Genomic DNA, 72,089 nt, shown 5'->3' on the forward strand with positions numbered 1-72,089 from the left:
TAGGCTTATTTAGTCCTCCGGCTGTGACGAGGCATCTAGATTCATTGTAGGAACGCTCCACAGCTGCTGCTAGTTGTGTGGTTAGGATCAGGGGTCTGCAATCTGCATAGTTACCAACCTCTCTGGTTTTCTGTGACGTAGCTTGTTTAGTTTTCCTCCTCGGGGACCCATTCATAACAGTTAGCATTCTGCAAGCTAATTTCGTTTGCAAAACGCTAGTGTTTAGCGGGAATATACATGCCAATTCCGCATGCGTATTTCCCGCGGCAGTGAATTGCGGAATTGCCACGGATATTTCCGGGGCAATTCCGAATGTGTGCACATAGCCTTACAGCTCTCCACAGGTAGAGCTAAGCCCCAGGGCAGTAATAGTGTAAAATGATGGTGATGATGGTTGTATTGCAGGGCTGAGGAGCATATAAACAGGAGGACACAGCGGGGTGCAGTCTTCACACTTTTACTCACAGTTTGAGGTGCAGACCAGGACACTGAGTACAGATGGTAATGGAGATCCAGCCAGCCTGGAAGCAACTTAGGATCCACTAAAACAGATGGTTTTGGAGGCCTCCTTACTGTGCTGTTCTCTGAGGTCCTTGCTGCGTAAAGCTATGCTTGGTCCTCTGTTCCATACTGTCCTGTGGTACTTGTCTGTATGGCAGGCAGCTTGAGCCTATTGCAGATGTCGCTCCTCTATGGCGGCTCCGGGCTCTGCTGCTGTGCCTTCAGGCGTATGATGGGACCAGGAGGCCTGCAGTCTCCTGCCCTCTGGGTTTGGCTGCTGGGACTGTTGTACCCGTACCTTGGTCACAGCTCCAATCCCCAGGCTTTCCTAAACTTCCACTTTCCTCTCTCTTTACTCTGCTCTTAGGACGAGCTCCTCACAGCTCCTGTCCCTTGTACAGACTCTCACAGACTACTAACTAACTCCACCTTCAGCCCAGAACTTATAGGAAAGCTCCCCTGAAACTGGGTTTGGAGTTCCCCCTTCTGGTCTGGAGTAGGAAAAGTGTTGGATGTTGGTATTACCTGGCTAAGGGACCCCTCCTTGCTTCCAGGCATGACATCACCCCCTGTGAGGGGGGCAATGCCACTGTGGAAACTGGACTCCTGGGTTGCCAAATGGACATTTGCTTTTGGGTGGAAAACCCCTTTAACCCCTTTCTGCCATTGTACGTACTATCCCATCCATGTGCCCTGGGACTTAATTCCCAAGGACAGGATAGTACGTCATAGCGATAAGCGGCGCCCCCCGGGGGGAGCGCCGCTGATTGCGGCCGGGTGTCATCTGATTATCACAGCTGACACCCGGCACTATGTGTCAGGGCTGGTCACGGACCGCCCCCTCCATGATAACACCTGGCACACTACGATCAAACACAGTGTACCGGGGGCATAGGAGAGAAGTGCGCAGGGGGGGCTCTCTCCGTGCTTCCCTGTGACCCCTGGAGCAGCGCCATGTGCTGCATCGCTCTGAGGGTCTCCTATCTGCAGGCCCCCGGATCCAATATGGCTGCGGGGGCCTGCAGAGAGGCGGCTTCCACAGTGCCTGCTGAGAGCAGGCAACGAGGAAGCCTGCAGCAGCGCCTGTCAGATTGCTGATCTGACAGAGTGCTGTCTAAGCTGTCAGATCAGCAATCTGACACCTTATAGTGATGTCCCCCCCTGGGACAATATAATAAAGTAGAAAAAAAAAGTGTAAAAATAATTTATAAAAAATCCCCGAATAAATAAAAAAAAAAAATTCCTCAATAAATTCTTTTTTTTGTAAATAATAAAAAAAGATAAAAATGCACATATTTAGTATTGCTGCATCCGTAACGACCCACCCTATAAAACTGTTCCACTAGTTAACCCCTTTAGTTAACCCCTTAAAAAAGAAGAAAAAAACTGCTTTATCATCGTACCGCCGAACAAAAAGTGCAATAACGCACGATCAAAAAGACGGATATACACTCACTGGCCACTTTATTAGGTACACCATGCTAGTAACGGGTTGGACCCCCTTTTGCCTTCAGAACTGCCTCAATTCTTCGTGGCAGAGATTCAACAAGGTGCTGGAAGCATTCCTCAGAGATTTTGGACCATATTGACATGATGGCATCACACAGTTGGCGCAGATTTGTCGGCTGCACATCCCTGATGCGAATCTCCCGTTCCACCACATCCCAAAGATGCTCTATTGGATTGAGATCTGGTGACTGAGGAGGCCATTTGAGTACAGTGAACTCATTGTCATGTTCAAGAAACCAATCTGAGATGATTCGAGCTTTATGACATGGCGCATTATCCTGCTGAAAGTAGCCATCAGATGTTGGGTACATTGTGGTCATAAAGGGATGGACATGGTCAGCAACAATACTCAGGTAGGCTGTGGCGTTGCAACGATGCTCAATTGGTACCAAGGGGCCCAAAGAGTGCCAAGAAAAAATTCCCCACACCATGACACCACCACCACCAGCCTGAACCGTTGATACAAGGCTGGATGGATCCATGCTTTCATGTTGTTTACGCCAAATTCTGACCCTACCATCCGAATGTCGCAGCAGAAATCGAGACTCATCAGACCAGGCAACGTTTTTCCAATCTTCTACTGTCCAATTTCGATGAGCTTGTGCAAATTGTAGCCTCAGTTTCCTGTTCTTAGCTGAGAGGAGTGGTACCCAGTGTGGTCTTCTGCTGCTGTAGCCCATCTGCCTCAAAGTTCGACGCACTGTGCGTTCAGAGATGCTCTTCTGCCTACCTTGGTTGTAACGGGTGGCAATTTGAGTCACTGTTGCCTTTCTATCAGCTCGAACCAGTATGCCCATTCTCCTCTGACCTCTGGCATCAACAAGGCATTTCCGGCCACAGAACTGCCGCTCACTGGATTTTTTTTCTTTTTCGGACCATTCTCTGTAAACCCTAGAGATGGTTGTGCGTGAAAATCCCAGTAGATCAGCAGTTTCTGAAATACTCAGACGAGCCCTTCTGGCACCAACAATCATGCCACGTTCAAAGGCACTCAAATCACCTTTCTTCCCCATACTGATGCTCGGTTTGAACTGCAGGAGATTGTCTTGACCATGTCTACATGCCTAAATGCACTGAGTTGCCGCCATGTGATTGGCTGATTAGAAATTAAGTCTTAACACACAGTTGGACAGGTGTACCTAATAAAGTGGCCAGTGAGTGTAGATAAACATGGTGCCACTGAAAACGTCATCTTGTCTCGCAAAAAACGAGCCACCATACAGCATCATCAGCGAAAAAATAAAAAAGTTATAGCTCGCAGAATAAAGCGATGCAAAAATAATTATTTTTTATATAAAATTGTTTTTATTGCATAAAAGCGCCAAAACATAAAAAAAGACATAAATGAGGTATCGCTGTAACCGTACTGACCCGAAGAATAAAACCGCTTTATCAATTTTACCGCACGCAAAACCGTGTAAATGCACCCCCCAAAAGAAATTCATGAAATGCTGGTTTTCGTTCATTCTGCGTCCCAAAAATCGGAATAAAAAGTGATCAAAAAATGTCACGCGCCCGAAAATGGTAGCAATAAAAACATCAACTCGTCCCGCAAAAAATCAAGACCTCACATGACTCGGTGGGCCGAAATATGGAAAAATTATAGCTCTCAAAATGTGGTGATGCAAAAACTATTTTTACAATAAAAAGTGTCTTTTAGCGTGCGACAGCTGCCAAACATAAAAACCCGCCATATATAGTAAATCAAGCCCCCCTTTATCACCCCCTCAGTTAGGGAAAAATAATAAAATTAAAAAAATGTATTTATATCCATTTTTCCATTAGGCTTAGGGTTAGGGTTGGGGCTAGGGCTAGAGCTAGGGTTAGGGCTAGGGTAAGGCTGTGTGCACACAATGCGGATTCTGCTGCGGATTTTTCCACGCAGATTTGGCTAAATCCGCAGATCACATGACCTGCGCTTTACCTGCAGATTTAGTGCGGATTAGCCTGCGGTTTTCCCCTGCGTTTTGACTCCTGGTAATGGAGCAGATTTAAAACCGCAGCAAATCCGTGTGGAAAAATCCGCAGCATGTGCACTGCGTTTTTCATTTGCCATTGAATATAAAGATACCGTACAACGCAGCAGAACCTGCTGCAGATCCGTAGGGCCAAATCCGTTGCGGATCCGCAGCGGAATCTGCAACGTGTGCACACATCCTTAGGGTTAGGGCTAGGGTTAGGGCTGAGATTAGGGTTAGGGGTGTGTTGGGGTTAGGGTTGAAGTTAGAATTGGGGGGTTTCCACGGTTTGAGCACATCAGGTCCTCTCCAAATGCAACATGGAGTCTGATCTCAATTCCAGACAATTCTACGTTCAAAAAGTCAAACGGTGCTCCTTCTCTTCCAAGCTCAGCCATGCGCCCAAACAGTGGTTTACCCCCACATATTGGATATCAGCCTACTCAGGACAAATTGCAAAACAAATTTTGGGGTCCAATTTCCCCTGTTACCCATGGGAAAATTAAAAATTGGGGACTAAAATATCCTGTTTGTGGAAAAAAAATGTTTTTTTTATTTTCACGCCTGGGCGTTATAAACTTCTGTGAAGCACTTGGGGGTTCAAAGTGCTCACCACACATCTAGATAAGTTCCTTGGGGGGTCTAGTTTCCAAAATGGGGTCATTTGTGGGGGGTTTCCACTGTTTTGGCACATCAGGGGCTTTCCAAATGCGATATGGCGTCCGATCTCAATTCCAGCCAAAATAGTCAATTGGCGCTTCTTCCCTTCCGAGCTCTGCCATGCGCCCAAATAGTCGTTTACCCCCACATATGGGGTATCAACGTACTCAGGACTAATTGCACAATAACTTTTGGGGTTCTGTTACCCTTGGGAAAATAAAAATTGGGGGTGAAAAGATCATTTTTGCGGAAAAAATATGATTTTTTAACTGTACGGCTGTACTTTATAAACTTCTGTGAAGCCCATGGGGTTCAAAGTTCTCAACACACATTTAGATAAGATCCTTAAGGGGTCTAGTTTCCAAAATGGTGTCATTTGTGGGGGGTTTCCACTGTTTTGGCACATTAGAGGCTTTCCAAACGCGACATGGTGTCCGATCTCAATTCCAGCCAAAAAAGTCAAATGGTGCTGCTTACCTTCCAAGCTCTGCCATGCACCCAAATAGTGGTTTACCCCCACATATGGGGTATCAGCGTACTCAGAACAAATTGCACAATAATATTTGGGGTCCTGTTACCCTTGGGAAATTAAAAATTGGGGGTGAAAAGATCATTTTTGTGGAAAAAATATGATTTTTTTAATTGTACGACTGTACGTTATAAACTTCTGTGAAGAGCTTGGGGTCCAAAGTTCTCACCACATATCTAGATAAGTTCCTTGGGGGGGGGGGTCTAGTTTCCAAAATGGGGTCAGATGTGGGGGGTTTCCACTGTTTAGGCACATCAGAGGCTCTACAACCGTGACATGGCGTCTGATCTCAATTCCAGCCAATTTTGCATTGAAAAAGTCAAACGGCGCTCCTTCCCTTCTGAGCTCTGCCATGCACCGAAACAGTGGTCCCCCCCACATATCAGGTGTCCGCGTACTCAGAACAAATTGCACAATAATATTTGCAGTCCAATTTCTTCTGTTACCCTTGGTAAAATAAAAAAAATTGGACCTGAAGTAATTTTTTTGTGAAGAAAAGTTAACCCCTTCATGACCAAGCCTATTTTGACCTTAATGACCAGGCCATTTTTTGCAATTCTGACCAGTGTCCCTTTATGAGGTAATAAATCTGGAACGCTTCAACGCATCCTAGCAATTCTGAGACTGTTTTTTCGTGACATATTGTACTTCATGTTAGTGGTAAATTTAGGTCAATAATTTTTGCGTTTATTTGTGAGAAAATCAGAAATTTGGCAAAAATTTAGAAAATTTAGCAATTTTCAAATTTTGAATTTTTATTCTGTTAAACCAGAGAGTTTTGTGACACAAAATAGTTACTAAATAACATTTCCCACATGTCTACTTTACATCAGCACAATTTTGGAAACAATTTTTTTTTTTTGTTAGGAAGTTATAAGGGTTAAAAGTTGACCAGTGATTTCTAATTTTTACAACAAAATTTACAAAACCATTTTTTTTAGGGACCACCTCACATTTCAAGCCACTTTGAGGGGTCTATGGCAGAAAATACCCAAAAGTGACACCATTCTAAAAACTGCACCCCTCAAGCTACTCAAAACCACATTCAAGAAGATTATTAACCCTTCACGTGCTTCACACTAACTAAAGCAACATGGAATGAAAAAATGGACATTTTAATTTTTCCAACAAAAATTTTCTTAGCATCAATTTTTTCACTTTCACATGGGCAACAGGCTAAAATGGATCCTAAGATTTGTTGGGCAATTTCTCCTGAGTACACCGATACCTCATACGTGGTCATAAACCACTGTTTGGGCGCATGGCAGTACTCGGAATGGAAGGAGCGCCATTTGACTTTTTGAAATGAAAATTAGCTCTAATCGTTAGCGGACACCATGTTGTGTTTGGAGCGCCCCTGTGTGCCTAAACTTTGGAGCTCCCCCACAAATGACCCCATTTTGGAAACTAGACCCCCTAAGGAACTTATCTAGATGCATAGTGAGCACTTTGAACCCCCAGGTGCTTCACAGAAGTTTATAAAGCAGAGCCGTGAAAATAAAAAATATTTTTTTTCCTCAAAAAATTATTTTTTAGTGCGCAATTTTTTATTTTCACAAGGGTACCAGGAGAAACTGGACCCCAAAAGTTGTTGTCCAGTTTGTCCTGAGTATGCTGGTATCCCATATGTGGGAAGAGACCACTGTTTCGGCACACGTCGGGGCTCGGAAGGGAAGTAGTGACATTTTGAAATGCTGACTTTGAGGCTATGTGCCCACGGTGCGTGTTAAAACGCACACCAAAAACCGGACTCCTTCCCAGAAATTGCGCGTTTTTTTCCGCGCGATTTCACAGCGATTTTACCGCGATTATGATCGCGATTTTGCCGCGATTTTCGTGTGCGATATTCAAGCACTTTCCAAGCGATTTAAAGCATCTCTTGGAAAGTGATTGACAGGTTGGTCACACTCGTCAAACATAGTGTTTGACAAGTGTGACCAGGTTTTTACTATTGAGGCCGCCTATAATAGTAAAAGATAGAATGTTAAAATGCTAAAAAAAATAAAAAAATCGGTGTATATTTACCTTACGGCGTCCCGCGCTGCATTCCCGGGCCTCAGCGTTCCCAGTAATGCCTTGCGAGACCTGTGATGACGTAGTCTCGCGTTGCTATAGTGATCTCGCGAGACCGCTGGAGTCACGCGAGACTACATCATCACTGGACCGTGCCGCAAGGCATTACTGGGAACGCTTAGGCCTGGAATGCAGCGCGGGACGCCGGAAGGTAAATATACACCGATTTTTTATTTTTTATTCTTTTTTTTATAGGGGTATGGTACCCAGGGCCTGGAGGACAGTCTCCTCTCCTGCACACCGTGGGTACCAACCGCACATGAGACGCTTAACTTCCCGCATGGTGGGCATAGCCACATGCGGGAAGTAAGCTATTCTCATGCATTCCTATGGGTGCGGAATCGCGGCAATTCTTTGCGATTCCGCACAAAAGAATGAGCATGCTGCGATTTTTCTCCTTCGTCTCATTGGGGGACACAGAGACTGTGGGTGTGTGCTTCTGCCGTCTGGAGGCCGACACTAAGTGTACAAAAAAAGAGTTAGCTCCTCCTCCGCCGCATACACCCTCGCCCCCCTAGGCCGGGCGTAACTCAGTTTTTGCTTAGTGTCTGATGGAGGCACACGCAGTCTGGAGCTCCAGACTAGATTTTTTCTTTTTTTTTTTTTTTTTTTTCTTCCCTCCTTTTTCTATGAAGATAAGACAGGGGCGACGGATCCTATAGAGAGGATCCGATCTCCCCAAATCATCAACGGGCGACCACGTGTGAGTAACCCTCCACGTGTCCTCTCCCGCACCGAGGGACACATCTGGGACTTTTTGCCAGACAACTATTTTTTAAAAGAGGGGCAACGCATCCTGATAAGAGGATACGGTTTCCCCATAACTTCATCAGGCGAGCACGTGTGAGCAGAACCCAGGGGTCAGCCTCCACGTTGTTCCTCTCCTACAACAACAATGTATGGAGGCCCCTTCCACCCCTTGGTAGTGAGTCCAGGGGCTGAATTGGAGGCGCAGGTGAGCCGATCTAGTTACTGGACGTGGCGAGTACAGGGGGAAGAAACCGGTACCAGAAGTCCCCCCCCCCCCCCCCTGCCGGGGATGGAGCCCACGGCGGATGGCCCTGCTCACCTTTAATATTAGGGGGATCCGTCTCTCCCGCTCGCCCATCGCCTCTCTCCTGGAGCGCACCGCAAGTTTGCCCCGGTGAGTAACGGTAGAGGTCGAGGCCGTTTGCCCAGAGTGGCGTTGCACCCGGACGCCGCACACCGCGTGTACCGGAGTGCGGCCGGAAGCCCGCCGGCGGCCGCGGCCCCCGCTGCAGGAGGAGGCCCGTGAGTATCGCGCGAGGCCGCGCGCCGACTTCCGGTGGTAGCCGGAAGTCCCGCCCACTGACGTCGCATGGGGAGACGCTCTGTATAGGAGCAGGAGGCCTGGAGGTCAAGGGGTGGAGAACGGCGGGCGCACAGGTCCCGGAGCGGAGACTTCCGCCCTACCACCTCGCGTCCACGCATCCGGAGTTTCCCGGGGTACTTCAAACAGGAGTGGGACGCTGCCGGTGGGTGAGTGTAACTCCGTTTGGAGAACCGCACTGGTTGTCAGGGAAGGGGTTACCCTCCTCCTCCTTCTACCCTGCCTTCAGCTTGTGCAAGTATGTCTGCCAAAGGGAAAGCTCACTCTTTCCTTTACGCGGTTTGCGTGTCCTGTGGGGTCAGGCTGCCAAAGGCACAGGCGGGTAAATTTTGTGAAGCCTGCGAGTCGGAGCGCGCCCAGGAGCCCCCCACTGTTTCTGAACCCAGGGGTCAGGACCCCCCGGAATGGGCGGTGTCCTTATCGCATTCTATGCTGTCCCTTACAAGGGCAATTGAATCCCTTCAAGGCCCGGGCAGGAACAAGGATGGTGGTCTGCCAGCGGAAGATGGCTCGTCCTCGTCTCAGGACCCTCCAACCGTTAGAGGTCGCTCCAGTACCAGGCAAGCTCATATCAAAAGGGCTCGTTCCCCGTCGGCCGGGCCCTCCGGGGCTTCGGCGGCGGGTATTAGGGCATCCCGTTCCCCGTCGCTGAGCTCAGGGAGCGATCAGGATGAAGGCGAGGAGGAGGAGGCCTGGAATCTAGAAAGCCTGGGGTTCCAGGACTCGGTGGACAGTCTCATTGAGGCAGTCAACCAGACATTAGAGATCGAGGACGATGTGCCCACAGCCTCAGGTCACAAGGTCTCTTTCAAGAAATCCAGGCGACCACATAGAAGGTTTGCCACGCATCCGGAGTTTGAGGAGCTAGTCCAGAAACATAGAGAACACCCGGATAAGCGTTTTGCAATGCAAAAAGCGCTGCAAGCAAAGTATCCGTTTCCTCCTGAGCTCCATAAGGGTTGGGTAGAGTCGCCAGTAGTGGACCCACCGGTATCACGTTTAGCATCAAGATCGCTATTGTCGATACCCAGTGTTTCTTCTATAAAGGACCCAACTGATCGCCTCATGGACGGGCTTGCCCGCTCGGTATATGAGGCAGCAGGGTCGGCTCTGGCCCCCTCCTTTGCGGCAACTTGGGTGGCTAAAGCCATGGTTTCGTGGGGGGACGCTCTGTATAAGGCCCTCCAAGACAGGGATCTGCCCGCGGAGGTCTTGGAGGTGGCAAATCAGATATCAGGAGCGAGTGATTATCTTGTCAGCGCCTCACTGGACGCGGCCGAGTGTTCGGCTGTGGCGGCAGCAAATGCGATCGCCATTAGGCGTGCATTATGGCTGAGGCTGTGGAAAGCGGATTCTATCTCTAAAAAATCCTTAACCTCATTGCCTTTTCAGGGCAATCGGCTGTTCGGTGAGAAGCTTGATAGGCTTATCTCAGAAGCCACAGGGGGGAGAAGTAGTTTCCTCCCGCAGCAGAGAAGTTGCCCGGCATTCAGGCAAACGCAGAGGCGTTTTCGACCCTTTCGTAGCCCCTGGGGGGGGACTTCGGCCAGGGCATACTCCTCCGCAAACGATGGCCAGAGTAGGGAAAAGCAAACCTCTTACAGGGCCAATCCGCTGGGTAGAGGCCGAGGCCGTTTGCCCAGAGCGAGGGGGGCCAGGTCCCAAAAACCTCCAGCTAAATGACTGGAGGCGCTCCGTACCTACGGACGACAGAGTGGGCGGACGCCTACTAGGGTTCAGCCACGTTTGGGTCGCAGTGACACGCGACACTTGGGTGGCAGAACTAATATCGTCCGGGTACAAGATAGAGTTTGTCGGACGGCCGCCACAGCGATTCTTCCGTTCCCGACTTTCCAAGACAGATTCGCAGGCGGAAAGTTTGTTACAGGCTATAATGACGCTACAGCGCAAAGGGGTCATCGCCCCAGTGCCGCAGGGCGAAGAGTCGCAGGGGTTTTACTCCAATCTGTTTTCGGTCCCCAAAAAAGACGGGACTGTGAGGCCAGTACTGGATCTAAAGATCCTGAACAGATTCATCAGGGTCAGGCGATTCCGGATGGAGTCCCTCCGCTCGGTCATTGCAGCCATGGATCCAGGGGAATTCCTGGCCTCGATCGATGTGCAGGATGCATATCTGCATATTCCGATATTTCCCCCACACCAGAGGTTCCTGCGATTTGCGATCGGAGGACGACATTTCCAATTTGTGGCTCTGCCCTTCGGTTTAGCCACTGCCCCCAGAGTCTTTACAAAGATAATGGCGGTGGTTATGGCCATCCTGCATGCACGGGGCATAACGGTGTTACCTTACCTGGACGACCTTTTGGTAAAGGGGCCGTCATTTCAGGAGTGCCAGGACAATGTCAGTATCACTCTGGATACCCTGGCCCGTCTGGGCTGGTTGATCAATCGGAGCAAGTCGTCCTTGGTTCCAGCCCAAAGAATCGTGTTCCTAGGCATGATTTTCGACACCTCCCGGGGGCTGGTGATCCTCCCTCAGGACAAGGCGCGAAAAATCAAGCAAGGGGTACGGAACCTTCTACAGCCGGGCACCAGATCCATCCGGTACGGCATGAGTGTGTTGGGCAGAATGGTGGCGGCGATGGAAGCAATCCCTTTTGCCCAGTTCCATCTCCGTCCGCTTCAGCATGCGCTCTTGACAGCATGGGACCGGAGGCTGCTGTCTCTCAGTCATCGGTGCAAGTTGTCTCCGCTGGTCCGAGGTTCACTCCGGTGGTGGACTCGCGACTCGTCTCTGGTCCAGGGGAAACCCTTTCCCCCGGAACAATGGTTGGTGGTGACGACCGATGCAAGCCTACAAGGTTGGGGAGCAGTTTTCCAGGGTCACATAGCCCAGGGGCGGTGGTCCATTCAGGAGATAGTTCTCCCGATCAACATTCTGGAGATACGGGCAATACGATTGGCCCTGCAACATTTCCAGTGTTTCCTGAGACACCGGCCGGTGCGCATCCAGTCGGACAATGCTACAGCAGTAGCATATGTCAACCATCAAGGGGGCACGCGCAGCCAGGCAGCCATGCGCGAGGTCGGGCTGGTACTGCGTTGGGCAGAGAAGAACCGCGTGGTAATTTCAGCGGTGCACATTCCAGGAGTCGAAAACTGGGCGGCAGATTTTCTCAGCCGACAGGGGGTCGCGGCAGGGGAATGGTCCCTGCACCCCGAGATCTTTCAGCAGATCTGCCAACGGTGGGGGACACCAGACGTGGACCTTATGGCATCCAGAGAGAATGCCAAAGTACAAAGGTTTGTCGCTCGATCCCTCGATCCGCAGGCAATCGCAGCAGACGCTCTGGTGCTCCCGTGGAGCCAGTTTCGTCTCCCGTACTTGTTCCCCCCGCTGCCGCTGCTTCCAAGAGTTATCAGGAAAATAAGGAGAGAGAAGGTTCCAGCAATTCTGCTGGCCCCAGACTGGCCCCGGCGGGCCTGGTATGCAGATCTGGTTCAACTAGTGGTGGACGTACCCTGGCGTCTTCCAGATCGGCCGGACTTACTGTCCCAGGGGCCGATCTGCCATCCGAACTTAGGGGCCCTGTGTTTGACGGCGTGGCCATTGAATCTTGGCTGTTAACACAGGCAGGATTCAGGCGCGATGTGGCGGCCACGATGGTGAGTGCCCGAAAGCCTTCCTCGGCGAGAGTATATCATCGAACTTGGGAAGTTTTTTTCCGTTGGTGTAGGGATCGTGAAGTGGCTCCTCTGGTTTTTTCGATCCCCAACGTACTGGCTTTTCTACAGGCAGGGCTGGACGCAGGGTTGGCTCCGAGTTCGCTCAGAACGCAAATCTCGGCCCTGTCGGTGCTTTTCCAACGAAAAGTCGCTTCCGTCTGGCAGGTTAGGACGTTTATGCAGGGGGTTGCACATTTAGTACCCCCCTATAAGGCGCCGACGGAATCATGGGACCTGAACTTGGTGCTCAGGGCCCTTCAGGAGGCTCCTTTCGAACCATTGCAAGAGGTCTCCTTACTAGTGTTGAGCATTCCGATACCGCAAGTATCGGGTATCGGCCGATACTTGCTGTATCGGAATTCCGATACCGACTTCCGATATTTTTTCAATATCGGAATTCGGCATCGGAATCGGAAGTTCAGTTGATTGACGGCCTGACGTCATCATGATGCGCGGTGTGTGCGCATCATGATGCGCCGTCATTTCGGGCCTTCCGGGGGTCTCTGCCGGCCTGCCGGGGGGCTGTGCCGGCCTGCCGGGGGGCTGTGTGGACTGCCCGGGGTCTCTGCCGGCCTGCCGGGGGGCTGTGCCGGCCTGCCGGGGGGCTGTGCACCCTGTGGGGGTCTGTACCGGCCTGCCGGGGGGCTGTGCCGGCCTGCCGGGGGGCTGTGCTGATGTCCGGGGGTCTGTGCAAGCATCGTCCGATGGGACTACAAGTCCCATCGGGCGATGCCTGCTACCATGACAGTGATTGACACATTAGCCAATGATGGGACAGTAGTAGTCCCATCATCCGGCTAATGTGTTAAATGTTAAAAAAAAAAAAAAAAAAAAAAAAAAATACTACATACATACTACATGCTACATACATACTACATATATACTACATACATACTACATACATACTACATACATACTACATGCATGCTACATACATACTACATATATACTACATACATACTACATACATACTGCATGCTACATACATACTACATACATACTACATACATACTACATGCATGCTACATATATACTACATGCTACATACATACCACATACATACTACATGCATGCTACATATATACTACATGCATGCTACATACATACTACATATACAGTGCCTACAAGTAGTATTCAACACCCTGCAGATTTAGCAGGTTTACACATTCGGAATTAACTTGGCATTGTGACATTTGGACTGTAGATCAGCCTGGAAGTGTGAAATGCACTGCAGCAAAAAAGAATGTTATTTCTTTGTTTAATTTTTTTTTAAATTGTGAAAAGTTTATTCAGAGGGTCATTTATTATTCAACCCCTCAAACCACCAGAATTCTGTTTGGTTCCCCTAAAGTATTAAGAAGTATTTCAGGCACAAAGAACAATGAGCTTCACATGTTTGGATTAATTATCTCTTTTTCCAGCCTTTTCTGACTATTTAAGACCCTCCCCAAACTTGTGAACAGCACTCATACATGGTCAACATGGGAAAGACAAAGGAGCATTCCAAGGCCATCAGAGACAAGATCGTGGAGGGTCACAAGGCTGGCAAGGGGTACAAAACCCTTTCCAAGGAGTTGGGCCTACCTGTCTCCACTGTTGGGAGCATCATCCGGAAGTGGAAGGCTTATGGAACTACTGTTAGCCTTCCACGGCCTGGACAGCCTTTGAAAGTTTCCTCCCGTGCCGAGGCCAGGCTTGTCCGAAGAGTCAAGGCTAACCCAAGGACAACAAGGAAGGAGCTCCGGGAAGATCTCATGGCAGTGGGGACATTGGTTTCAGTCAATACCATAAGTAACGTACTCCACCGCAATGGTCTCCGTTCCAGACGAGCCCGTAAGGTACCTTTACTTTCAAAGCGTCATGTCAAGGCTCGTCTACAGTTTGCTCATGATCACTTGGAGGACTCTGAGACAGACTGGTTCAAGGTTCTCTGGTCTGATGAGACCAAGATCGAGATCTTTGGTGCCAACCACACACGTGACGTTTGGAGACTGGATGGCACTGCATACGACCCCAAGAATACCATCCCTACAGTCAAGCATGGTGGTGGCAGCATCATGCTGTGGGGCTGTTTCTCAGCCAAGGGGCCAGGTCATCTGGTCCGCATCCATGGGAAGATGGATAGCACGGCCTACCTGGAGATTTTGGCCAAGAACCTCCGCTCCTCCATCAAGGATCTTAAGATGGGTCGTCATTTCATCTTTCAACAAGACAACGACCCAAAGCACACAGCCAACAAAACCAAGGCCTGGTTCAAGAGGTAAAAAATCAAGGTGTTGGAGTGGCCTAGTCAGTCTCCTGACCTTAACCCAATTGAAAACTTGTGGAAGGAGCTCAAGATTAAAGTCCACATGAGACACCCAAAGAACCTAGATAACTTGGAGAAGATCTGCATGGAGGAGTGGGCCAAGATAACTCCAGAGACCTGTGCCGGCCTGATCAGGTCTTATAAAAGACGATTATTAGCTGTAATTGCAAACAAGGGTTATTCCACAAAATATTAAACCTAGGGGTTGAATAATAATTGACCCACACTTGTATGTTTAAAATTTATTAAAATTTAACTGAGCAACATAACTTTTTGGTTTGTAAGATTTATGCATCTGTTAATAAATCCTGCTCTTGTGTGAAGTTTGAAGGCTCTAACTTATTTGCATCTTATCAAACCTGCTAAATCTGCAGGGGGTTGAATACTACTTGTAGGCACTGTATACTACATGCATGCTACATACATACTACATACATGCTACATATATACTACATACATACTACATATATACTACATGCATGCTACATATATACTACATACATACTACATATATACTACATGCATGCTACATATATACTACATACATACTACATATATACTACATACATGCTACATATATACTACATACATACTACATATATACTACATACATGCTACATACATACTACATACATACTACATATATACTACATGCATGCTACATATATACTACATGCTACATACATACCACATACATACTACATACATGCTACATATATACTACATGCATGCTACATACATACTACATATATACTACATGCATGCTACATACATACTACATGCTACATGCATGCTACATACATACTACATACATACTACATGCTACATACATACCACATATATACTACATACATACAATACATTCATACAATACATACATAGACATACAGTACATATAACATAGAGTAACATACTTACCAATACTTGTCACATTGTTCCCCGAAGCCATTGTCTTTCCGGAATAAATATTAACATAACAAACCACAAAAATACTCACCCACGATCCGAAGCAGTCCACGAGTGTGTCCCACGACGATCTTGGGTAGAGAACTGCAGCATCAGATGATGCTGCCGTTCTCTACGGGCTGCAGGAATCCAATGACGGAAGGTAGGTATCCTTCCGCACTGTATTCCTCCGCCACTTAAAAAAAAAAAAGTCCCTAGTCTCACTTTATGCCATTGCTGTGTGGGAAATTCCCACACAGCAATGGCATAAAGTGAGACTAGGGACTTTTTTTTTTTTTAAGTGGCGGAGGAATACAGTGCGGAAGGATACCTACCTTCCGTCATTGGATTCCTGCAGCCCGTAGAGAACGGCAGCATCAGCTGATGCTGCAGTTCTCTACCCAAGATCGTCGTGGGACACACTCGTGGACTGCTTCGGATCGTGGGTGAGTATTTTTGTGGTTTGTTATGTTAATATTTATTCCGTAGACGACAATGGCTTCGGGGAACAATGTGACAAGTATTGGTAAGTATGTTACTCTATGTTATATGTACTGTATGTCTATGTATGTATTGTATGAATGTATTGTATGTATGTAGTATATATGTGGTATGTATGTAGCATGTAGTATGTATGTAGCATGCATGTAGCATGTAGTATGTATGTAGCATGCATGTAGTATATATGTAGTATGTATGTAGCATGCATGTAGTATATATGTAGCATGTATGTAGTATGTATGTGGTATGTATGTAGTATATATGTAGTATGTATGTAGTATATATGTAGCATGTATGTAGTATGTATGTAGCATGCATGTAGCATGTAGTATGTATGTAGCATGCATGTAGTATATATGTAGTATGTATGTAGCATGCATGTAGTATATATGTAGTATGTATGTAGTATATATGTAGCATGTATGTAGTATATATGTAGCATGCATGTAGCATGTAGTATGTATGTAGCATGCATGTAGTATATATGTAGTATGTATGTAGCATGCATGTAGTATATATGTAGCATGCATGTAGCATGTAGTATGTATGTAGCATGCATGTAGTATATATGTAGTATGTATGTAGCATGCATGTAGTATATATGTAGCATGCATGTAGTATATATGTAGTATGTATGTAGTATATATGTAGCATGTATGTAATATGTATGTAGCATGCATGTAGCATGTAGTATGTATGTAGCATGCATGTAGTATATATGTAGCATGCATGTAGTATATATGTAGTATGTATGTTGCATGTAGTATGAATGTAGCATGTATGTAGTATGTAGTATGAATGTAGCATGTATGTAGTATGTAGTATGAATGTAGCATGTAATTTTTTTTTTTTTTTTTTTTTACATTTAACACATTAGCCGGATGATGGGACTACTACTGTCCCATCATTGGCTAATGTGTCAATCACTGTCATGGTAGCAGGCATCGCCAGATGGGACTTGTAGTCCCATCGGACGATGCCTGCACAGACCCCCGGAGCCTGCACAGACCACCGGCAGGCCGGCACAGCCCCCCGGCAGGCCGGCACAGCCCCCCGGCAGGCCGGCACAGCCCCCCGGAGCCTGCACAGACCACCGGCAGGCCGGCACAGACCACCGGAGCCTGCACAGACCCCCTGGCAGGCCGGCACAGCCCCCCGGCAGGCCGGCACAGCCCCCCGGCAGGCCGGCACAGCCCCCCGGAGCCTGCACAGACCACCGGCAGGCCGGCACAGACCACCGGAGCCTGCACAGACCCCCTGGCAGGCCGGCACAGCCCCCCGAAAGGCCCGTACAGACCCCAGAGAGGCTGTACAAGGGCAGGAAAGGGTTTTTCTTATTCCGATACCGGAAGTCCCATAGACTTGAATGGGACTTCCGGTATCGGAATCGGCGATACCGATACTTTTTTTAAAGATCGGCCGATACCATCCGATACGATACTTTGAAGTATCGGATGGTATCGCTCAACTCTACTCCTTACCTTACCTGTCCAGAAAGGTCGTTTTTCTAGTAGCTATAACGTCTATTAGGCGGGTTTCGGAATTGGCGGCCTTATCTTGTAAACCGCCGTTCCTGACCTTTTATAAAGATAAGGTAGTTTTAAGGCCAGCTCCTCCCTTCTTGCCGAAGGTTGTGTCTGCATTTCATATCAACGAAGACATTGTCTTACCCTCATTTTGCCCGGCACCGGTGCACAGGGTAGAAAAGGCTTTGCACACCCTGGATCTGGTAAGAGCTCTTAGAAGGTATGTGACAAGGACAGCGCCATTCCGCTAGACAGACTCTCTATTCGTGGTTCCAGAGGGGCGGCGGAAGGGGCTCGCTGCGTCCAGAGCGACTTTGGCCAGATGGGTTCGCCTGACGGTCCAAGAATCTTATCAAATCAGTGGCACGCCTGTTCCGGCAGGGATCAAGGCTCACTCGGCACGGGCAGTGGGTGCCTCATGGGCACTGCGACACCAGGCTTCAGCGGAGCAGGTGTGCAAGGCAGCTACCTGGTCCAGTTTGCATACGTTTGTCAAACATTATAACGTACATACCCAGGCATCCTCGGATGCAAGCCTGGGAAGAAAGATTCTCCAGGCAGCAGTTGCGCACCTCTAATCAGGGGCGCAAATTAGCATGGATTGGGTGAGCTAAGATCCCGCCCAGAGGACTGCTTTAGAACGTCCCACAGTCTCTGTGTCCCCCAATGAGACGAAGGAGAAACATGGATTTTTGTGAGTACTCACCGTAAAATCCTTTTCTCCGAGACGCTCATTGGGGGACACAGCACCCACCCTATCAGCCAGTTGGCATTTACTTATTTTGAGTTATACAAATCCTTGTACAAGGTTTAGGGTGGCCCCTTTTTCAGACATATAGTTTCTTGCCTGAGTTTAAGGCGCGTTCTCCTACTGCTTATGCACTAAACTGAGTTACGCCCGGCCTAGGGGGGCGAGGGTGTATGCGGCGGAGGAGGAGCTAACTCTTTTTTTGTACACTTAGTGTCGGCCTCCAGACGGCAGAAGCACACACCCACAGTCTCTGTGTCCCCCAATGAGCGTCTCGGAGAAAAGGATTTTACGGTGAGTACTCACAAAAATCCATGTTTTCCGCGATGCGATTCCGCCGCGGAAAAAAGCGCAGCATTAGCACAGCATGTGCGGAATGCCATAGGAATGCATGGGGGGCGTTCTGTACACAATTTTTAAATGTTTTCGCTGCGTTTTTGCGCTGAAAATCGCGGCAAAAATGCTTAAAAATCGCTACGTGGACAGCCTGATGGAATGGTCAGTGGGCATCATGTTACATTTGCAGAGCCCCTGATGTACCTAAACTGTGGAAACCCCCCACAAGTGAGCCCATTTTGGAAACTAGACCCCCCAAGGAACTTATCTAGATGTGTGGTGAGCACCTTGAACCCCTAAGTGCTTCACAGAAGTTTATAACACAGAGCCGTGAAAATAAAAAATCATTTTTTTCCTCAAAAAAAATGATTATTAGCCCGCAATTTTTTTTTTTCACAAGGGTAACAGGATAAATTGGACCCCAAAAGTTGTTGTCCAGTTTGTCCTGAGTACGCTGGTACCCCACATGTGGGGGGGGGGACCACTGTATGGACACACGTCGGGGCTCGGAAGGGAAGTAGTGACATTTTGAAATGCAGACTTTGATGTAATGGTCTGCGGTCGTTACGTTTGCAGAGCCCCTGATGTGCCTAAACAGTAGAAATCCCCCACAAGTGACCCCATTTTGGAAACTAGACCTTCCAAGGAACTTATCTAGATGTGTGGTGAGCACTTTGAACCCCCAAGTGCTTCACAGAAGTTTATAACGCAGAGATGTGAAAATAAAAAAATCATTTTTTTTCCACAAAAAATTTTTTTTAGCCCCCAATTTTTTATTTTTCCAAGGGTAACAGGTGAAAATAGACACCGAAAGTTGTTGTGCAATTTTTCCTGAGTACGCTGATACCCCATATCTTGGGGTAGACCACTGTTTGGGCACACGTTGGGGCTTGGAAGGGAGGGAGCACCGTTTGACTTTTTGAACGCAAAATTGGCTGGAATCAATGGTGGCACCATATCCTGTTTGGAGACCCCCTGATGTGCCAAAACAGTGGAAACCTCTCAATTCTAACTCCAACCCTAACCCCAACACACCCCTAACCACAACCCTAACTCCAACACATCCCTAACCCTAATCCCACCCCTAACCATAACCCTAACCACAAGCATAACCCTAATGCCAACCCTAACCTCAACACATCCCTAACCCTAATCTTAACCCTAATTCCAACCCTAACCCTAATATCAACCCTAAGGCTGAGTGCACACTGCGGATTTTTCTGCGCAGAATGGAAGAAATCCGCAGGTCAAATGACCCGCATTTTTCCTGCGGATTTCTTCCATTTTTCATGCGGTTTTCTTGCGGTTTTTGTGCGGTTTTCCATTGCGGTTTTCCCCCTGCGGATTTGGTGATGGGGAGATGGAAAACCGCACAAAAGAAGTAACATGCTGTGGATTTTGTACCGCAGGAAAACCGCGCGGAAAAATCCGCAGCGTCTGCACAGCGTTTTTTTTCCATTCATTTTAAGGCTACTGTACATCACAATGCGGATATGCAACGTTTCTGCGCGGTAAAATTCGCTGCGGAACCGCTGCAAATCTGCATCGTGTGCACACAGCCTAACCCTAATTCCAACCCTAACCCTAATTCCACTCTAACCCTAACCCTAATTCCAACCCTAACCCTAATTCCACCCTAACCCTAACCCTAATTTCAACCCTACCTCTAATTCCAACCCTAACCCTAACCCTAATTCCAACCCTAACCCTAATTCCAACCCTAACCCTAACGGAAAAATAAAAATATTTTCTTTATTTTAATAGTTGTGCCTATGGGGGTGATAAACGGGGGGTTTATTTACTTTTTATTTTATTTTGATCACTGTGAGAGTGATCAAAATAAATGAATGAATCTGCAGCCGGTGGGTGCATTGCGCATGCGCCCGCCATTTTCCAAGATGGCGGCGCCCATGAAGCAGGAAGGCGGGACACCGGGAGCCGGAGCGGGACATCGGAGGTACCAGGGGGGTGAGGGGGGGGGGGTCGGAAGATGGGGGGAGTGGAAAGAAGGGGGAGGAGAGCAGATGATGGCGACGGCGGCACATTGAAACCGTCAGTCGGCCCCGTGAGTCATGGGGGGGGGTCGGATCTGAGTCTCCAGCCATGTCTGATGCTACTGCAGCATCGGCCATGGCTGGATTGTAATATTTCATCAATTTTCATTGATGAAATATTACTATCGCTCTGATTGGCTGTTTCACTTTTAACAGGCAATCAGTGCGATCGTAGCCACGTGGGGGCAAAGCCACGCCCCCTGTGGTGAAGTACAAAGCCCCCTGTATCTGCGGGTCGGGTGACCTTTCATTGACCCCGGTCACCTGACCCGCAGGGGGGCTTTGAAGTCATGACACAGGGTATGCGTCATTGGTCTTGAAGGGGTTTAAATATTCTTTTTTTTAAACATTCAAAATATTCCTGTGACGCACCTAATGGGTTAATAAACTTCTTGAATGTGGTTTTGAGCACCTTGAGGGTTGCAGTTTTTAGAATGGTGTCACTTTTGGGTATTTTCTATCATATAGACCCCTCAAAGTGGCTTCAAATGTGATGTGGTCCGTAAAAATAAAATGGTGTTGTAAAAATGAGAGATCGCTGGTCAACTTTTAACCCTTATAACTTCCTAACAAAAAAATTTGGGTTCCCAAATTGTGCTGATGTAAAGTAAACATGTGGGAAATGTTATTTATTAAGTTTTTTGTGTGCCGTATCTCTGTGATTTAAGGGCATAAAAATTCAAAGTTGGAAAATTGCAAAATTTTCACCAAATTTCCGTTTTTTTCACAAATAAACTATATGAATGAAATTTTACCACTAACATGAAGTACAATATGTCACGAGAAAACATTGTCAGAATCACCGGGATCCATGGAAGCGAAGCGTTCCAGAGCTATGACCTCATAAAGGGACAGTGGTCAGAATTGTAAAAATTGGCCCGGTCATGAACGTGCAAACCACCCTTGGGGGTGAAGGGGTTAAGAGCATGGTCACTTCACTTTTGTAGTGTCACGTGTTTCAGAGGATCGGACCCTCAGGAGCATGAGGAGCACATACGCTGTGGCTGGGAAGCCAGGCTCCGCACTCGTCGCGGATTAGCGGACTTCACATCTGCAGCATGTTCATGGTTGTGCGGATTTCACCCTAGTGATTAGTAAAAGGAATAGGATGAAATCCGCAAGTGTCCCACGCAGATACTGTCTGCAGATTTGCGAGCACGTGTGAACATGGCCCAAACCACTGCATACACAGGCCCAAAGGACTCTGCTCATACAAGGGATAAGCACAGCCAAAGGCTTCTCTCCAAGCACACACATATTTCCCACACGATTTATCTCCAGGAAAGATCTCATCATGGGACATGCGTTTCCTGTAGAGGGCGTCCAGCACACGCTGCGGTTTATTAGCACTCCCAATCTGCACAACATCCGCATTTGTGAGGAGACTACACATGGCAGCCAATCACTTGCGAGGTCCTGATTGGTTGCCATGGGGAAGAGGTGTGTTGGGAGGGGTCCGAAGCCGTAGCCAGCTGCTGACTCCACAGCGATGTCAGTGGCCGTGCGCTACACCTGCAGGCAGACAGGGAAGCCAATGGAGCCGCCAGACGTCACAGTCTGGGCGTGGCCTACCAAAAGGAGGTTTGGAACGCAGAAGTCTGAAGTCCAGCTCGGTGCAGTTTCTGCGATATGTGCAGCACGTAGTAGAGAGTTGGGAGATCGCCGACATTGCAGTACGTGTGCCGGGCTGGCGACATGGAGAAGGTGGTCTCTGCTGTGGTCAATGTCCTGGAGTCGTACAGGGGCAGAGATAGGATGGTGAGTGCCCCAGATATGTGCCCACCTACAGCAGATCACTGGCATTTATAGGGGGCAAGCTTACTATCTGCACCCACAACTGTAAGCCCGTCTCCTCATAATGCTGCAAGCGGTATGGACGTAAACATACTCGTATTAGTCCTAGCCGCGCCACCCTGTTACGCCATTGTATGTGGTGATGGCACGGACGGGATCACTGCTTCCAATTCACCAGGTATAGTGCTCCGGGGTGTACACAATATATATGGGTATAGAATTAGCTGGAAAATGTCATCATGTTTTCTGACACCTAATCTGAGCACTGCATGATGTAGGGGCAGGGACCCTGATTCCAGCAATGTCACTTAGCGGGCTGCATAATCGACTTTTTCTGAAATCACTATTTTATTAACAGAGATCAGCACTGGAGATCTAGTAATCCTACTGCTCATGAGAAGAGATGGGTGGACCCCTGGATGTTTGGGTTCGGCTGAACAGTTAAAAAAAAGTTCAGGTACCCGAACAGTACCCGAACCCGGACTCCATTCACTTGAATGGGGGGTCCGAACATCCAGTGTTTGCCACGCTGTCATGTGCATGACAGAGCGGTAAGCACTGCTTCTCATCTGTCAGATTTAACAAGGCTGCTTATCAAGAATAGAGGGGTCCCCACCCTGTTATTTTTTATAATTTGAATAGTTTAAAAAAACAGCATGGTCCCCCCCCCCCCCCTCTATTTTTGATAACCAGCCTTGCCAAAGCAGACAGCTGGGGGCTGGTATTCTCAGGCTGGTAAAGGGCCATGGATATTGCCCCCCCAGCCTAAAAGCAGCAGCTCAGAAAAGGCACATCTATTAGATGCACCAGTTCTGGCGCTTTGCCCGGATTTCCCACTTTCTCTGTAGCAGTGGCAAGTGGGGTTCATATTTGTGGGGTTGATGTCACCTTTTTGTTGTCAGGTGACATCAAACCCCGAGGTTAGTAATGGAGAAGCGTCTATAAGACACCTATCCATTACTAATCCTATAGTTGTATGGTAAATAAAGACACAGCCAGAATAAAGTCCTTTATTACAAATAAAGCAAAACACACTTTTACTTTTATATTTAAAAATAACAAACACAGTTATACTCACCTAACATCTATTCCACCGAAGCCCTCGATCTCCTGTAATAAAACTAAAAAAAACCCCAATATACCATACCTGTCCGTCGTTCTGTCCCACACCATAATCCATGTCTAGGAGAAAAAAACGTTTTCAACCTGGATGGTGCCAAGATGTGACCATCCAGGCTGAGAGCCACTGGTGAATGAGCTGCTGCAGCTCAACTTTCAGAGTTTTGGTAGATTTACAGCAGAGAACACATGGATTTTATCAAAACTACAGCACATAGCGCAGTGATTACATTATTGGAATTGGGGTTTCTGTCCTTACGTCTCAGATTAAGTAGCAAAAACCTGGTGACAAATTCCCTTTAACAATGTCCAGTAATTCAGTTTTCTGGATTTTGCATAGTTACACAGGTTGAAAAAAAGACCTAGTTCCATCAAGTTTAACCTTCCTCCACCAATTATATATTTGATTCCTAAATCACCTATAACCCTCAATGTTATATGTACTGAGGAAATCATCCAGCCCGTTTTTAAAGCTGTTATAGTGTCTGCCATTACTACCTCCTGTGGTCGGCATTCCACAATCTGACTGCTGTAACTGTAAAGAACCCTTTCCTATTTAACTGCCGGAATCGCCTTTCTTCCATCCGTAGTGAGTGCCCTCTAGTCCTCAGTACGGTCCTTAGAGGGAATAAGTCATGTGCCAGTGTTTTATACTGGCCACATGTATACCGTGTTTTGTGGATTATAATATGCACCCCAAATTTTAAGAAAAATAGGAAAAAAAACTTTTTTTAAATTTATAAATTGGTGGTGCTTATAATCCATGTGTCTTATTGAATACCAGGGGTGGTGGCTGCGGTGAAGCGGGGTCCCAGGGTCGCTGCTGGAGGAGGCAAGAGTGGAACGTTGCTGCAGGCTGGGATGTGCGCCGCTGCCGGTGTTCGGTGCTGTGGGGTCTCTACCGACATTTTGTGAAAGCCCAGAGCCCCCGCACTTACAAGGTATACTGTGCAGTGGACTCCGGGAAAATGTCTGCCAGGGCATGCACAGATGGAGAATTCAGCACCAATATCTCGGGAGCTGATATCTCAGCGCTGAGATCTCATCTCCTAAGATCTTGGTGCCGAGATCTCCATGTGCGCATGCCCTGGCAGACATTTTCCCGGAGTCCACCGCACAGTATACCTTGTAAGTGCGGGGGCTCTGGGCTTTCACAAAATGTTTGCAGAGCCCACCGCACCACGAATCACCCGCAGCGGCGCACATCAGAACACCCCCTCATCCCAGCATGCAGCAACTCTCCACTCTTGCCTCCTCCAGCAGCGACCCCGAGACCCTGCTCCGCTGCGACCGATAAGGTATATCCGCATTATAAGACGCATCCCAATTTCCCCCCCAAATTTGGGGGAAAAAATGTGCATCATATAATCCAAAAAATGTTATTTATAGATATAAATGAGATCTCCTCCTCTGAGGCGTCTTTTTTCTAAGCTAAACAAGCCCAACTCTTACAACCTCTCATCATTGTTGGAATTGTTTGTATTTTGCGAGTTTGTTGAGCAGCAGTCTCCCTCCTCTTTTTTTTGTAGCTGTCTTTAATGTGTTAACTTTGTCATACACGTACCAAGTGCAGTAGAATCAGATCCAGCAACCTCTTTCATGTACTCCCATGTTGTCCCTGTACAGTCTGATGTCACGTGTGCTCTCTGTGACTTCACAAGACCATGTCCCTGGTTTCTTCCATCTCGTTGGTAGATACGGACGCTGTGCTATAGCTGTCAGCTGCTTGGAGGAGCCATAACACAGAAACATGGAGAAGCGCAGCCGTGTGGCCGGAGTCTTCTTATTGTTGCCTCTCAGCTGAGCCACTGCCGGACGGTCCTGAGACTGTTTGATGACCTGTCCATGGTGGCGTACTCTCTTCAGTACGGTCTGGGAAAGAAGGTCAGTTGATCATGGTGCACTAAACCATTGCTTATAATTCCATATGTAACTGTCACATGTATCCTGTCCTCATAAACTGCTCGAAACAAAAGATAATACAGATTGGATCCAGTCATGGCCTGTCACTATCATCCGTTCACAGGTCTCTTAAGACCGATGTCTCTATATAATCCACCATGAATCGGCATCTCATCCTCCACAAATCACAACACCCAGAGGCGCAAATCTACCAGTGTTAGGTTTACTGGATAAGCAGGTGACCATAGTGCCCAATCGGCGCTGCCTTCAGACGTATCGGAGATTGAAAGGAAGGGAGCGGCCAGCCACAGCTCTGAGTTCCTCTTAATGTCCAATTCTTCTGAAAATGGAGTAAGTGAAGCCAAAGCTGATTGGGCACAGGGCACGTGTGACATAGTCTGACACCAGCCCCGGGAGCGTATGTACCAACACCCCTGGAATAGTGTTGTTATTGTGGACAAACATTGAAAAGGGGTTGTCCGATTAGTGCACAACCCCTTTAATTCTCAACATTTACCTGGACGTTCAGTAAAGGTATGTGCACACGTTGAATATTTGTAGCAAATTTTTCTGCACCAAAAATTACAGTGTTGGCAGGAAAAATGCTGCATAAAATGTACGCTGCTTACATTAATTTTTTCCTATTTATTTGAACAATGCTGCAAAAACTGCTGAATGAATTGACACGCTGATGATTTTAAACTACTTAAAATCTGCACGGAAAAAATGAGCAGCACCAACAGACGGCGAGGGAGCGCAGACTGGTAGGTACACACACCGGCTTCCCTGCAGAGGCGAAGGAGAGGACGTGTGCAGAAACGCTGGCTTACCACCTCCATATAGTATAATAGGCCTCACATAGCCCTCCATAGAGTATAATGGGCCTCACATAGCCCTCCATAGAGTATAATGGGCCTCACATAGCCCTCCATATAGTATAATGGGCCTCACATAGCCCTCCATATAGTATAATGGGCCTCACATAGCCCTCCATATAGTATAATGGGCCTCACATAGCCCTCCATATAGTATAATGGGCCTCACATAGCCCTCCATATAGTATAATGGGCCTCACTTAGCCCTCCATACAGTATAATGGGCCTCACTTGGCCCTCCATACAGTATAGTGGGCCTCACAAAGCCCTCCATACAGTATAGTGGGCCTCACAGAGCCCTCCATACAGTATAGTGGGCCTCACAGAGCCCTCCATACAGTATAGTGGACCTCAGAGCCCTCCATACAGTATAGTGGGCCTCACAGAGCCCTCCATACAGTATAGTGGGCCTCACAGAGCCCTCCATACAGTATAGTGGGCCTCACAGAGCCCTCCATACAGTATAGTGGGCCCCACGTTAAAAACAAAAAACAAAGCTCTCTCCCTTGTTCCTGAGCTGGGGGCCAAATATAATCATCCTGCAGGCCAGAGTTTGACTTGTATGTGCTATGTTAATGCAATAAAACACCTCATCAGACATTTGCAGCATTTGTGTCCCACGTGCCAGCTCCTTGTTCCCCCTGATATCCATATCATACATTTTAGATTGCCTGCGGTTCCTATTAAAATTGAGCAGAATTCACAGATACTAGTTTAGTATATTTGGGCAGTGTTAGGTATCTGGTCTTCACTCTGCAGTGCTGAGCTGCCTTCTGAAATGCACACGAAGGCTTGTACTGCAGTACCAGCCCAGCCGTACTGGTATATTCTACCTAGAACATTGAGATGCATGCAAATATCAGCCATTAGGTCAGACTAGAGCAGTCACACCTTACTAAAGGGGCTATCCACATTTCCCTTCTGAATCGATGGGCATCAGTTGGTCAATTGGAGGTACCGGCAGGTACTGCGCATGCCTCCTATCCTCACTAATAGGGCAGGTGCATGATACCTGGTAGGAGACCAGTGGACTCCACATGGGTATCACCCTTTGTCTCCCAATATTAAAGTGTGAGGATAGACCATCAATGTATATTCCTGAAAAACCCTCTCTAGGTTCTGTGTCTTGACACTATATTCACAACATACATGCAGAATGTAGCCATAGGGCTCCATTGACCTGTCAGATGTCAAAAGCGTGTCCTGTAGTCGGAATATTAGAAAAATAATATGCATGTTCTCCATTAGGGGACAATTCATCATTTTTTTTATGCTAGAAAAGTGCTGCCGGCGTGTCATTCCTCTGCAGGCTTCCTCCATCACTGAATGCTTCGCAGTGGCCGATTGTCTCTGGGAGACTTTCTGTTTTCAAGGGAACCAAATTATTACTAATTTAGAGCCTACAAAAGAAAGTGATTTTGGGTATATTGGTAAGAAGTTTATTTTTTTTTTTTTAGTCTCTATTCCCACAATGAGCTTTTAGTGCATTTTTGATGTTGCAGACTTACCTATTAGGTAAATTAGGTTATCTTTATTGCATTTTTTAGATGTTTTTTTTTTGTCTCTTGTTGGTGTGCCATGTTTTAAATAAAGCTGTTTTGTTTTTTTTTATACTTCCTGGTATTTGGCTTTGACAAAACTTTATTGATAGTCAAGTGCAGACTACACGTGTCTTTCTGTTTCCACCTCGGAAACGCACTTAACCCCTTAACGAACAGGGGTATTTTTGGTTTTGCATTTTCATTTTCCCCTCCCCTTCTTTCGAGAGCCATAACTTTTTTATTTTTCCGTAAATATGGCCAAGTTAGGGCTTGTTTTTTGAGGGACGAGTTGAACTTTTGAACGACACCATTGGTTTTACCATGTCGTGTACTACAAAACGGGAAAAAAATTTCAAGTGTGGTGAAATTGCAAAAAAGTGCAATCCCACACTTGTTTTTTGCTTGGCTTTTTTGCTAGGTTCACTAAATGCTAAAACTGACCTGCCATTATGATTCTCCAGGCCATTATGAGCTCATAGACACCAAACATGTCTAGGTTCTTTTTTATCTAAGTGGTGAAAAAAAATTCCAAAGTTCATTAAAAAAAAAAAAGAGAAAATTGCGCCATCTTTCAAGACTCGTAGCAGATTGCCTATATAAAATAACTCACGGAGAAGTGCGATATATAATCTTCTTATACTAATAAATATCACCTTATAATGATAAATATCGCACACATGGAAGATAAAAAGGGACAAATCGGATAATAAAATTAAACGAAAGAACCTAACCTAACTTAGAAAGGTCTAACCGCACTTTATATGATATTATGAATTATTCCTACTTTGCTGTTTACAGATAGATGTTATATTGGCACTAGCACTTTCAATTTTTGTTTTTATTCAGCATTGTGAGATACTGTCGTTATATATAATATCAGTTATTATTATTGTCCCCTGGTTGTGCCTTTTCATTGGCCTCCCCTTATTACTAATATTTAATCTATATATTTTATTGGATAGCTAATAAACTTTAAATATTGGACATATTTCAGATTGCCTATATGTAGCTGAATTACTGCACTGCTATCAGCGCCGACCACCGGGTGGCACTCATAGCGGTGCGGCATCAACAGCCATAGGGGTCTCCAGGAGACCTCTGTTTGTGATGCCAATGCATCGCTGACCCCTGATCACGTGACGGGGGTCAGCAATGTGCGCTTTTCCGGCCGCGCGGCCGGAAGTGCCTGTTAAATGCCGCTGTTAGCGTTTGACAGCGGTGTTTAGCTAGTTAATAGGCTCGGGTGGATCGCGATTCCACCAGCGCCTATTGCGGGCACATGTCAGCTGTTCAAAACAGCTGACATGTCCCGGCTTTGATGTGGGCTCAGCGCCGTAGCCCACATCAAAGCGGGGGAGACGTCCAATGACAGGCTATGTCCGTCATTGGACATTAAGCGGTTAAATCACGTGCGTTTTTTACTTGCAAGTCTATGGTAAAAATCTGCACGGAGAACTTCATGTACCCGCAAGAGATATTGTCATGTTGCTGATGTGTAACACGCAGTGCAGGTACCCGGTGTATGCTGGGTAAAATACAGCACAGAGGGCAGGAGATTTCAATGCATCCCATCCACTTTGTTGGAAACGTAAGACGGCGGTTTTCCTGTGGGGAAATGAGCCAAAAACGCTATGGAATCCTTATGCAAGCGAATTCAATGACAATCCTGAAGTGTTGTGCACATGATCAGTAATTATCCTTTAGTATTTGCAGTGCGTTTTATTTCTGCAGCATGTCCATGCCTTTGTGTGTTTCTACAGAGTTTTCCACACATTGACTTCAATTGAGTCCGTCAAATCCGCAGGAAAAACACAGGTATAAGCATGTTTGCTGATTTACTGAGTTTTTGTTTGCGTTTTTTACCGGCTTCCTATGGTGTTTCCCACACTGTCATCTGTGTGACAGCGAGAGAAACACCGGCGCGGAGGTAGTTATCGGCGGTAACGCTACCGCCTGTAAGACTGTCGGTCAGAGCGCTGCAAGGTCACGCTCTCAGATGTCAGTTCTCCCACTTAAAAAAGGAGGCCTGTAATTGACATAATGGGTAGGCCACAACTATGAGAATCAAAATGAGAAAACAAATCCAGAAAATCACCTTGTCTGATTTGGCAAGATTTATTTTTCATATTATGGTGGAAAACACACAAGATTTCTGGCTCTCACAGACCTGTAACTTCTTCTTTAAGAGGCTCCTTTGTCCTCCACTCATTACCTGTAGTAATGGCACCTGTTTGAACTTGTTATCAGTATAAAAGCCACCTGTTCACAACCTCAAACAGTCACACTCCAAACTCCACTATGGTGAAGACCAAAGAGCTGTCGAAGGACACCAGAAACAAAATTGTAGCCCTGCACCAGGCTGGGAAGACTGAATCTGCAATAGCCAACCAGCTTGGTGTAATGAAATCAACTGTGGGAGCAATAATAAGAAAATGGAAGACATACCAGACCACTGATAATCTCCCTCGATCTGGGGCTCCTTGCAAGATCTCGCCCCGTGGGGTCAAAATGATCACAAGAACAGTGAGCAAAAATCCCAGAACCACACGGGGGGATCTAATGAATGACCTGCATAGAGCTAGGACCATTGTAACAAAGGCTACCATCAGTAACACACTATGCCGCCATGGACTCAGATCCTGCAGTGCCAGACGTGTCCCTGTGCTTAAACCAGTACATGTCCTGGCCTGTCTAAAGTTTGCTAGAGACCATTTGGACTATCCAGAAGAGTATTGGGAGAATGTCAAATGGTCTGATGAAACCAAAGTAGAACTGTTTGGTAGAAACAAAACTTGCCGTGTTTGGAGGAGACATAATGCTGAGTTGCATCCAAAAAACACCATACCTACTGTGAAGCATGGGGGTGGCAACATCATGCTTTGGGGCTGTTTCTCTGCAAAGGGACCAGGACGACTGATCTGTGTACATGAAAGAATGAATGGGGCCATGTATTGTGAGATTTTGAGTGCAAATCTCCTTCCATCAGCAAAGGCATTGACGATGAAACATGTATGGGTCTTTCAGCATGATAATGATCCCAAGCACACTGCCAGGGAAACAAAGGTGTGGCTTCGCAAGAAGCATATGAAGGTCCTGGAGTGGTCTAGCCAGTCTCCAGATCTCAACCCCATAGAAAACCTTTGGAGGAACTTGAAAATTCGTGTTGCCCAGCGACAGGCCCAAAACATCACTTCTCTAGAGGAGATCTGCATGGAGGAATGGGCCAACATATCACCAACAATGTGTGCCAACCTTGTGACCTCTGTCATTGCCAACAAAGGATATATAACAAAATATTGAGATGAATTTTTGTTAATGACCAAATACTTATTTTCCACCATAACTTGCAAAATAAATCTTGCCAAATCAGACAAGGTGATTTTTCTGGATTTGTTTTCTCATTTAGACTCTCAGGCTACGTTCACAAATCGCGTTTTTTTTCCGCATTTTCACAGAGGTTTTAAATGCGCGATTTTTGCCGCGAAAAATAAGCACGCCATGCATCCCTATGGGATTCCGCAATGCTGTGCTAATGCTGCGTTTTTTTCCACGGCGGAATCGCTTCGCGGTAAACGCAGCATGCTCATTAATTTAGCGGAATTGCGGCGATCCTACACCCATAGTAATGCGTTGTTCTGCTTACTTTACGCATGTGGCTGTGCCCACCATGTGAAAAGTAAGCAGTACATTTGCGGATGGTACCCACGATCCGGAGGAGAGGAGACTGTCCTCCGGGCTGTGGGTACCATATCCCTGTAAAAAATAGAATTAAAATAAAAAATATTGTTATTCTCACCTTCCGACGTCCCGCGCAGCCTTCCCGCCTCTCTCCACGCTCCCGGTCCCAGTAATACTTTGCGAAAATGACCGCGATGACGTCGCGATCTCACGAAAGCACAACGTCTCGCGGTCATTCACGCAAAGGATTACTGGGAGCGTGGAGAGAGGCGGGAAGGCTGCGCGGGACGCCGGAAGGTGAGAATAACAATATTTTTTTAATTACTTTTTACATCCTATCTTTTACTACTGATACTGCATAGGCAGCCTCAGTAGTAAAAAGTTGCTCACACTCGTCAAACACTATGTTTGACGAGTGTGACCAACCTGTCAATCAGTTCTCCAAGCAATGCGACAGATCGCTTGGAAAACGCTAGCATTCTGCAAGCTAATTACGCTTGCAAATCAGGGCTGTGGAGTCGGTAAGCCAAACCTGCGACTCCGACTCCTCAATTTCCCTTACACAGACTCCGACTCCAACTCCGACTCCACGACTCCGACTCCCACACATATATTGCTTATATTTAAGTGAAAAATTTATTGTAGTACAATGTGAACCTCAGACATTTAATCATTTTTATGATCCAATAATCAAGATATTTAGATAGAACAGAATATATATTGGTGTACTACCCGGTTTTCATTCTTTTTGGTACAGATACGATATGGATAAATGGATGGATAGAGCAGATTTCTAATCTGCTTTTGCTATTGAAAACATTATCTATGAGCTCAAAAACCTTTCAGGTGATGCAGTTTTTTAAAAAGATGATCAGCTTTTGCAGCTGAAAAACGTATCCTCAAAAAACACAGGAAAAACGCTGTGTGTGAATGTAGCCTTAGATCAGGAATATAACAGCCATTTATAGGACATTTCATAACTTTCCCAAACTCCTATGAAAAAATATTCAGCACATCCTGCACTGAATTACTGTACCCAATTTATTATATATTTTAGGAGTCGGAGTCGGTCCATTTTATACCGACTCCGACTCCGACTCCACCAAAATGAGCACCGACTCCACGACTCCGACTCCACAGCCCTGTTGCAAATTGCTAGTTTTTCCACGGGAATTTAAATGCAATTTTCCCGCGGAATGGAATTCGGAATTCTCGTGGTAATTTCCGCGAGAGTTCCACTATGTGTGCACATACCTCATAGTTGTGGTCTACCTATGCTGTCAATTACAGGCCTCTCATCTTTTTAAGTGGGAGACTAAATACTTTTTTTCCCCACTGCAGATAGCTCCAAGTCAAGCAAGAATTATTTATATGGTAAACAGTGCAAATACTGTATTGACTTCAAGACATTGCACTTATGGGAAAGCAAATAGCTTTGACTAGATACAGAGAAATTATGCTGTAACAGAGTGCCTATGGCATCTTTCAATAACTATAACCATGTCAAAGCTTAAATTAAGCAAAAGTAAATGTGACCAAATGCAATGTTATATACAGTACAGACCAAAAGTTTGGACACACCTTCTCATTCAAAGAGTTTTCTTTATTTTCATGACTATGAAAATTGTAGATTCACTCTGAAGGCATCAAAACTATGAATTAACACATGTGGATTTATATAATTAACAAAAAAGTGTGAAACAGCTGAAAATATATCTTATATTTTAGGTTCTTCAAAGTAGCCACCTTTTGCTTTGATTACTGCTTTGCACACTCTTGGCATTCTCTTGATGAGCTTCAAGAGGTAGTCACCGGAAATGGTCTTCCAACAGTCTTGAAGGAGTTCCCAGAGATGCTTAGCACTTGTTGGCCCTTTTGCCTTCACTCTGCGGTCCAGCTCACCCCAAACCATCTCGATTGGGTTCAGGTCTGGTGACTCTGGAGGCCAGGTCATCTGGCGTAGCACCCCATCACTCTCCTTCTTGGTCAAATAGCCCTTACACAGCCTGGAGGTGTGTTTGGGGTCATTGTCCTGTTGAAAAATAAATGATGGTCCAACTAAACGCAAACCGGATGGAATAGCATGCCGCTGCAAGATGCTGTGGTAGCCATGCTGGTTCAGTATGCCTTCAGTTTTGAATAAATCCCCAACAGTGTCACAAGCAAAGCACCCCCACAACATCACACCTCCTCCTCCATGCTTCACGGTGGGAACCAGGCATGTAGAGTCCATCCGTTCACCTTTTCTGCGTCGCACAAAGACACGATGGTTGGAACCAAAGATCTCAAATTTGGACTCATCAGACCAAAGCACAGATTTCCACTGGTCTAATGTCCATTCCTTGTGTTCTGTAGCCCAAACAAGTCTCTTCTACTTGTTGCCTGTCCTTAGCAGTGGTTTCCTAGCAGCTATTTTACCATGAAGGCCTGCTGCACAAAGTCTCCTCTTAACAGTTGTTGTAGAGATGTGTCTGCTGCAAGAACTCTGTGTGGCATTGACCTGGTCTCTAATCTGAGCTGCTGTTAACCTGCGATTTCTGAGGCTGGTGACTCGGATGAACTTATCCTCCGCAGCAGAGGTGACTCTTGGTCTTCCTTTCCTGGGGCGGTCCTCGTGAGCCAGTTTCTTTGTAGCGCTTGATGGTTTCAAAGTTTCCCCAATTTTTCGGACTGACTGACCTTCATTTCTTAAAGTAATGATGGCCACTTGTTTTTCTTTACTTAGCTGCTTTTTTCTTGCCATAATACAAAGTCTAACAGTCTATTCAGTAGGACTATCAGCTGTGTATCCACCAGACTTCTGCACAACACAACTGATGGTCCCAACCCCATTTATAAGGCAAGAAATCCCATTTATTAAACCAGACAGGGCACACCTGTGAAGTGAAAACCATTTCCGGTGACTACTCTTGAAGCTCATCAAGATAATGCCAAGAGTGTGCAAAGCAGTAATCAAAGCGAAAGGTGGCTACTTTGAAGAACCTAGAATATAAGACATATTTTCAGTTGTTTCACACTTTTTTGTTAACTATATAATTCCACATGTGTTAATTCATAGTTTTGATGCCTTCAGAGTGAATCTACAATTTTCATAGTCATGAAAATAAAGAAAACTCTATGAATGAGAAGGTGTGTCCAAACTTTTGGTCTGTACTGTATGAAGTTAAAACATATTACCTTGACCAGTGATGGCGAACCTTTCTGAGACTGAGTGCCCAAACTGCAACCTAAAACCCAATTATTTATGACGAAGTGCCAAATGCCCCATCATGATCCCCCTTCATGCAGAAATATGTCCCATCATGATCCCCCTTCATGCAGAAATATGTCCCATCATGATCCCGCTTCATGCAGAAATATGTCCCATCATGATCCCCCTTCATGCAGAAATATGTCCCATCATGATCCCCCTTCATGCAGAAATATGTCCCATCATGATCCCCCTTCATGCAGAAATATGTCCCATCATGATCCCCTTCATGCAGAAATATGCCCCATCATGATCCCCTTCATGTAGAAATGTAGAAATTGTCCAATCCACCATCTCCATAATTTCCTCCTCCCCATCACCGCCATCATTGGCCCTCTCCCCGTCACTCCCATCATTGGCCCTCTCCCCATCTCTGGCCCTCTCCCCATCACTCCCATCATTGGCCCTCATTCCATAACTGGCCCTCTCCCCATCATTGACACACACACACCACATCCGCTTCACTGGCCCAGCGGCCACACTCGACCTCTCCGCGCGAATGCAGCTTCCTTCCTCTCAATGGCACAGCAGCCGCGGAGCTGAATGATATCATCCAGCCGCGACCGCGCTGCTCAATGTGTGAGGCAGGAAGTTGCAGCTCGGCACTCCGGAACAAGGATGAGGCGATGCCGCGTGCCAGCTGAGAGGTCTGCCATCGCTGACCCAGACTATGGAACTGTAACGAGACACCGAAGAGTGACAGAGAGCGGCGTGGGGGAATCGTCGAACCACCGCGTTCTCTGCCACTCTTCAGTGCCTGTTGTTACAGCTCCATAGTCTAGGTAATATGTTTTTACTTCATATATAACATTGCATTTGGTCACATTTACTTGTGCTTAATTTAAGCTTTGACATGGTTATAGTTATTGAAAGATGCCATAGGCACTCTGTTACAGTATTACTTCCCTGTACCAAGTGAATGCTATTTGCTTTCCCATAAAGGCAATGTCTTGAAGTCAATATAGTGTTTGCACTGTTTACCATTTACATAATTCTTGCTTGACTTGGAGATATCTATATGCACTGGCACTTTATCTTTGGTTAGGTTTATTCATTGGTCCCCCCCCCCCCCCCCGGGTATTTTTGTATATTTATGTCTTGTGTCCCTCATTTTAATTATTTATTAATAAACATTTAAATTTTAATTCTTTGGTTCTCTTCACTTTGCCTGCTGTTTAATTACAGCTTGGATTCTCGTGGTTCTATTAATATCAGCCCCCAACTGCCTGCCTAGCCTTTCCTCATTAGATTTTATAGGGGGACCCTATGACAGTTTTTTTCTGGGGTCCTCCTGTAAAGTAGCCAGTAAAGGCTAAGCAAACAGCTGCGAGATAATAGTAGCCTGGGAACCTTTATGCCTATTGTCTCCTTCCTAAAATATTAACATCAGCCGTTGGCTTTCCCTCTGCTGGTTATTAAAATTACGCAGGAGTCAACGCAATTTTTTTTTTTTCATTCTGTTAAGACAGCTGTTAAGACAGTCAATGACAGCTGCTGACACCAAGCCCTAATCCCATTGCCCTGATGCCACTGCTTCAGCATGTAAAAGGTGGTTGAACCAAGAAATTACATCACAAAATTTTTTTTTTTTTTTAACTATCTTTATTTAGCTCAAAAAACCCTTCATTGCTGTGCAAAAATTCATGGAAAAAAACGCATACAGAAACGCTTGTTAGCTGCAGTGTTTTTCCTGCCAAGAGATGAGGAAACCTTGCAAGCAAATACTCAAAGTGCGCGCATAGCTTAAAACACAGCTTTTTATTTGCATTAAAAAAAAACTCCAGCAAAAACGCAAAGTGTGAATATAGCATTAGAAATGCAACATATGAAAAAGCCCTTACAATACTTCTCTGTATCGACAAACACTTAGCTTTTCTTCTGTCATTGTATATAAAACAGAGGCCAAAATATGTATTTATATCAGAACATTTCAGCCTTCATTTCACCTAATTGGATAATTATGATAGGATGTTGGCAAAGGTTTACAGAGCTACTGGACTAGTGACCAAACTCACTTGTCTTTCCTTCTTTTGAGGTCCATGCCGTCAGACTCTACACCCACTTCTCCATGCGAGTGGCGGTGGTGTATCGCCCTCCCGGCCCCTCCCATCATTTGCCACTTGGCTTCCACATTTTCTCTCCTGTGACATCCCTACCCTCATCATGGGAGATTTCAACATCCCCATTGCTCTTCCCCTCTCCCCATCACTTTTTATCTCTAACCTCCTCGTTTGGCCTTTCGCAGCTTACTAATTCTCCAACGCATGAAGACGGGAACTCCCTCGACTTGGTCTTCTCTCGGCTTTGTGCAGTGGATGATTTTGCAAACTCCCCTCTCCCGCTCTCTGACCACAGCCTTCTTTCATTCTCCATCAAGAACTGCCAGGCTGCTCAAGTCACCCCCACTGTCCATATTTATAGAAACATACAGGCCATTAACACCCAGAAACTTATGAAGAACTTGCAGTCTTCATTGGCCCCTATCTCCTCCCTTTCATATCCTGATTCTGCATTGAAGCATTACAATGTAACACTTCAAAGTGCCCTGGATGAATTTGCACCCCCTATTCATAGAACACCACAATACAGACGGCGACAACCCTGGCACACCCTGCAAACACGTTTCCTGCAGCGGTGCTCCAGGTGCGCCGAACGTCTGTGGAGAAAATCCAACCTACCCGAAGATTTCATCCATTATAAGTTTATGCTTCGAGCATACAACACTGCCCTTCACCTCTCCAAACAAGCCTATTTCAACACCCTCATCACCTCACTGTCCAATAACCCGAAACGTCTCTTTGACACTTTTCATTCTCTACTCAACCCAAGAGTACAGGCCCCAACCACGGAGCTCCGAGCTGACGATCTGGCCAATTACTTCAAAGAAAAAATTGACCAGATCCGACAGGAAATTATCTCCCAGTCATCTCATACCACGCACTGTCCTCCCTCCCCCACTGCATCTAGCTCACTCTCTGACTTTGAACCAGTCTCAGAAGAAGAAGTAAGTAGGCTCCTTGCATCTTCCCACCCAACCACTTGCACCAGTGACCCATTTCCGTCACATCTACTCCAGACCCTTTCCCCTGCTGTGACCACTCGCCTAACTAAAATATTTAACCTCTCTCTCTCTTGTGGTATCTTTCCCTCCTCATTTAACCCCTTAATGTCCAATGACGGACACAGTCCGTCATCAGACATTTCCCCTGCTTTGATGAGGGCTCAGGCGCTGAGCCCGCATCAAAGCCGGGACATGTCAGCTGTTATGAACAGCTGACATGTGCCCGCAATAGGCGCGAGCAGAATCGCCGTCCGCCCGCGCCTATTAACTAGTTAAATGCCGCTGTCAAAGCTGACAGCGAGCATTTAAATAGCATTTCCGGCCGCTGGGCCGGAAATGACGTCATCGCCGACCCCCGTCACGTGATCGGGGGTCGGCGTCATGTTGCCTGGACAACCAGAGGTCTCTATGACCCCTCTATGGTTGTTCCAGGCATATGGCTTTCAGCGCCACCTGGTGGTCAGCGCTGAAAGCACAGCAGTAAATCTGCTATATATGGGCGATCTGCTCATCGCCCATATGTAGCAGAGCTGATCGGGTTGCGCATGCTTCTATCCTCCTATGGAGGCTATTGAAGCATGCCAAAAGTAAAAAAAAAAAAAAAAAAAAAGTTTAAAAATAAAAAAATAAAAAAACCTAAAAGTTCAAATCACCCCCCTTTCGCCCCAATCAAAATAAAACAGTAAAAAAAAAATCCCACATACACATGAGGTATCGCCGCGTTCAGAATCGGCCGATCTATCAATAAAAAAAAAAGCATTAACCCGATCGCTAAACGGCGTAGCGAGAAAAAAATTCAAAACGCCAGAATTACGTTTTTTTGGTCACCAAGACATTGCATTAAAATGCAATAACGGGCGATCAAAAGAACGTATCTGCACAAAAGTGGTATCATTAAAAACGTCAGTCCGGCACGGAAAAAATAAGCCCTCACCCGACCCCAGATCATGAAAAATGGCGACGCTACGGGTCTCGGAAAATTGCGCCAATTTTTTTCTTTTTTTTTTTTTTTTTAGCAAACTTTGGAATTTTTTTTCACCACTTAGATAAAAGAGGACATAGACATGTTTTGGTGTCTATGAACTCGTAATGACCTGGAGAATCATAATGGCAGGTCAGATTTAGCATCTAGTGAACCTAACAAAAAAGCCAAGCAAAAAACAAGTGTGGGATTGCACTTTTTTTGCAATTTCACCGCACTTGGAATTTTTTTCCCGTTTTCGAGTACACCATATGGTAAAACCAATGATGTCATTTAAAAGTACAACTCGTCCCGCAAAAAATAAGCCCTCACATGGCCATATAAACGGAAAAATAAAAAAGTTATGGCTCTGGAAAGAAGGGGAGGGAAAAATGAAAATGTAAAACCAAAAATACCCCTGGTCGTTAAGGGGTTAAGCATGCCATCATACATCAACTACTTAAAAAACCATCCCTCGACCAAAACTGTGCTGCTAACTATAGACCTGTTTCTAATCTTCCCTTCATCTCTAAACTCCTGGAACGCCTGGTCCACTCCCGTCTTATCCGCTATCTCTTAGAAAACTCTCTTCTCGACCCTCTCAATCCGGATCCGCTCTTTACATTCTACTGAAACTGCCCTCACTAAAGTCTCTAATGATCTGCTAACAGCTAAATCAAATGGTCATTACTCCATGCTAATTCTCTTGGATCTCTCTGCAGCATTCGACACATCAGCTCCTCCTCACTATGCTCCGTTCCATTGGCCTCAAGGACACTGTTCTCTCCTGGTTCTCCTCCTATCTCTCCGACCGCTCCTTTACTGTATCTTTTGCTGGCTCTTCCTCCTCTCATTTTCCCCTTACTGTTGGGGTTCCTCAAGGATCAGTCCTAGGCCCCCTCCTCTTCTCTTTGTATACTGCCCCTATTGGTCAAACAATCAGTAGATTTGGTTTCCAGTACCATCTCTATGCTGACGACACCCAATTATACACTTCTTCTCCTGACATCACGCCAGCCTTTCTAGAAAACATCGGCAATTGTCTAAAAGCTGTGTCTAACATCATGTCCTCACTATATCTGAAACTGAACCTGTCAAAGACTGAACTCCTGGTGTTTCCTCCCGCTACTAATGTACCTATACCCGACATTGCCATTTCCGTGTGTGGTTCTACTATTACTCCCCAGCAACATGCCCGCTGTCTTGGGGTCATACTTGACTCTGAGCTTTCCTTTGTCCCCCCACATCTGATCACTGGCTCGCTCTTGCTATCTGCACCTCAAAAACATTTCTAGAATTCGACCTTTTCTTACTTTTGATTCTGCAAAAACTCTGACTGTTTCTCTTATTCATTCTCGTCTCGACTATTGTAACTCCCTTCTAATTGGTCTCCCTCTTACCAAACTCTCCCCCCTCCAATCTCTCTTGAATGCAGCTGCCAGGATCATATTCCTCGCCAATCGTTACACCGATGCCTCTACCTTGTGCCAGTCATTACACTAGCTACCCATCCACTCCAGAATCCAGTACAAACTTATTACCCTCACACACAAAGCTCTCCATGGCTCAGCACCACCCTACATCTCCTCCCTTGTTTCAGTATACCATCCTACCCGTGCACTCCGTTCTGCTGATGACCTGAGGTTAGCATCCTCAATAATCAGAACCTCCCACTCCCGTCTTCAAGACTATACACGTGCCGCGCCAATTCTTTGGAATGCACTTCCCAGGTCAATACGATTAGTCCCCAATCCCCACAATTTTAAGCGTGCCCTGAAAACGCATTTATTCAGACTGGCCTACCGCCTCAACACATTAACCTAATCTATCCCTATGTTGCACAGCCAAAAGTTTTTTACCATAACCAGGTTCCCCGCATTATGTTCCCACATGCTTTATGCATCCATTAGCCCTCTGCATCCGTACTGTTATACACTTAACATTATGGCTGGTCCATACAATCAGGGCAACTGTTACCACCCACCTTTCGTGTCTACCTTTTTCCTCATAGACTGTAAGCTTGCGAGCAGGGCCCTCTTTCCTCTTGGTATCTGTTATGATCTATGTGATTATTGTTATGCTGTAATGTATATTGTCTGTACAAATCTGCTCTGAAATGTAGAGTGCTGTGGAATATGTGGGCGCTATAGAAATAAAATTTATTATTATTATTGTTTGTTTTATACTTTGTAGACCTTCTTTCTCTATGTGAATTGTATGCTGTTGATCTTTTACTTTATGCATCTTATTACCATGATGTTTGCTACACATATTTTGGTTATCTCACAACGTATACAATTGTTTTCTAATCTTCCTGCGTGTCTACTATTAGGAGAAAGACTGTCTCATCAGGTGGATTTCTGTTTTGGGCAACATATTTGACCAGCTCTATTATCCATGTGAGCATATGGCCTGGGCAGCAGATGCTGGAGTTATTCACATCAAGTCTGATAAGTGGTGGGCAGCCAGCACAGCCTTTTGGGGTCTTTCACTTGTAGTTGGGATTATACGGTAGGTCATTTGTCTGTTGTAGTTGTATAAATATTATATATGTTAAAATACCTATGTGAAAAAATTGGTACCTGTGTGATCAGTGTTGTGCATCAGTGTGTCCATTTTTACCATCAATGTTTCATCAGTGTGTCAGTTTTTACCATCAGCGTGTCATCAATGTGTCAGGTTTTTTTACCATCAGTGTGTTATCAGCGTTTTTCATTGATGGCTAAAGAAATGAGTACATTACAAAGCTTCTCCTATACTTTTTTCAATGTTAAACATGGACAGCAGACAGATTGTACACAGATGCCATCCATGTGCTGTACTTGTTTTTCACGCCATAAGGTCATAAAAGACATTTGAGGGACATTTCAATATTGAGTAGTTTATTTCATTTCGTTTTCCTTGTAATTGAAACTGATGTATCGGGATCCAATATATCATATAAGGGAGATGCAGCATTCTGCTTTGGTTTCTTATGACCCAGCAGCACCTGCTCCCTCCTTATACATAAGGATCACATGACTGTTGGGTATGGAGGAGGAAGCACTGTCAGTGCTTCTTATTACAGCAAACACAGCGCTTGTTTGTAAAGAGACTCCCAGCATTTTAAAGCATCATTGCAGAGTAGGAGTGGGGCGGTAAGGAAGCTGATAGTTTATCTACTGTATATAGAGATGTTACTGTACCTTTCATTGTAATGTCATGATGATAATGTAATTGCTGAAAAGTCTATTGAATAGAAAATACAAGTCTAATACTAGCCCTATTTGTGTAAAAATTGCAAGGTTTCTGTATTTTAATATAGCTGAGATTTACAAAAAATAAATTTTAACTAAATACTGTAATTGAAACAATTGGTTATTTTTACATTCACTTAAGATGAAACAGTTTGTCAGGAGTTTGTCACTGTACTATTAGACTTGTGACCTAACTTTGGACAAGAAATTACCGTATATACTTGTGTATAAGCCGAGATTTTCAGCACTCTTTTTTGTGCTGAAAACGCCCCCCTCGGCTTATACATGAGTCATTGTACAGAAATTTGACAGGGGAGGGGGAGTAGCGGCAGGAGGCGGCGGCTATGGCACAGTGACAGCAGCAGCCGTTGACTTCAAGACAACATCCTACTCGCCCTCCTGCATCTGTCCCTGCATTTCTGTCCCGGCACTGGCAGCTCTTCCCCTGTGCTGAGCGGTCACATGGTACCGCTCATTAAGGTAGTGAATATGCACGTGTCTTCTCTCCCATAGGCGTGGAGCGCTTATTCATTACCTTAATGAGCGGTACCACTTGACCGCTCAGCAAAGGGGAAGAGTTGCTGGGACAACGGAGATGCAGCGACGGCAAGGTTAAGTAGGACGGGGCGAGCCGAGCCAAGCCATACGGGACCGTGGGAGCCATGCATACAACAGGGGGAGCCACGCATAGCAGGACAGTAGAGAGAAGCCACACATGGAAAGACAGGGATAAGGGGACAATGCATACCCGGCTTATACGCGAGTCGATAAGCTTGCCCAGTTTTCCGTGGCAAAATTAGGTGCCTCGGCTTATACTCAGGCCAGCTTATAATCGAGTATATGCGGTGTTAAATAGCTCAAAATCAGCATTAATTACAGCAAAGTATTGACCCTTCTTGAGTAGATAACATCTCTATTGTAGGTATTTGGTATAGTGTGCAAACATGAACTATGGGGAACACCCAAATGTCCTTGTTAAATACATAAGATTATATGTAAACTGAAGAATGATCTCAAAACTAGAACTAGTTAGATTAGGAGATATTAAAAAAAAAAATGGACTGACAATTGTGTAACCTCTAGTCACAGAATCAATTTTATAATTTATTATAATGCTATTTATGCCATGGCACAGGAGAAATCTTGTATGCGATTGTGGGAAGAGGAGATAAGAGGGGAGTAGAGAAGGAGATCTTGTGAGGATCGGAGGTTGCGTGCAGGAAGGTACCGGGAGACAAGGTCACAGATGTATGGAGGACTCAGGTTGTGGATGGCTTTATATGCTATGGTTAGGGTTTTGAACTGTCTCTGGGTAATGGGGAACCAGTGCAGGGATTGACAGAGAGGAGAGGTTGGGGAATGGTGGGGGATAGGTGGATTAGTCGGGCAGCAGAGTTTAGGATAGATTGGAGGGGTGGGAGAGTGTTGGAGGGAAGGGCACAAAGCAGGAGATTGCAGTAGTCAAGGCGAGAGATAATGAGGGCATGCACTAGTGTTTTTGCAGATTCTTGTTGCGGATCCGAGATATTTTTCAGTTGGAATCGCCAGGAATTGGAAAGGGTTTGGATGTGTGGTTTGAAGAACCAGAATCAGTATGTTTCCTATACCATACCCCCATATTCAATAAATCCATCACGTTACACAGAATGTAAAAATATAAATGTTTTCATACAGGCACAAAAACGCAGACCTTTAAAGAATATAGAGAGGGTGCTAGTGCTCCAGAGCTGTGTAAGACATTAATATGCAATGTACTTAGGCGAACACTAGGCGGCAGTGCCGGGTCAAAAACAGCAGAATAACTTTGTGATAATCATGATGTTACAATGTATTAATTTTATGTAAATATTAATATTACAGTGACCCTTACCGGGCGGGGGGATTCTTTGATTTACACTGTAGGCACATTAAAAGACTCATGGAAATTATATGCGTAATTATACTATCATCTAATTGCAAAAGTGCCAATTATAATGAGCATAATATGGGACTTGGTATGTAATGGGATAAATAGCTGCTATAATATCAAGATCAAAGAAAAAAACGATCCAAAATCCCAGGTATTACTAGAATATACAACACTTTATTTAGACCAGATCAGAGTCAAGGAGAGAAGGGAAAAAATAAAAACATGCACGAATGCAAAAAAGTTGGGAGCACAAAGAGAGATCACACATGCGGATGATATGATAAGAAATTGCACAATTGACTTAATCAATATACCGTATTTTTCACTTTATAAGACGCACTTTTGTTCCCCCAAATTTTGGGGGAAAGTGTGGGGTGCGTCTTATAAAGCAAATCTGTGTGCTGCTGTGCTATAGAGTGGGGGGGGGCGGCTCTGGAGTGGTGTCAGGGGGCTGGGGTGGGCTGGATGGGGGCTGCAGAGACAGCGGGAGGTCCTGTGCTCCCGCTCATTAGGCTCATGTAATATTCACTGCACCCGCTGTCCATCACCTCGGTGCTGAAACAGCGCAGAGTGGGTAGACAGGGGAGCGGTGCATATTACATGTGCCTGCACTCACCCCAAGTCACTATAGACACTTACCTACTGATGATCACTCCTGCTCTCAGCTCCCCCATGGCTTTCCTGTGCTGAGTCTGCTGTCATCCTCCTCCTGCAGGGTGAGCGGCAGCAGCAGCTCATTAAGGCAGCTCATTGCTTCAGGACTTTGCATGATGTGACCATAGGACCTGCGGTTACATGACTCCCAGTGTGCACTGCGAGTCACATGACCGCAGCTGAGCAGCTCCTATTGGTCACATCATGGAAGGTCCTGTAGCTACAATGAGCTGCTTGAATGAGCAGCAGCTGTGTGTGCCCTGCAGGAGGAGGATGACTCAGCTCAGACACAGGTAAGCCACAGGGGAGCTGGGAGCAGGAGCGATCATCAGTAGGTGAGTTAACTGTTTATTATTTTAGCATGTGCTTGCCAGCAGGGGGGAAATATAGGGACGGGGGCCATGTGTGACAGTAGGGGGAAATATATGGAGGGGGGGACAATGTGTGCCAGCAGGGGGGAAATATATGAACGAGGGACAATGTGTGCCAGCAGGGGGGAAATATATGAACGAGGGGCCATGTGTGCCAGCAGGGGGGAATATAGGGATGGGGGGGCAATGTGTGCCAGCAGGGGGGAATATAGGGATGGGGGGGCAATGTGTGCCAGCAGGGGGGAATATAGGGAAGGGGGGGGGGGAGATTTTTTTCTGATTTTTATAAAACTGTGCAGTGGTCTCTTAATTTTTGTCAGAGCTGTATATTATAGTAATACCTGGGATGTTGGCTCGTTTTTTCTTTTACTATACACACCTGAATATCAATGCTGTCTCTAATGTTTAGAAAGCAAAAAATGAGACTTAAACATTCTTAAAATGCACTAAATTGAAAGGGTTTATCCAGGTTTGACACAAAACTCTCAAGTCACTCTGTCACTGCAGGATTGAATCCTCACAGCACACTGTCAGGATTCACCGGTGCCAAGATCTGGTGGTCATGTGACGTAAGGTATGCTGTATGCACACTTCCAGACACATTTTGACTAGATCTGCGCAATTCACTCACTTCGCTTGAATTGAGCAAGGCCGCACACGGCTGGTGGGAATCTTTTCTCATACTCGTGGTCACATTGCACTGGAGAATCCTCACAGCGAGTGCTATTAGCACTGTGAGCATTCACAAGTCTGCAGTCAGAGAGTGACTTCAGATTTTTGTGCCAAAATAAATGATAAATTTGTGCATCCTTACACCATGTAGTCAGTTTACACCAGCTATCTGCTGACTTTATGCCAGAAATTTCCATAATAAATATGATGTAAATCATGAAACACAGTTGTGGGGTTTTATTTGTTTTTTTAAAATACAGGTCCTTCAATTCCAGCTTATTCATTTGCCCCCTCCTCACTAATAACTTTCATTTTTATTTTCATTTTTAGATCTTTAAGAACATTAATATTGCTAAGAAGAAATAAAGGGAAACATTCTAAGTAAGTTGAATATGACTGTAACCTCTTCTCTGCATTGTGCCCTCTTCCTCATCATGAAGAGAGTTGTGCCACAATTACATGTTACTCTGTCATATTACATGAAGCATGAATGCCTAGGTATCGCTATTACACGCAGCGTCGGACTGGCCCACCGGAGAACCGGTGGATTCTCCGGTGGGCCCTGGCATCTGGTGGGCCCTGGCACCTGCTGGCATACAGGGCCAGCAGTTGCCTAGGGCCCCCGCTGCTCCAGGGGCCCCCAGCCAGTGGTGTGTCGCACACCATGCAGCTGCTTTGGGGGCCCCTGCCAGTGGAGCAGCAGCGGGTGACAGGAGGCAGGAGCCCCTGTCCCCGCTACTAAAGAGAAATGAATATTCACTGCGAAGCAGTGAATATCATTTCACAGTCTCCACCCCCAGAGGCCCCGCCCCCAGCCCAGTAAGCCGCTCTGCAGACTACAGCTGTAAATCAGGGCCGCGCCACCCTCAGTCCTCTCTGCTCCTGGCTCACAGCCAGTGCGCGATGACGTCACTACATCGCGCACCCGCTGTGTGTCTGGCAGAGGGGGCAGCTCCTGACACTGAAGCCGGGATCAGCGTGGGAGCGAGGAGGAGAGGTGAGTATTGTGTTTTTTGTTTTTTTTTTTATATCTCTCTCGCTCTCTCTATCAGTCTCTCTATCTCTATATATCTCTCTCTCTATCTCTTATATCTATCTATCTTTCTATCTCTATCTATTATCTATCTATCTCTATATCTATCTCTATCTATTATCTATATCTATCTATTTCTATATCTATCTCTATCTATCGCTCTATCTTTATATCTATCTTTCTATCTCTACATCTATCTCTATATCTATCTATCTCTATATCTTTCTATATATATCTCTATATCTATCTATTATGTCTATCTATCTATCTATCTCTATATCTATTATCTCTATATTTATTATCTATCTAGCTACCATCTATATCTATCTATCTTTATCTATATATATATATATATATCTCTATCTAATATCTATATCTATCTATCTCTATACCTATCTATTTATCTATCCGTTATCTATCTCTATATCTTTTCTCTGTATCTATCTATCTCTATCTCTATATCTCTCGCTATCTATCGCTCTATCTCTATATCTATCTCTATTTCTCTCTATATCTATCTCTATATCTCTCTCTATAGCTATTTATCTATATATCTCTATATCTATCTATCTTTCTATATCTATATATCTATCTATCTTTATCTATTTATCTCTATATCTTTTCTCTGTATCTATCTCTCTCTATATATATATATATATATATATATATCTATTATCTCTATATCTATATCTATTTCTCTCTATATCTCTCTATATCTATCTATCTATCTCTTTATCTCTCTCTATATCTATCTCTCTGTATATCTATCTATCTTTCTATCTCTACATCTATCTCTATATCTATCTTTATATCTATCTCTATATCTATCTATATCTATCTATTATGTCTATCTATCTAGCTATCTCTATTATCTATATCTACCTATCTCTATATCTTTCTATCTTACTCTATCTCTATATCTATCTATTATCTCTATATTTATTATCTATCTTTATCTATCTATCTCTATTATCTATATCTATCTCTCTATCTATTTATCGATCTCTGTATCTATCTCTCTATATCTATCTCTCTATCTACCGCTCTCTCTATCTCTATCTATATCTATCTATCTCTATATCTATCTATTATCTCTATCTCTATCTACCTATCTATCTCTATATCTATCTCTATATCTATATCTGTTTCTCTCTATATCTATCTCTATATCTCTCTATAGCTATCTATATATATTATCTCTATATCTATCTCTATATCTATCTGTTATCTCTATATCCATATCTATCTCTATATCTATCTCTATATCTATCTTTCTATCTAACACTATATCTCTATATCTATCTCTATATCTCATTATCTATCTATCTATCTATCTCTATCTCTCTCTCTTTATCTATCTATTGATCTATCCATCTATCTCTATATCTATCTATTATATCTATCTATTATCTCTATTATCTATATCTATCTATCCATCTATCTATCTAGCTATCTCTGTCTATCTCTATATCTCTCTCTATATCTATCTATCTTTCTAACTCTATATCTATCTATCTCTATACATATCTCTATATCTAGCTATTATCTCTATATCTATCTCTATATCTATCTGTCTCTATATCTATCTCTATATCTATTATTTCTATATCTATCTATCTCTATATATATCTCTATATCTATTTTTATTTATAGCCATCTATCTATATATATCTATCTCTATATCTATCTATATATGTCTATAATATTATTATTATTATTATTATTATTATTATTATTATTATATCTGTATATCTCTATCTATTATCTATCTCTATCTATTATCTACCTATCTCTATCTTTCTATCTTACTCTATCTCTATATCTATCTATTATCTCTATATTTATTATCTATCTTTATCTATCTATCTCTATTATCTATATCTATCTCTCTATCTATTTATCGATCTCTGTATCTATCTCTCTATATCTATCTCTCTATCTACCGCTCTCTCTATCTCTATCTATCTTTATATCTATATCTATCTATCTCTATATCTATCTATTATCTCTATCTCTATCTACCTATCTATCTCTATATCTATCTCTATATCTATATCTGTTTCTCTCTATATCTATCTCTATATCTCTCTATAGCTATCTATATATATTATCTCTATGTCTATCTGTTATCTCTATATCCATATCTATCTCTATATCTATCTCTATATCTATCTTTCTATCTAACACTATATCTCTATATCTATCTCTATATCTCATTATCTATCTATCTATCTCTATTTCTCTCTTTATCTATTGATCTATCCATCTATCTCTATATCTATCTATTATATCTATCTATTATCTCTATTATCTATATCTATCTATCCATCTATCTATCTAGCTATCTCTATCTATCTCTATATCTCTCTCTATATCTATCTATCTTTCTAACTCTATATCTATCTATCTCTATACATATCTCTATATCTAGCTATTATCTCTATATCTATCTCTATATCTATCTGTCTCTATATCTATCTCTATATCTATTATTTCTATATCTATCTATCTCTATATATATATATCTCTATATCTATTTTTATTTATAGCCATCTATCTATATATATCTATCTCTATATCTATATATGTCTATATTATTATTATTATTATATCTGTATATCTCTATCTATTATCTATCTCTATCTATTATCTATCTCTATTATCTATCTCTATCTATATATCTATCTATCTCTATATCTTTCTATCTATAGCCATCTCTATATCTATCTATCCATTATCTATTTTCTATCTATCTCTATATCTATCTACCTATAGATCTATCTATCTATATTTCTTTCTATATCTATCTTTATATCTATCTCTATCTATCTCTATGAATCTTTCTATCTATATCTATCCATTATCTACTTTCTATCCATTATCTACTATCTATCTCTATATCTATTTCTACATCTATCTTTCTATCTATATCTATCTAACTCTATATCTATATATCTATATAGCATTATTCCCTATGAGGGGGGCAGTATTATACCCCTATGAGGGGGCAGTATTATTCCCTATGAGGGGGTGCATTATTCCCTATGAGGAGGCAGCATTATACCCTATGAGGGGGGTGCATTATACCCTATGAGGGGGTGCATTATTCCCTATGAGGGGGGCAGTATTATTCCCTATGAGGGGGTGCATTATACCCTATGAGGGGGTGCATTATACCCTATGAGGGGGGCAGTATTATATTCTATGAGATGGCTGCATTATATTCTATGAGATGGCTGCATTATATTCTATGAGGGGTCTACATTATATTCTATGAGGGGGCTGCTTTATATTCTATGAGGGGGCTACCCCAACTCCTGCTACATAATTAAGACATGTACAACCTTATATTATACCCGGATATTAGCGTGTTTTACCGCACAATTGGTGGTCTGGTATTTAACTATGCAGCTACATAGTGGGCCCCAAGAATGATTTTCTCTGGTGGGCCCAAGGTGTTCCAGTCCGACGCTGATTACACGCTTGGTATGGCGCCCCCAGGTGGGCTTTTCATTCCCTCTCGGACCTTCTGCACAATGTGTCCAGTGCTTGTAAGAAGCCAGGTTCTTAGTGGCTGGCCTTCACATTAGAGGGAATCATTGGGACCGTGTCACTGAGCTGCTGGACTTGTGCAACTGATAGACGAGCTAGATGTTCTAAGATGCAATTCAAAGAACAGTAGGGGGTGCTCTAATAAGATCGTTATTGTAATATGTACAGTAGACACAGAAGTTTGGGTTTATAGACTTTTGTTTTGCCTGATCAAACAGAATAAAGCCAGCTGTATAATTCAGCTAGGCAGCTCTCGCCACCAACCTCCCCTAAACAGAAGTACCTAGGAGCTAGCAATGCCCTAATCTGACTTTTGTTCCCTTGTGAGCAGACATCATGGGATGGCAGAGCTTTCCCCACACACTTTACATTATATTAACCTTTTCGTGCATCCTGACATACATGTACAGCGCAGTCGTTGTTCATGTATGTCGCAGGCTCATGAGCTGTGGCTGCTCCACACTCGGCAGATGCTGCCTGTAATACATAGCTAACATCTACCTGTAACGGCAGCGATCACCACCATAAACCTATTGGTTAAAAGTAATTTATGAAATTGTCTCATTTAAGAAAAAATCTTTGAAACATTTGGTTTTAATCTTCGTTTTGTAACAATAAACAGCGGAAAGAGTTAACAGTGAGACCAGCGGCCCAACAGTTGTCTCTCTACATATCTATGAGCTATCAGCCCACGGCTAACTCTCCTGACTCCTCCATAAACATGAACGGCCATCTCGGTTGAGCATTCATGTGCTTTCAGTGCATAGACTAAAACAAGATAACTCTGGCATCGCCTTGTCTTCTCTTAGAACTTTGGTTGTTTCGTTTTAATCTGTCCGGCCCTGATCTTCCGCCGGCATCATCTGTTGGGTGAGACGCGGGAAGCCCTCATACACTTCAGATGGTCGGCCAGCTTGTTGGGCAATCCCTTCATGTGTTGTAGCTGTCGAACAGCCGTGAGACATGCAGCCTTGGGGACTTGGACATATTATCCAAGAACACCCAAGATACTCGGATAACATCCCATCCAAGCACGTTCACTCATCACTAGTGGTCACACATGTGAACTACTGCTCTATATACATAGGAGGTTCTCGGGATCATTGGGGACCCAGCAGTCGGATTCCCCCCAGTGATGAGCCTTTGTACAGGTGATGAATGTATTTACTGCCAAAAACCCTTTTATTCTATAAAAATGTAATATTTATTTTGAAGACAAAGGGTGAGTTCCATAAGGAGTTTGGTCCTTTGGGGATGTACTGCTTGCTGTTATTTTGACACGCCTTTGTTTTGCAGGGATGATCCTCCAAAGAGCAGAGGAGAAATTAAGTTCCAGATGAGATCAGAACTTTTGTGTATTATCAGCTGTCTCTCTGACCTAGTTAATGCTGTTCACTGGATGCCCCCTGGCTTTTTATGGGGGGGATGCTCTCCCACATGGCTGGTTGGTCTGATGGGGACAATTTCTTCAATAATTGGAATCTACCAGACTGCCGTTAGAGGAAGCTCTGCAGGAGTCTAAAGTCAAAGAGAGAAGTGAATTTTCAAGTCAAACTACCTATTTACATCCCTGGCATGCTAGTCATGGTTCTCTGGGGCAAAAAATGTCAACGAAGACCTAAGGTCAGGAATAACCTCTGCTTTCGGATTTTCAGTGACTTCTGCACAAATTCTAAACCCAATCTCTTCAAAATGACCCATGCGAATTGATGACTTTGACCTTAAACCAAATACTTTTTTTTTTTCTTAGGCTTTACTAATTTTGCATCTTTTTAGAACAAATTCACACAATCCTTTTAATACATCGTATGTTAATTTTCAAGTAAGTGTTCAAAAATTAACTTACCTTATTTATTGGACTATAAGATGCACATTTTTCCTCCAAAAATGTGGAGGAAAATGGGGGGTGGGTGCGTCTTATAGTCCGGATGTGCCGGCTCTGGCTGTGGTGGCGAGATTGGGGAGCAGTGGGTCACAGAGGCAGGAGCTGGTGGCTCCGGCTAACTCCTGTGCCTGCTGCTAAAGCGAAATGAATATTCACTGCAAGCCACACCCATGGGAGTGAAGGGCAATTAATGTTCATTTCTCTTTAATAGCATCCTGGTATGCATGACCCCATCCTTATCCTGGTATGATTGGGCCCCATCCCCATCTTGGTATGCATGGCCTCATCAGAAAAAAACAAAAAAAAAAATTACACTTTCCTTCCTGTGCTCCCTTGCAGCGTCTAGTTCCGGTGGCAGCAGCTGCTTTATGCTTGTAAGGCTGGTTTCACATTAGCGGTTTTTTGCGCAGCGCATCGTGCGCGTCCATGCGCATGCGTACCTATGTTTAACATGGCGTGCGCATGGTCTTGCATTTGCACGCGTTCGTATGCGTTTTCGTGCGCTTGCGTTTTTTGTCGTTTGCGGTGTGCAAGACGCAACCTGTTGCATTTTTGGGTCCGCCGAAAGGCGACAAAATAACGCATTACAGTCTATGGGAATGCAGGTGTGCGCATGGACATGCGTTTGTCTGCGTTTTCGTGCGCATGCGTTTTTGGCGTAAATATGTGTAGACACTGGTTTTAACCCCTAGAGAACGAATGCGCATAAAAAACGCAAACGCATGATGCGTTTTTTGCTTGCGTTTGTATTGCACACGATACGCTGCACAAAAAAACGCTAATTTGAAATTAGCCTAAGCAGTTCATGGCAGGGACATCATTCGCTGCTTACAAGCAGAGCAAAGCTGCCAGAATACTGACAGCTCTGCATGCCGAGACTGTGAGTGGAGGGCAGTGAGTATTCATTGCTATAAAGTAGTACGCACCGTGTCAGTCACAGCGGCAGGGCGGTCACGTGTGCCCGTTACTTTAGAGAAATGAATATTCACTGCCCTCCACTCCCTTGGGTGTGGAATGCAGTGAATTTACATTATCTTTAGTGGTGGGGACACGTGACTGCCCGGCAGCTGCAGGAAGCTAGCAGCTGACACTGTTCTCGCTACAAAACAGCGAGCAATGAATTCTCGCGGCCCTCCACTCACATAGTCCTGGCATGCAGAGCAGTGTCCCTGCCATGAGCTGCATACAAGCATAAATCAGCTGCTAGCATTGGAACAGGACGCTGTGAGGGAGCGGAGGATGGTGAGTGTTATGTTTTTTGGTTTTTTTTGTTTTTTTTAATGTTTTCTGATGGGACCATGCATACCAGGATGGGGGCCAATCATACCAGGATAAGGATGGGGCCAGGATTGGGATGAATGAGAAAGACATGCCTACCAGGCTAGAGATAAGGGGGTCATGCCTACCAGGATGGGGATGAGGAGGCCGTGCATACCAAGATGGGGATGAGGGGGCCCATGCACACCAGGATGGGGATATTAAGTACAGAATTGACCACATTTTTTGCTTCAATTTTTTTTTCCTAATTTCCTCCTCTAAAACCTAGGTGTCTTGTTGTCCGGTGCCTTTTATAGTCGAAAAAATACGATAGATTTTGTACTGCACTAGGGCACTTGGAGGACAGTTGTCCAAAAGTCACAAGTGATAAATGAAGCTGAAAGATCTGGGAAAGGAAAACCATGTCCATAATGTCAAACAGAAAAAAAAAACCTGAAACACTCATGAAACCAAGTAAAGACCGCTTAAAGGGGGTCAGCCGGTGTTTAGACCCCTAAGTAACGTCATCACAGTAAAGCACCTGTAATGATGATTACTTCCATAACTTTATATTATAAGTCCGTTTCTTCGTTGTTACCTAGTCCATTAGCTAATTCTTGTGCAGATGATCTCACAAGTGTAAGGAGAGCACTTACAGTTCTTCAGCCTTCCTCCTACTGGATCCGGTCCCCTGCCTTTGATTGAGAGCTCACTCTTCTGTGACCTGTTCTCCCTGTTCGACATCTCGCACAGCCATCGTCATTTTTTTGGGAATGTTTTATATATCACAAGCGATTGGACGATCGCAGCGTCAAGTCTCCAAAGGGGACTGTTAAATACAGTGTAAAAAAATTTTTGTAAAAAAAATTAAGCAATATTAAAAAAACAAAAAAAAACCGCTTGTTACCCCCATTTTGCCCCCATTAAAAATAAATCCATTAAAAATAAATGAAAAATACACACATTTGGTATCACAGTGTACAGAAATGTCCGATCTATCAAAATATGAAATTAATCCGATTGGTAAACGACGTAACAAAAACTATACATGTTTGGTATCTGCGTACTCGTAATGACCTGGGAAACTATATTACCAGGTCAGTTTTACCATATATTGAACATGGTAAATAAAGACACCAAAAACCATTGTGGAACTGCACTTTTTGTTGCAATTTCACCACACTTGAAATTTTTTCTCCTTTTTCCAATACACTATGTGCTAGAATGAATGGGTTCATTGAAAAGTACAATTTGTCCCTCTAAAAACAAGTCGTCATCCGGCCATAAGGACGGAAGAATGAAAAAAGGTATAACTCTTGGAGGAAGGGAAAATGAAAATGTAAAATCGCCCGGGGTTGAAGGGGTTAAATTGTAGCAAGATGTGCACTTTTAATGTTATTGCTGTAGAAAAAAAATGCACCTCCTTCCTTTGTGTGTCTCATTCTTAACTCCTATCAGGTGATTTGTTTCTCACTCATCTTTCATGTGGTCTGAGGTAAAAAAATCAGTTGAGATGAGCTCTGAAAAAGACTCCTAAAGGTTCTGCTGTAGGAAAAAGCTCACTGAATGATTCTCAGAAAACTCCCATCTGCAGCCAGCAACTTTGCAGCTCAGAGCGTAGAAGAAGCAGACAGTGCAAACTTATTAAAATGAACCTGTCTCTAATTAAAGATGCCCAAGCGACAGCAGTATGAATCAGAGCCTGGATGAACGATTGCAGAACATAGTTGAAAAGCTAGCAAGAGATGATGGGGAGAGACCTGAGAAGTCTGAGATCCCTGGTGGGATTCTTCTTGCAGCGCTCCAGTTAATAAAAAGGTCTCTGCAACGTGTGCACTTGGAGACCTGTCAAACAGCTGTGGCATGGCAATGTCAAGCTGCCCGCCAGCTTCGGCCTAGTCAGGTCTCTCCCCAAAGTCCACAGACCGCTTTGCTCACAGGTAAGAAAAAAAAAAAATCTAAAGCTGTCCTTAATATTCTTCAATATTTGCACTTATGAATTTGTTGTAATTCTTAACGAAATTGACATGATTTAATAAACAATGTATTTTTTCAGAAATAAAAGACACAAGGTTATTTGATTGCTTTCTAAAATAATTATTAGTTATTGATTTTCTAAAGAAGGAATGTTTAAATATTATCAACACTAGATGGCGCCAGTTCACGTTTTTCAGCTGCTTTGTGGCTCTTCCCTTTGAATACATGGACAAAATTGTTGGTACCCTTCTGTTAGGCCGGGGTCAGACTTGTGAGAAGCTCGCACGAGTCTCGCACATCAATACCCGGCACTGCCGCTGACACTCGGGACTGGAGCGTTCAGCTGCATAGAAATACAGGCAGCCGCACACTCCGATCCAAGTGCCGGCGGCAGTGTCGGATATTGACATGTGAGACTCGTGTGAGTTTCTCGCAAGTCTGACCCCGGCCTTAGGCTGTGTGCACACGTAGCGATTTTTAAGCGTTTTTGCCGCGATTTTCGGCGCGAAAACGCTTAAAAATCGTGTACAGAACGCCCCCCATGCATTCCTATGGCATTCCGCACATGCTGTGCTAATGCTGCGCTTTTTTCCGCGGCGGAATCGCATCGCGGAAAACGCAGCATGCTCATTCTTTGTGCGGAATCGCAAAGAATTGCCGCGATTTCGCACCCATAGGAATGCATGAGAATCGCTTACTTCCCGCATGTGGCTATGCCCACCATGCAGGAAGTTAAGGGTCTCATGTGCGGTTGGTACCCACGGTGTGGAGGAGAGGAGACTGTCCTCCAGGCCCTGGGTACCATACCCCTGTAAAAAAAAGAATAAAAAATAAAAAATCGGTGTATATTTACCTTCCGGCGTCCCGCGATGCATTCCCGGCCTAAGCGTTCCCAGTAATGCTTTGCGGCAAGGTCCTGTAATGACGTAGTCTCGCGTGACTCTAGCGGTCTCGCGAGATCGCTATAGCAACGCGAGACTACCTCATCACAGGTCTCGCAAGGCATTCCTGGGAACGCTGAGGCCCGGGAATGCAGCGCGGGACGCCGGAAGGTAAATATACCCCGATTTTTTTTATTTTTTTTAGCATTTTAACATCCTATCTTTTACTATTGAGGCCGCATAGGCGGCCTCAATAGTAAAAACCTGGTCACACTTGTCAAACACTATGTTTGACGAGTGTGACCAACCTGTCAATCACTTTCCAAGCGATGCTTCAAATCGCTTGGAAAGTGCTTGAATATCGCACGCGAAAATCGCGGCAAAATCGCGATCATAATCGCGGTGAAATCGCGCGGAAAAAAACGCGCGATTTCTGGGAAGGAGTCCGGTTTTTAGTAAGCGTTTTAAAACGCTACGTGTGCACATAGCCTTAAAGTAAGAAAAACCTCACAACAGTCACTGAAATAACTTGAAACTGACAAGTTATTTTCAATTCAAATTTATCGAAGATCAACTAATTTATACTAGACACTGGTTTTGATTTTGAGGTTCATCAGAAAAAAACAATGAAAATACCCTGGACAAAAATGATGGCACCCCTAGAAATTATTGAAAATAGTTTGAGCATAGGGACATGTTAAACTAGGGTTTGTCCTGTAATTGGCTCAGCCTGGCTATTTGGAGGGTGAAAAGTAGTCACTGTACTGTTTGGTATCGTTGTGTACCACATTGAACATGGACCAAAGAAAGTGAAGAAGCGAGTTGTCCCAGGAGATTAGAAAGACAATTATAGACAAACATATTAAATGTAAAAGTTATAAGACCATCTCCAAGCAGCTTGATGTCCCTGTGACTACAGCTGCAAATATTATTCAGAACTTTAAATTCTATGGGGCTGTAGCCAACCTCCAAGTATGTGACCACAAGAGGAAAATTGATTACAAATGGAAGAGATGGATAATACAAATGGTAGCCAAAGAGCCCAGAATAATTCCCAAAAAGATTAGAGGGGAACTCCAAGGTCAAGGAACATAAGTGTCAGACTGCACTATCCATCACTGTCTTGGCCAAAGTGGACTTCATGGAAGTTGACTGTTTATGAAACCATTGTTGAAAGCAAATCATGAAAAAGTGATATTGGAATTTACCCAAATACATGTTGACGTACCACAAAGCTGCTGGGTGCATGTCTTTTGGACACATGAGACAAAACTTGAGCTTTTTCACAAGTTACATTGGCTAACAGATGCAAAAAGGAAGCATACCAACAATAGAACATTGCACTTACTGTGAAACATTTAGGAGTCTCTGTAATATTTTGGGGCTTGAGGTGACCTGATATGTGGTAAACAAGATATTCCCAATATCAAGGCATCCTGGAGTGAAATGTGCTGCCCAGTGTCAGAAAGCTTGGTCTAAGTTGAAGGTCATAGGTCCTCCAACAGGATAATGACCCAAAACAGACAGCTAAAAACTGGCCCGGATGTATACTTCGGGCCATAGAAAGCCATGGCATATTCCGGCGCATGCCAAATACTGTTTTTCGGCTTTGCCTACAATTGGGCAATGCATACTGTGCACGCTCGAGGGTCCATTTGAATGCGCATGCGCGGTAACTCTGCGCTATCTGTGATATTCACAGAAACTAATACGTACAGCAAGACGAGCAGGGTGGTGGAGTCGGACAATAAGCCCCGCCCATCGTACCGGACCGAGCATATTTACATACACCACGGGAGGAATAAAAACGGTATTTATGTATCATTGGAGGGGAGTCAAGGGGTATAAAAAGTACTTGTATAATGCAGAGCTGACACTAATATTTTTACATGATATGCCAAAAAAGTGGTGACAGATTCCCTTTAAATCATTTGCCTATCCACATTTCTTTGCAGGGCAATTTTCCTGCTCCAACCCCCATTTTGCTTCCTTTTACAGGCCCCTAGCCCTTACTATAACCATTTTACAGCATCAAAGTTCGGGCCCTAATTGACTTGCATGGAGTTCGGGTTTGGGGTCAAGTTCGAGTACCTGAACTGAACTTTGGACTGAAGTTCGTCTGACCCCAAACTTGCACAGGTTTGCTGATCCTTGGTGATAGATATGTCGCAATAACTGTAGTCAGTATGTCACCCTGATCATAGCGTCCAGGCCTGTAAAATTGGCAGCTGAACCACCATGCACATTTTGCTAAAAAGCTGCATAACATTGCACCTTGTGCCACTTTCACGTTCTTTAGCAAATTGTCTCTTCAGAGATGAAGAGAACTAGAATTCTAGTGCCACCTATAGGACGTAGCAATCCTAGAAGTCAATGTTGACCCTTTAACATGACTTGGCATAAAAGCCCAAACCAGAATCTCAATTTGCAGACATTGTGTTTCGGGGTACTGCCCCTCCAAAGTGTGAGATCTGGTTTGGCTGTGTGAGAGGCGTCTGACCGGTATCCAAGGGGTATTGTTTCTCCTTATGGAGACTGACCTGATAAGCTTACCGGGATGAGGAGACTTTCACGACGAAGGGTAGTACCATGAAACACAATGTCTGAAAATCGAGATTCTGGCTTTGGCTTTTATCTTAAGTCATGTAACAAGGCTCATTTACCTCCAAGGGTGGTTTGCATGTCAATGACCGGGCCAATTTTTACAATTCTGACCACTGTCCATTTATGGGGTAATAACTCTGGAACGCTTCCATGGATCCCAGTGATTCTGACAATGTTTTCTCAAGACATATTGTGCTTCATGATAGTGGTAAAATTTCTTTGATATAACTTGCGCTTATTTGTGAAAAAAAAAACCCCAGAAATTTGGCAAAAATTTTGAAAATTTTGCAATTTTCCAGTTTTGAATTTTCATGCCCTTAAATCACAGAAATATGTCACACAAAATACTTAATAATTAACATTTCCCACATGTCTACTTTACATCAGCACAATTTTGGAACCAAAAATTTTGTTTTGCTAGGAAGTTATAAGCGTTAAAAGTTGACCAGCGACTTCAGTTATGCAACACCATTTTTTTTTAGGTACCACATCACATTTGAAGTCACTTTGAGGGGTCTATATGATAAAAATACCCAAAAGTGACACCATTCTAAAAACCACACCCCTCAATGTGCTCAAAACCACATTCAAGAAGTTTATTAACCCTTCAGGTGCTTCACAGGAATTTTTGGAATGTTTTAAAAAAAAATAAAAAAAAAAAATGAACATTTAACTTTTTTTTTACAAAATATTTACTTCAGATCCAATTTGTTTTATTTTACCAAGGGTAACAGAAGAAATTGGACCCCAAAAGTTGTTGTACAATTTTCCCTGACTACCCTGATACCCCATAAGGCCATATATGTAGGTAAACCACTGTTTGGGCACATGGCAGAGCTCGGAAGGGAAGGAGCGCCGTTTTGACTTTTCAATGCAAAATTGGCTGGAATTGAGATTGGATGCCATGTCGCATTTGGAGAGCCCCTGATGTGCCTACAGTGGAAACCCACCCACCTGACACCATTTTGGAAAGTAGACCCCCTAAGGAACTTGTCTAGATGTGTTGTGAGCACTTTGAACCCCCAAGTGCTTCACAGAAGTTTATAATGAAGAGCCATAAAAATAAAAAATCATTTTTTTTCACAAAAATGATCTTTTCTCCCCCAATTTTTCATTTTTCCAAGGGTAACAGGAGAAATTGAACCCCAAAAGTTGTCTTGCAATTTGTCCTTAGTATGCTGATACCATATATGTGGGGTAAATCACTGTTTGGGCGCATGGCAGAACTCAGAAGGGAAGGAGCACCGTATGACTGTTTCAACGCAGTATTGGCTGGAATTGAGATCAGAGGCCATGTCGCATTTGGAGAGCCCTTGATGTGCCTGAACAGTGGAAACCCCCCAATACTAACGCCAACCCTAATCCCAACACACCCATAACCACAAACCTAACCTTAATACACCCCTAACCCTAACACACCCCTAACCATAATCCTAACTTTAGCCCTAACCCTAATGTGAAAATGGAAATAAATTCATTTTTTTATTTTACCATTTTTCCCTAACTAAGGGGTTGGTAATGGGGGGGTTGATTTACTATTTATAGTGGGTTTTTATGTTTGGCAGCTGTCACACACTAAAAGACGCTTTTTATTGCAAATATTAGTTTTTGCATTACCACATTTTGAGAGCTATAATTTTTCCATATTTTGGCCCACAGAATCATGTGAGTTTTTGTTTTCAGCTTTCATTTATCCACATTAAAATTGGATGAAGGGTTTAGGAGTTTCAGCTCCTTAACATGTGCCACCCTGTTTTTAAAGGGACCAAAAGTAATAGGACAATTGACTCCAAGGCTATTTCATGGACAGGTGTGGGCAATCCCTTCGTTATGTCATTCGCAATTAAGCAGATAAAAGGGCTGGAGTTGATTTGAGGTGTGGTGCTTGCATTTGGAAGGTTTTGCTGTGAATGAAACATGCGGTCAAAGGAGCTCTCCATGCAGGTGAAACAAGCCATCCTTAAGCTGCAAAAACAGAAAAAACCTATCCGAGAAATTGCTACAACATTAGGAGTGGCAAAATCTACAGTTTGGTACATCCTGAGAAAGAAAGAAAGCACTGGTGAACTCATCGATGCAAAAAGACCTGGGTGCCCACGGAAGACAACAGTGGTGAATGATTGCAGAATAATCTCCATGGTGAAGAGAAACCCCTACACAACAGCCAACCAAGTGAACAACACTCTCCAGGAGGTAGGCGTATCAATATCCAAATCTACCATAAAGAGAAGACTGCATGAAAGTAAATACAGAGGGTTCACTGCACGGTGCAAGCCACTCATAAGCATCAAGAATAAAAAGGCTAGCCTGGACTTTGCTAAAAAACATCTAAAAAAGCCAGCACAGTTCTGGAAGAACATTCTTTGGACAGATGAAACCAAGATCAACCTCATCCAGAATGATGGAAAGAGAAAAGTATGGCGAAGGCGTGGTACAGCTCATGATCCAAAGCATAACACATCATCTGTAAAACATGGCGGAGGCAGTGTGATGGCTTGGGCATGCATGGCTGCCAGTGGCACTGGGTCACTAGTGTTTATTGATGATGTGACCCAGGACAGAAGCAGCCGAATGAATTCTGAGGTATTGAGACATACTGTGTGCTCAGATCCAGCCAAATGCAGCCAAACTGATTGGTCGACGTTTCATACTACAGATGGACAATGACCCAAAACATAAAGCCAAAGCAACCCAGGAGTTTATTAAAGCAAAGATGTGGAATATTCTTGAATGGCCAAGTCAGTCACCTGATCTCAACCCAATTGAGCATGCTTTTCACTTGTTAAAGACTAAACTTCAGACAGGCCCACAAACAAACAGCAACTGAAAACCACCGCAGTGAAGGCCTGGAAGAGCATCAAAAAGGAGGAAACACAGCGTCTGGTGATGTTCAAGACTTCAGGCAGTCATTGCCAACAAAGGGTTTTCAACCAAGGACTAGAAATGAACATTTTATTTACAATTATTTAATCTGTCCAATTACTTTTGGTCCCTTTAAAAACAGGGTGGCACATGTTAAGGAGCTGAAACTCCTAAACCCTTCATCCAATTTTAATGTGGATACCCTCAAATGAAAGCTGAAAGTCTGAATTCAACTTCAACTGAATTGTTTTAAAATTCATTGTGGTAATGTCTAGAACCAAAATTAGAAAAATGTTGTCTCTGTTCAAATATATATGGACCTAACTGTAGGTCGAATCGTTTCGGATGCAGCAATGCTAAATATGTGTACTTTTATTGTTTTAGATTTATTTTAAATTAAATATTTATTGATGGAATATTTTTTTTTAATTCTTTAAATATTTTTACAATTAATATTTTTTTTATTTAATTCTCACTTTTACACTTTATCCCACTATGGGACACTCATTTTGTGCAGGCTGATTGCTTTTATAGCATGCAGATCTGCCTTCTATATGCCGCGGGGTCTCCCCTCTGCCGACTCTGGAATGCTGCGATCATGTTTGATCGCAGTGTTCCGGAGGTTAAAGTGCCGGGAGTGGTCCGTGACCACTCCTGGCATTGTGATGCGAGTCAGCTGTGAGAATCAGCTGACACCCGGCCGCCCGCGATCAGCCATGCTCCCCCCGTGAGCGCGGCTGATTGCATATGACGTACTATCCCGTCCATGGTCATATGGGCCCAGGGCACATTGATGGGATAGTAAGTCCAATGGCAGAAAGGGGTTAAGGGGTTGACATTGACTTCTAGGATTGCTACTTCCGGTAGGTGGCACTAGAGTTCTAGTCCTCTTCCCAGCATTGTGGCATGAAAGTCTCAACTCTGCATGCTTGACATGTCACTCTCCGCAGGGAAAAGCTATACCCCTTGGATCCAAGTTCCTTAACCAAATTTGTATACTGTATAAAAGACATTAACTATTTTGCTTCTAAGGTTCGCTCAGAAGCGCTTAGGTTTCATGCTGTGTCCCTGTTGTGCATGTCTGCTGTCTAGAATCCAGGCTCTACCCTGATGACCACACTGCTGTGATCGCTCTATTAGCATCGGAGATGTTCAGCAATTTCGCTCAATTATACCAGTATTCAAGCGATATTCCTAAATGTATTTCCATGGTGTACACAGCATGGACCTGCTGACTAAGCAGCAGCTGAACCACTTGCCTGAATTAGACCTTTATGTTTCTGCTGCTTTCTGGTAAAGACCTAGATTTAGGATTTTCCTAAACAGCCTGCTGTTTTGCTGATGTGTAAATTCATTGTGAAAAGAGCTTTTTGCTCTTCACAATAAAGGCTTGTTATGCAGTCAAGGTAGCCGTTAATTGGTTTTACATTCTTCCCCCACAATACTGAATTTCTCGGCTGAAATTAGAAACAAGCATATGAAGATCACCTGCGATGGAGCAGAAATCTGTATAGGAAGCCAATACTGGTACGTTTTAAAGGAACACAGGGCCGCCATCAGGGCATTACGGCCCTTAGAGCTCATTTCCACTCACGATTAAATTGGACGAATGCAATCCGATTAAAAATCGGATTGCATTCAGACCAATGTTATTCTATCATTGTGTGTTTATCTGCGATTTATTTTCCAGCTCGGATCGGATCATGGTTGAACTGGAAAAAAAAAACGCAGCATGTTGCGATTGTAATCGGATATTGAATCGCATGCCACAATAGAAGGTAGTGGGTGCGAAAAATAAATCGCACAGCAATAGGACAATACGAGTGCCGTTCAATGTCTTGAAAAACCGGCAATTCATCTGACGCGTACAGTAAAATTACAATGAGACACAACAGAGTAGAATAGATATACACACATAGCCTAGATATAAAGATGGCACGTGGGGTGATGGTTGGGGGGGTTGATGTCACCTTTGTATTGTCAGGTAACACCGAGCCCTGAGGTTAGCAATGGAGAGGTGTCTATAAGACACTCCCATTACTAACCCCATAGTCACATTTTATAAAACAATCACACCCAGAATAAAGTCCTATAATTGAAATAATGACAGACTCCTTTAATGAATCTTAATTAAACCATACTCATGTCATCGCCCATTGCAGTGAAGCCATTGTTCCCTATAAGAGAATTCAAGTAATAAGCAATCATATTCCTCACCTGTCTGCCGAGAAGATAATCCATTTTGTCCCGTGACTGGTCTAGCTCTGCTACGTCTACATGTAGGCTGCATGGTTGCATGATGCGACTATACAGCCTGCCAGGTGAACTCGTATGACCTGACTGAAGTCACCTTGAACGTGAGAAAGTTCTCACGCTCGCGGTGCTGTTAGAAAGAACCTGGGAGTTCACAGCCAATGAACTCCCTTCACCTAACTGATGTCAGCACGAGTGCCATTATAAATTTTCCTATTACACAGAGAATTGCTCTATGTAAAAGCTCATGTTAAAATCGTATTGCAATCAGGCGTAAACCTGATGCTAGTTGTTAAAAATCGGATTCTACTCATGAAAAAAAAGCATGACACTCATCCGACTTTTCAGGAACAAAATCGGACCGATTTTAAAATGCTATTGTCTTCGTCCTCACTGGTCTATTGGGCATGGTGAGCAGAGCTAAATAGTCCGGGTCCCCCCCTACTTTTGCTTCTGCTCACAGGGCCCCAGAGGCAGGGGTGGGTTGCGGCGCATATCTCAGCACAGGGAGCTCACTTGGAGCTCCATGGCCATCAAAACAGCAGCCGTGAAGCTCCAAGGGAGCTCTCTCCTGTTTGCCGGACACTGGAGGTGGAGCTGCAGGGGATTGTATGAGAGGTAAATAGGTAAAACTTTCTTGTGATTTTCTGGTTTTTATTTTTAGATTCTGTCACTTACAGTTCAAGTGTACCTACGATAAAAATTAGACATCTCCATTCTTTGTAGATCGAAAACCTTGCAAAATTGGCAGTGTATCAAATTCTTCTTTTCCCCACTCTACAGGGTGGGCTCTTTATATGGATACACCTAAATAAAATGGGAATGGTTGGTGATATCAACTTTCTGTTTGCGGCACATTAGTATATGAGAGGGGGGAAACTTTTCAAGGTGGTTGGTGGCCATTTTGCAGTTGGACATTTTGGATCCAACTTTTTTCCACTGGGAAGAGGGTCATGTGACACATCAAACTTATTGAGAATTTCACAAGAAAAACAATGGTGTGCTTGGTTTTAACATAACTTTTTTTCTTTCTTGAGTTATTTAGAAGTTTATGACCACTTATAAAATGTGTTCAAAGTGCTGCCCATTGTGTTGGATTGTTAATGCAACCATCTTCTCCCACTCTTGACACACTGATAGCAACAATGCAGAAGAAATGCTAGTCTAAGGGGGTCAAATTCCTTGTAGGATTGCTCAGACCTGACACCCATAATATGGTGGTGCACCATCTTGCTGGAAAAACTCAGGGAATGTGCCATCTTCTGTGCATAAAGAGGGCAACACATCATCATGTAGCAATTTCAGATATCCAGTGGAATTGATGTTTCCATTGATGAAGAAGGGCCCCACTATCTTTGTACCCCATATACCACACCACACCATGCTATCAATTATGGATGTCAGGTCCGAGCATTCCTACATGAAGTTTCCTGGAAAGTGAATTGGTCAGCGTGGGCCAGTTGAATGGCCACCAAGGTCTCCCGATCTGACTCCCTTAGACTTTTATCTTTGGGGTCATCTGAAGGCAATTGTCTATGCTGTGAAGATACGAAATGTGCAGCATCTGAAACAACGGATACTGGACGCCTGTGCTAGCATTTCTATCAGTGTGTCAAGAGTGGGAGAAGAGGGTTGCATTGACAATCCAACGCAATGGGCAGCACTTTGAACACATTTTATAAGTGGTCAAAAACTTGTAAATAACTTATGAAAGAGTAAAGTTACGTTAAAACCAAGCACACCATTGTTTTTCTTGTGAAATTCTCAATAATTTTGATGTGTCATACAAACGGACACACATTAGACCTGGTCTTCACCCGTCTCTGCTCCCTATCTAACTTCACAACCTCCCCTCTCCCTCTATCTGACCACCATCTACTCACTTTCTCATCCCTGTCTTCCTCGCCTGTCACCCATGTCCAGCAACATGCACACCCCCGCAGAAACCTCGCACATCTAGACACTCTCACACTCTCTGACTCTATCCTACCACTGTCCTCCATATCTTCACTCCACGACACTGACACTGCCACTAGTTTCTACAATGCCACTCTTGAATCAGCCATCGACTCGGATGCCCCTGTCATGCATAACAGAGTGCAACAAATCCATAGACAACCCTGGCACAATAACACCACTAAAAAGCTTCGGCAAGCATCCAGAATTGCTGAACGGCGCTGGAAGAAAACGCACTCACAAGACGACTTCACTGCACTCAAACAAGCAACACTTGCATTCAAATCAGCTCTCACCTCTGCTAAACAGGCCTTCTTTACATCCCTTATATCTTCCTTATCCCACAACCCTAAACAGTTGTTCAAAACTTTTAACTCCCTCCTCCGCCCACCACTGCCCCCTCTGAATTCCCTAATCACTGCGGAGGACTTCACCACGCACTTCAAAAACAAGATAGACCAAACACGGCAAGTCTTTATTATTCAACCAGCACAACCCCTTTGTATACCAGACCAATTCCCAAACCCCATAACCTCCTTATCCAACATCACTGAAGGGGAGCTTGCTCATCTTCTCTCCAAATCACACCTCACCACTTGTGCACTTGACCCCATCCCACCTCCTCCCCCAACCTCGCCACCACCCTTATCCCATCCTTAACCCACCTCTTCAACCTATCACTAAGTTCTGGTACCTTCCCTTCTGCTTTCAAACATGCCACAATCACGCCTATCCTCAAAAAGCCAACTCTCGACCCAACCACTTTGTCCAGCTATCGCCCAATATCGCCGCTCCCATTCGCTTCCAAACTTCTGGAGCAGCACGTCCACGCTGAACTTTCCTCCCATCTCTCATCTAACCTGCTCTTTGATAACCTACAATCTGGTTTCCGCCCCCATCACTCCACTAAGACAGCCCTGACCAAAATTACTAATGACCTACTAACAGCCAAAGCGAACGGATAATACTCTATACTCCTCCTTCTAGACCTGTCCTCTGCCTTTGATACAGTTGACCACTGCCTCCTACTACAGATCCTCTCTTCCTTTGGCATCGAAGACCTCGCCGTATCCTGGTTCTCATACCTCTCCAACCGCACATTCAGCATCTCCCACACTACCGCCTCATCCCACACTCTCTGTTGGAGTCCCCCAAGGCTCTGTTCTAGGACCCCTACTCTTCTCCATCTATACACTTGGCCTGGGGCAACTCATAAAGTACCACGGATTCCAGTACCACCTTTATGCCGATGATACTTAGATCTACCTCTCTGGCCCAGATGTCACCTCTCTGCTGTCCAGAATACTGGAGTGTCTATCAGCCATATCCTCCTCCCGCTTCCTCAAACTGAATGTGGACAAATCTGAATTGATCATCTTTCCCCATCTCAGTGATCTTCCTTACCTGATATCACGCTTTCCCCCGGTAGCGGATGTCCGCTGCCTCGGAGTAACCTTTGACTCTGCCTGCTCCTTCAAACCGCACATCCAAGCTGTCTCCACCTCCTGTCGCCTCCAGCTCAAAAATATTTCCAGAATCCATCCTTCCTCAACCCTCACTCTACTAAAATTCTTGTGCATGCCCTCATCATCTACCGTCTCGACTACTGCAACATCCTTTTCTGTGGCCTCCCTGCTAACACCCTCGCACCTCTCCAGTCCATCCTTAACTCTGCTGCCTGAATAATTCATCTCTCCTCATTACTCCTCCGCTTCTCCCCTCTGCAAATCTCTTCACTGGCTCCCACTTCCTCAGCGTATCCAATTCAATTTACTAATCCTGACCTACAAGGCCATCTATAACCTGTCTCCTCCATATAGCTCTGAACTAATCTCTCGATATCTTCCCTCACATAATCTTCCATCCTCCCAAGACCTCTTTCTCTCCTCCACACTTATTCGCTCCTCACCCAACTGCCTCCAAGACTTCTCCCGAATAACCCCCATCCTCTGGAATTCCTTGCCCGAACACATCCGGCTATCAACAACACTCTGATCCTTCAGACGTAACCTGAAAACCCATCTCTTCAGGAAAGCCTACAGCCTGCAATGATCCCTGCTGCCTCCTCACCACTACTGGCGCTACCACCTCACCAACATCGGAGTTGCTGCAACCCCCAACCTACTGTCTCCTTCCCCACCGTCCTGTAGAATGTGAGCCCACAAGGGCAGGGTCCCATCTCCCCTCTATATCAGTCTGTGATTGTTAGTTTGTTTACTGTAAGTGATATCTGTAATTTGTATGTAACCCCTTCTCATGTACAGCACCATGGAATCAATGGTGCTATATAAATAATGTGTCCCATGACCCTCTTTCCATTGGAATAAAAAAGATGGATCCAAGATGTCCGACTTCAAAATGGCCGCCATGGTCACCACCCATCTTGAAAAGTTTCCCCCCTCCCATATACTAATGTGCTACAAACAGGAAGTTGATATCACCAACCATTCCCTTTTTACAGTATTTAGGTGTATCCATATAAATGGCCCACCCTGTATATTATTTGATTCCCACTACAGCTCCCTATTTACAGTATGATGACCCCTCTTCTCCCTATTAAAGGTATAATAACCCCAGTGTCCCTATACAGTGTGGGAAAAAAGTATTTAGTCAGCCACCAATTGTGCAAGTTCTTCCACTTAAAAAGATGAGAGGCCTGTAATTGACATCATAGGTAGACCACAACTATGAAAGTCAAAATGAGAAAACATCCAGATAATCACATTTTCTGATTTGGCTAGATTTATTTTTCAAATTATGGTGGAAAATAAGTATTTGGACACCTAAAAACATGCATGATTTCTGTCTCTCACAGACCTGTAACTTCTTTAAGATGCTCCTCTGTCCTCCACTCATTACGTGTAGTAATGGCACCTGTTTGAACTTATCAGCATAAAAGACACCTGTCCACAACCTCAAACATACAAAACAAGAAAAAGAAACAGGGAGCGTACATGAGCAGGACCTGTGAGAGAATATAAATGGGGTGGGTAAACAACAGTCGAGGGGCCACTAAACTTCTGGGGTTATTGGAAAGCAATAGTTCCCTTAAAGCCGCGACTCTTCCTGCTGCGGTCACCGTGCTGTGGCATGTGATCTATGACGGAAGAGGCCAAGATGCACACTTTGCTCGCACCACTGAGGGTCCGTTTTCGTCCCCGCACCTGATGGCTTGGATAGCCGATAATGTTGACAAAAAAAAGGTATGGGCTGAGTTGCGTCAGCCAGGAGGTGGCACTATGGCTGGCCGCCGCACTTGTGGCCAGCTGCTCTATACAGAGGTGGCCCTTGGCTTCGGGTTTATCCATGAGGTCAAGACCAATGAGAAAAGTAGAAAAGTTATGTCAGTGCCTCCTCAGTCAAATTTGGGAGACCCCTGAAAGAAAGGGATCGGGTCTCCTATTACAAGGAAGATTGCCCTCGAGGCTACTATGCAGTGGCTGTTAACCAATGCGCACCGGAGGAGATGGAACTGTATTCGAGCTCGGCACGGCCGGTTCCCCCGCGTTGTCTACCCCTCAGGCCCCCACCGTAGCTGCTACACCATGGCAGCCTGTGACCTCTGTGGCTGCAGAGTCACCCCCATCCTGAAACCAGGTCTGGGATTCCGCCACTGCTGGAGTGGCATGGGATGAGTGCCGCTGAAGAGAAAGTTTGTTGAGTATATACAGTATATATTTTGTTGTGTCGTTGCACCTAAGAATATAAAGAAGGACTGTAAGACTGTTCTGCGTCCTTCAGGGCTAGGAAAAAAAAAGGAGCCCTGATGTTTTGTCCCCAAAGGATAGGGAAGCAGCGTGGCCGAGTACGGTCATAAAGACAGTTGTTATGTATGTTTGACCTAGAGGACTGTGAGCCGGGGGTTTTATATTTGGAGTCTATGGACTCTTTGTTGGGTTGCACCTGTTGTGCCCATTCTGCTGGAAAAGCAGGACATCGCCTTGGGATTGCGACTGGGTGCTACATGGCACTTTTGCTCTCAGGTAGTGCCAAGTTCAAAGAAAGGGGGGATGCCCTCCTTTAAAAGGAACTGTATTCTTGGTAACATGGACATTACTCATTATGGACAGACTCATATTGGGCCACAACATGTCTCCCTGCATGGAGTATTTGATGTTAAAAGAATAATTAAAAAAAAATGTGTGTTATATTGGTCAGTTTTAAGAAAGGGGAAATGTAAGGGGTTGCAGCATTTATACTTGTTCTTTTAACCCCTTAATGTTTTCTATGCTGCTAATGTTATATATTTATATGTATACTTAATGTTGTAGTATTTCTAGGGAAAGTGCGTTACCTCAGGTTGGCCACTAGATGGGGCACTGTAGTCAGGGAGCATTGTTGACAGTGTAGATAGTTAATATAGGAGGGGCACGGTGGGTTAAGGCTACTTTCGCATTAGCGTTTTTTAGTGCTGCGCTTTGTGCACAATAGAAACGCATGCAAAAAACGTATCATGCGTTTTGCATGCGTTTGCGTTTTTTAGGCACATGCGTTTTAACCAGTTTCTAGCCATGTTAACTCTTAAAACGCATGCAATTTCAAATGCAGGCGTGTGCACATGTCCATGCGCATGCCTGCGTTCCCATAGACTGTAATGCGTTATGTTGTTGCATTCCGTGCGCATGCGTTTTTTTTACGCCGTTGGACGGACCCAAAAATGCAGCAGGTTGCATCGGGCATGCCTAGGCGCACACTACAAAAAAAACGCATACGAATGCGTGCAAACGCTAGACCATGCGCCTGCCGTGTTAAACATAGGGGCGCATATATTCATTACCAGGATTGTTACAGAGGAGTCTACAGCAGCAGTGCTAGCAGTGCAGTATAAGTGGGTCTGCAGTTGCTAGTGAAGACTAAGCAGTACGGGCACATCTCTTACCATGTGGCAGCTTATCTCGTAAGCTGATGTCTTCAAAGCCGGGGCAAAATGGCTGAGGGAACACCTGACTGGAGTGTGGTTGGGCACTGAAGATGCTGTGGGACCGTCTGCCTCGGAAGCAGGCTTACTGACAGAGAAGGAAAGGGACAGAAGAGGAGTTGTATGTTGTGAACCTTGATGATGATGATGCTGGAAAGAATATGAATTTGCTGTGTACAAGTCTCAGTAAAGTTGCTCCGTTTAACGTTGAACTGGACTGTTACTTCATTATTTCTAAAGTGGGTACTGAAGTCCCCCAGAACCGTACAAAGGAACCTGATGGAGCTGTGAGAGGCGCTGCAGGTATGCTGAGTGGAGACCAGCATGTGTATGTGATGGGAGGCCAGGGCACACTGTTGCATATGCTAGTGACCACGACTACAGCCCTGCCTGTCAATCCCATCTGCACAGTTTGCATACCCTAAAGGCTGGACTTGATGGCCAACCACTAGAGTTGAGCGAAACGGGTTGGTCAAATTCATAAGTCGCCGACTTTCGCTGAAGTCGGGTTTCATGAAACGAAACCCGACCATAGCGTGAGGTCGGCCACGAGGTCGGCGACCAGAGCGCCAAAGTCGCGTTTCAAATGATGCTTCCAGCGCCCTTTTTCAGCCAATGATGGAGGACGCACACTGTGGGCAACGCGATGACATGGGCAGCGGTCACCACCATCTTTGAGAAGGGCATGCAAGTGACTGGCTTGCTTTGTGTGGCGTCACAGGGGCTATAAAAGGGCGTGCACACCGACCGCCATCTTACTTCTGTCGATGTTAGCATAGGGAGAGGTTGCAGCTGCTGATTCTGAATAAGGGAGAGCGTTAGGTAAGGAAGAAGAACAAAAAAACTGCTTCTGCTGGTAGCGATTTTCACTGTACAACACAACAGTTTTGTGTGCAGTGACAGGGGAGGATATATTTTTGTGCATCAGCTCTGTTGGTTATTAGGCTGCCTTATAAGGCTCCCTGATAGCTGCATTGCTGTTTGCACATTGCTGTGCAAACTGCTTTTTTTAAAAGCAAAAAAAAAAATACTTTTCTTCCTCTTTTCTGCACAGTTACCAAGCGTTCATTTTCCCACACTTTTGTGTGCAGCAGTCCTGCTTATTAGGCTGCCTGCTGCCATACTTGGACTGAGAGCATCATTGTCAGCCTCCTAAAATCTCTAGGGAGATTCAAATTCTCCCCAATACTATATACACACCT

General features: G+C 44.6%; 1 protein-coding gene across 1 annotated transcript; it reads left to right on the top strand.

The window, feature by feature from the left end:
- Window positions 1–22,229: 22,229 nt before the first annotated feature.
- Window positions 22,230–55,503, top strand: PEX11G (peroxisomal biogenesis factor 11 gamma). The gene is made up of 5 exons (XM_073545891.1): window positions 22,230–22,444; window positions 25,295–25,483; window positions 41,200–41,378; window positions 46,040–46,090; window positions 51,591–55,503. Exons 1-5 carry the CDS (start codon window positions 22,382–22,384, stop codon window positions 51,814–51,816), a joined length of 708 nt encoding a protein of 235 aa, XP_073401992.1. The 5' UTR covers window positions 22,230–22,381; the 3' UTR covers window positions 51,817–55,503.
- The last annotated feature ends 16,586 nt before the right edge of the window (window positions 55,504–72,089 follow it).

Source organism: Dendrobates tinctorius, unplaced genomic scaffold, assembly GCF_039654945.1.
Source record: "Dendrobates tinctorius isolate UK_male_01 unplaced genomic scaffold, ASM3965494v1 ptg000011l, whole genome shotgun sequence".
In the NCBI taxonomy this organism is placed as follows: Eukaryota; Metazoa; Chordata; class Amphibia; order Anura; family Dendrobatidae; genus Dendrobates; species Dendrobates tinctorius.

Excerpts from the sequence above, each read along its gene's own strand:
- PEX11G (XM_073545891.1), top strand. The coding sequence starts at position 22,382 with ATGGAGAAGGTGGTCTCTGCTGTGGTCAATGTCCTGGAGTCGTACAGG. Across the intron at positions 25,484-41,199 it reads AGTACGGTCTGGGAAAGAAG|GAGAAAGACTGTCTCATCAG; the intron begins GTCAGTTGATCA and ends GTCTACTATTAG. Across the intron at positions 41,379-46,039 it reads CTTGTAGTTGGGATTATACG|ATCTTTAAGAACATTAATAT; the intron begins GTAGGTCATTTG and ends TTTCATTTTTAG.